We start from the raw sequence: 60,948 nt of genomic DNA, 5'->3' as shown, positions 1-60,948 counted from the left end.
TGTCGCAAAAAACATTTCCGAATAAAGCAACTTTTCCATCCCATGTGTTCAAGAGAAAATCACTTCCTGAAAAAATTATCGGTAACACTTTACAATAAGGTTCACTAGTTAAACATTAGTTAATGTATTAACTAATATGAACTAACCATGTGCAATACATTTGTTACTGTGAAAATACAGTTCATTGTTTGTTCATGTTAGTTCATAGTGCATTAACTAATGTTAAAAAGATTTTAATAATGTATTAGTAAATGACATTAACAAAGATTAAGAAATGCTGTATAATTGCAGTTTATTATTAGTTCATGTTAACTAATGTAGTTAACTAATGTTAACTAATGAACCTTATTGTAAAGTGTTAGCCAATTATCTGCCTCAATAATGTTTTTATGCACATTTTTAGAATTTATGTGCATCTTTGCGTTTCCATTCAGCATTTTAAAATGTGATATCCCAAAATAGGTGGATGGAAACATAGCTATTGTAAATTTGTCCTTGCTCTACGGAACTTGTAGAGTGTAAATGTAGTTTGACTACCTCTTAGCTAATTGTGAAATTAACTTAATAATTTCACACAATTCCTAACAGTTACAGTTTATATTTCTTATTTTCCAGAGCACTATTTCAGTTCATTGTTCTCTACCTTTCAGACTCCTATGTGATTTCCAAATGGATGGCAATGATAATTTCATGGTTTTCAATTTTCAATGATCCCCTACTGTCGATTTCAAACACTTGAGTCTTTTCAGTTGCCAAAGGTTTGTCAGTCTGCTCTTGTTTTTTTGCAAGAATAAATCTGTCGCCTTCATTTCCTGCTGTGTCTATATACTCTAGCCATTTCTCGCCAAGTCACGTGTTTGTCTAGTACTGTTTTTCATTCCTGTGGCTTTCATTCTGTGTAGATAAGGGGAAGAGCTGTGCTTTGACCACTTAAGCTATGGAACTTTCTCCATATCCTATTTCCGCTCTGGGGTGTTTAACAATACCTAGCAGGGGGACTGATTCACAGCCTTATGAGCAAAGTGAGAAACAGACCAAAAACAGCTCATTATCTGTATGGTTATAAATTCATCCACAGAATTTTTGAACCGGGTCATGAGTTTCATCATAATCAAATCAATAAATCACAAGTATCACAATGGTGTTTTTTCACACTACGGGTCAAACATTTGGAATAATGAAGAGTTTTTTGAATGTTTTTGAAAGAAGTTACCATTACTGCAGGTTTCAGTGTCACATGATCTTTCAGAAGTAATTCTAATATGCTGATTTGGAGCTCAATTATTATTATTATTATCAATTATTATTGGTCCCCAATTATTAATAATGTTTTTTGCTGCTTGATATTTTTGTTGAAACCGTGATACTTTTTTTTCAGGATTCTTTGATAAATAGAAAGTTCAAAAGAACAGCATTTATTTGAAATAGAAATATTGGAAGATTATAAATGTCTTTACTGCCACTTTTAAGCAATTTAATGCATCCTTGATGAATAAAAATTAATTTCTATGAATAATAATTAAAATGTATTTCTTTTTTAATCCTACTTACCCCACATTTTGAATGGTAGTGTATCATTGTGTATCAAAAACTTTTCAACACTGACGTGATTTTAAGATGTTTTCTGAGCAGTAAATCAGCATATTAGAATGATTTATGAAGGATCATGTGACCCTGAAGACTGGAGTAATGATGCTGAAAATTCAGCTTTGACATCAAAGGAATATATTACAATTTAAAATATATTCATGCAATAGTTGTAATATTAGGTAGTTTTTTTTAATGTTTGCATGACATAAAATAGTGCATGAACAAACATAAAAAGTTTACGCAATACTAGAACACACAGACATGATGGACATGAAACAGTATCAACAAAACATGAGGTCGAAGTGGGTCATGATATGCCAGAACCACAATTCTGTCCAAACATCTCTCCATCCGGCTGCTTTGGATCACACTAACCGCGACTTTCAATGCAATGACACACATTATTATTAACAATTTTTTAAAGAATGGCTGCTTGAAAATCTAGAATCTAAATGTGTTGAGGGACACAAAAAACTCTTTTTAACTGCAAACAACTGGAGTCAACGTCAAACCAGCAGTTGAAAGGTAAGAGATCATCTGAGACTAATTAGGGTCTGAGCCGAATGAATGGGTTTGGCACACAGTTTAAGAAGCTTCCATTTTGGTCACTGATTCATATCATCCACATGGAAAAGAAAAAAGACTGTAATCTCACTATAAGATATAATTCTGAGGGCTTTTCAGGATATCACTGAACACAGAATGGGAGGGTTATCCCTATCTGCCTAGTAAATCTGCACATTCAAGTACAATTTCATGTTTTTGAGTGATGCATTAATACTGCAAAGACGTCTGTCACTAATTATCTGAAGGGGGGTGGGGCAAAATCTAAATTAAGGTGTCCAAGAATATGGACGTGAACATTAGCATCTGATAATGCAGTTCATAAGTGCTTTGTTCTGTGGGTGACTATTCTTTCCACAAGAGTAATTTATTTTTCATCAGTCTGTGTTGTTTAGTTTTGAGACTTGGGCCATCTATAACAAAACAAAGAAAAGTAATTTCAGTTATCAATGCAGATTAGAAGTACATTGCTGATAATACTAATAATGGCATACTGTAGACTACAAAAGTACAGTTTGTCAGGACAAACTTTGATGTAGGTAGATACATCAATAAACTTTAGACAGACAGACACACACAGTGCTCAGCGTAATTGAGTACACACCCTTTGAAAAGTAACATTTTAAACAATATCTCAATGAACACAAAAACAATTTCCAAAATGTTTACAAGACTAAGTTTAATATAACAGCTGTTTAACTTATAACATGAAAGTAAAAATTAATATTATAACTTAGATTACACATTTTTCAGTTTTACTCAAATTAAGGTGATGCAAAAATGAGTACACCCCACAACAAAAACTACTACATCTAGTACTTTGTCTGGCCTCCATAATTTTTAATGACAGCACCAAGTCTTCTAGGCATGGAATGAACAAGTTGGCGACATTTTGCAACATTATCTTTTTCCATTCTTCAAGAATGATCTCTTTTAGAGACTGGATGCTGGATGGAGAGTGAAGCTCAACTTGTGTCTTCAGAATCCCCCATAGGTGTTCGATTGGGTTCAGATCAGGAGCCACTGAATCACTTTCACCCTGTTCTTCTTCAGAAATCCAACAGTGGCCTTAGATGTGTGCTTATGATCATTGTCATGTTGGAAAAGTGCACAACGACCAAGGGCATGGAGTGATGGTAGCATCTTCTCTTTCAGTATAGAGCAGTACATCTGTGGATTCATGATGCCATCAATGAAATGCAGCTCCCCGACACCAACAGCACTCAAGCAGCCCCACATAAGGACACTGACACCTCCATGTTTCACTGTAGGCACCATGCATTTTTCTTTGTATTCCTCACCTTTGCGATGCCATACAGTTTTGAAGCCATCAGTTCCAAAAACATTTATCTTGGTCTCATCACTCCAGAGTATAGAGTCCCAGTAGTCTTCATCTTTGTCAGCATGGGCCCTGGCAAACTCTAGGCGGGCTTTTTTGTGCCTGGGCTTTAGGAGAGGCTTCTTTCGTGGACGGCACCCATGCATGCCATTCCTCTGCAGTGTACGGCGTATTGTGTCACGGGAAATAGTCACCCCAGTTTGGCTTTCTACTTCTTTAGATAACTGCAGTGAACTTGTATGGCGATTTTCTTCAACCCTTCTCATCAGAAGATGCTCCTGTCGAGGTGTTAACTTCCGTGGATGACCTGGACGTCTCTGTGAGATGGTTGCAGTTCCATCTTTTTTTATTTTTTTTGTACCACTTTTGCTACAGTATTCTGACTGATAAGTAAAGCTTTGCTGATCTTCTTGTAGCCTTCACCTTTCTGGTGTAAAGAAATGATTTTCTTTCTCAGGTCTTGTGACATTTCTCTTCCATGTGGTGCCATTGCTGACAGCATGAAATGGGAAGTTTTAACACTCTTTTATAGTCAACTGTAGTAATAAATAATTAGACTCACCTGTGGTTGAATTCTTGTTAAATTAGACATTTGAAGTCTAAAATTTAGCTTTGCTCCAGAGACTTTCAGTGGGGTGTACTCATTTTTGCATCACCCTAATTTGAGTAAAACTGAAAAATGTGTAATCTAAGTTATATTATTAACCTTACTTTCATGTTATAAGTTAAACAGATGTTATATAAAACTTAGTCTTACATTTTGGAAACTGTTTTTGTGTTCATTGAGATTTTGTTTAAAATTTTACTTTTCAAAGGGGGTGCACTCATCTATGCTGAGAACTGCAGATAGATAGCAGGTTCACACTGATGCATATTGAGTTTTGTTGAAATTATAGAGCTCACCTAGGTGCAAGCTGATACCTTCCTCTCTTTGGATGTCTTGGTCTTGGTCTATAACCTATGGAAGACATTACGCTTATTATTTATCATCTTTAATACCAAATTAACTTCTTAATATTAAAAACATTAAATATGACCCATACAAGGTTTGTTCTTATAAGCCTTAATTCTGTTTATGCCAGTGAAAGTGTTTGTGTGCTGTGTATACCTTGCTGGTAGTGTGTTGAAGCTGCAGGCTGCTGTCTGGACTCCTGCTGTGTGGTATGATGGAGCTGGGGTCGTCTCTCTCCACACAGATCATCAACCTCCACAGGCCTCACTGAAGAAATAAAAGAAGCATTTATATGCAGTTTTAATTGGAGGTTTGACTCTCTCACAATTAGTATTTGCAGTGGAGCATCACTGGAAACATAAAACGTACAATTCTGAAGGCTGAACTTCACCACCACGTCCCCAAAAGACTGAGGCAATGATTACTGCCTCAAACGCACATAAATTAAAACCAGACTTTTTATATGTCTAGCCCAACAGCATCTCGCAATTGACACTTTAGGCCATCTGAGATTCAAAACAATCCTCTTAGTGACAGAGAAATAATAGGGTGAATTAACATCAGGGAACAGAGGCGAAGTTTAGGAAGTAGAAAAGAAATGAGAATAGACGACAAACTGTCAGAATCACCACACTGAAATATAAACTCGTTTCGGTTTTCAGGGCAATTGTGGGATCATAGGATTTTGTTTCGGTTTTGGATTTTTAACTCTTTAGACTTTGGTGTTCGAAGCATTAGAGAAATAAATTGCATGTTTTTTGTTTGTTTTTTGTTATAACGAATTATATGTTAGATAGTTAACACTATGGAAGCTTGTTTCCGCCACTGAATAAAAAAATAATTCTGACTTTTTTGTAAACTCACAATGGTGAGAAAAAAGTCAGAAATGTGAGATTAAAGTCACAATTATCTTTTATATTTTTTTATTCCATGGTGGAAACAAGCTTCCATATAACACACATCACTTGTTACCAAATAATTTTACCCATTCAACTCTGTTACCCAAGAAAAATTTTTATACAAATATTTTTATTTAATTGATATATAAATATACTTATCAATAACTACAAACATTTGGCAAAATTTGCAATGCTGTTACTTGCGACCTTAATTTTTTTAATTTTAAAAATGTTGTATATAAAAATAATTATATTTATTTAATGATCTTTGTTAGGAAATTATAAAAATCAGAAAAAAATGGGTTTAAACTGCATTTAAACATGGCCCAAATTTTGGTGCCTCTTTTCACAGACCATTAGTTGAAGAAAAAAAAAAAAGAAAAAAAAGAAAGTTTCATACCAGGTTCTGTACTGTATTCATGAAAAAAAAGGCCCAACAAGCATTTCCTACAAAATCCCCTAGTCGATTCTTCAGATTGTTATGAAGTTACAAAACATGTTGTGCACAACAGATGCTCTAGGAACAGCATATGACAAAATAAACTAGCTGGAATTCCAGACGACCAAAAACGAGTATAAACAAAAGAACATCAATCTAACAGGAAAAACCTTAAGATTCAAAACACGGCCAGTCTGCCGTAATCCGACCAAAATATCTGATGATAAAAAACAGTCTATTTGCCTGTAAGACAAAACATGAGCAGTTCATGAGCTGGTCGACATCAAGAGGGAAACCAGATGGAGACAATTTCACCATAAGTTCTCTTTTAATCTTAGAACAGAACCACAAAACTCTGGATGGTGGTAAAATGCAAAAGGGGCTCAAGGAGTTTGTAACAGCCACCACGTTATAATTTTGTTGTCTTGTTATGTTACTTAATATAGATTGCTACCTATAAAAAGTAACCCAGAATTATTCTTGTTATGACAAAGCATCCCTTCGATCTAAAATAGTGTGCCAAACAGATTGTTTCCACTGTCGCAGACAGATGGAGGGTGTTATGAAGACTGCTGGGTATTGTTTATATGCAAGTAACCTGGACGTCTTAGCATGCATTTCATTTGTTTGAGTCACAACCAGGTCCACAAAAAATATGCGCCTGCAAAAAGCTTCACAGATGTCCACAGAAATCAAATGTCCATCATTCAAAAATGTATACAAATGCACAGCCCCTTGTCTGTTTGATTATGAAATAATTCTGGCTAATATAGACCTTATGTAGCCCCGCCCCTTTTCAGCGTTGCGCTCGTTGTCGTTTCACTTCCGGTTTGTATTTCCACAGCGATATTACATTTATGAATGAACTGCTCGTTTAAAAATCTTCCCGACATACTGACATTTGTTAAGACATCTGCTTTAAACATAACAATGCTCATGATAACTTTCATTAACTCTACAACAAGTAAATCCACTTCACCAACTAATTATTCTTTGACAGCGATGCCATAGAAATGTACAGAGCTACCGCAAAACGGAAGTTCAAAGACAATTTTATAAAGATGGCGGCGCGCTTGTTTCTCTGGTAAATAAGGTCTATAAGTGCTCTCAGTGGCATTACAACAATTTGCTTTATTTAAATCCATTTTGTAGAATTCCACACATTTTCCCTGAAAATGTGAAAATTCATTTCTATCGAGTAAAGTGAAGGATAAGAAATAGATAAGGAAATTTAGAGTGATCCACACCATCTCTGTACTGTAGTCTGCGCGGTCGGCTGTGGACGGGGGTGCCGCGCCTCCTGCAGGCTCCCAGCACCAGCTCTCTGATGGACAGGAACAAAGACATCCAGGAGGGCTAAAAGACAATAGACAAATTAGATATTTAAAGGTGTAGTAAGCGATTTCTGAGAAACACTGTTGACGTTTGAAATCGACACCCAAACAAACACTACCCTCCCTTCATTGCTCCGCCCACAAAATAATAAACACGCTATGCAACACAGGCAACCATCAAATCAGACAGCTCGAGCAAGTATGGATGATATCTTGGTTCTGTGAAACAGTAAAAACAATGTTACTCACATATCAAGTGGGGAAAAAAAGCAACCTCGGCATCTGTTTTCAGGATTCGCGCTCTCTAATGTCTCTCCAACGCTGGAAAGCTTTTACAACATTAATGTGGGTCCTAAAGCTCTTGACCTTTTTTCCCCCAATTATATTCCTCTGACCTTTTCCTCTTTGGTAATATCTCAGCCATCTCTCTATGTAGTCTTTCTACAAATCTCCCTCTTGCTCACCCTTTCTCCTCCCCCATCATGAGCAGATACGCCCCCTACTGCTGATTGGTTACAAGAGTGTTATGGTGCTCCATGGATCGGTCCGATCCATTTATTTTTTCTCCTATTTACACAGCCAGGACTATGAACAAACACAATTTTTTTCAGCACACACACAAAGACATCTAGCAAATGTTCACAAAATTGTTACGGTGCTGATTATAATTTTCAACAGCAATTCTCAGAAATCACTTACTGCACTTTAAATGCATACACAATAAACTTTGAAAAATCTCAATTCAACATGTGTATCTATAATTGATCAAATCCATACAGTTGTCCCTTAAAGGTGCCCTAGATTCAAAAATTGACGTAACAGTCGGGGTGTACGCCCCAATATTTGCATATGCCAGCCCATGTTCCCAACATTATGAAAGGCATTAGACAAGGGCAGAATGTCTGGATGTGCACAGCTGAATCATCAGACTAGGTAAGCAAGCAAGAACAATAGCAAAAAATGGCAGATGGAGCAATAATAACTGACATGATTCATGATAACATGATATTTTTAGTGATATTTGTAAATTCTCTGTTAAATGTGGTTAAAGTTACCATCGTTTATTACTGTATTGACGGAAACAAGAGCCGTCGATATTTTCATTTTTAAACACTTGCAGTATAATGCATAAACACAACTTCATTCTTTATAAATCTCTCCAACAGTGTAGCATTAGCCGTTAGCCACGGAGCATAGCCTCAAACTCATTCAGAATCAATGTAAACATCAAAATAAACACTGTACTTGCGCGATTAGACATGCTGCATGACGAACACTTTGTAAAGATCCATTTTGAGGGTTATATTAGCTGTTTGAACTTTTTTTTATGTTGTTTAAGGCAAGCACGAGCTCTTGGGGCGTGGAGCACGAGATTTAAAGGGGCCACACACCCTGAATCAGCTCATTTCTAATTATGCCCCAAAATAGGCAGTTAAAAAAAATCAATTTAAAAAAATCTAATGGGTATTTTGAGCTGAAACTTCACAGACACATTCAGGGGACACCTTAGACTTATATTACATATTTTTAAAAAAAGTTCTAGGGCACCTTTAAGATATTTGAACACTCTTAAAAAGTGTTATACCTAATGACATTCAGTTCTGGGAGAAGGTCCTGCAACATTTGTTTGAAGATGTCATTTGGTTTGATGGGGTTTTTTTTCAGACATTCAAGGTGTTAAAGGGGGACTCAGTGGTATTTCAAAACCATTGTTTGGAAGTTAGTCGGGCCGACACCAAAAACAAACGTCTAACCAATCAGCATTAGGGGGCGTATGACGGTCGAGGAGAGAGAACGAGCAAGAAAAAAAAAAACCTGCAGAACGAGAAATGGGACAATACAAAAGCTCAAAAGAATATCACTGGAATGAAGGTTTATGACTGGGCAAGCGCTTTAGGACTCGCATTTATTCTAGAAAAGCTTTCCAGCGCTGGAGAGAGCTAAGAGGGAAGGCCTGAAAACAGATGCGGAGGCTGCTTTGATCCCGCTTATGATGTGAGTACACTGGGTTTTGATTGTCTGGAGCTGCTGTGCTGTTTGCGACTAAATTTTTTGTGCCTACTTGTCATTTGTTCATCAACTGCGCTTTATTTTTCATGAAGGAATTTGTTGTGTGTCATAGTGAGAGTTTTGCTATTAAACCACTGCACACTGACGACTGCTAGAGAATGCGGTGTTTAATGTCATTGGTAGTGCATTCGCCTCACATGCCAGCGCCGATTGGGCCGGGGGTTTGAGACCGACTCGGAGCAGGGTGGCTAGGATTGGAGTGTGAGTTTTGGAGGCGGAGCAATGAAGAGAGGGGTGGGTTTGTTTGGGTTGATTTCAAATATCATCAATGTCCAACAGCATTGTTCAAATAATACTTACAGCACCTTTAAAGGGTGCGAGAGCAGATGTTGTTGCGTGAATGCGTTGGAGATTAAAATTTTGTCAATTAAGTGGTAAATTATGTTTTTTGTACAAACAAATCACTCATGACTCTTCATAAAATTGAGGTTACACCACTAAAGTCACATTGATTACTTTGAATGATGTCTTTACTACCTTTCTGGGGCTTGAAGTGGAAATTGCGTAGGCTGTCAATGGAGTGACAGAAAGCTCCCAAATTTCATTAAAATATCTTAATTTGTGTTCCAAAAGTGAATGAAAGTCTTACAGAACGACATAAGGGTGAGTAATTACTGACAGAAATGTCATTTCTGGGGTGAACTAACCTTTTAAAGTACTTTTCGGGGCCACTGTCAATGGGTGCGTCTAAATCAGCTCCCTAGTTCAGCAGTCAGGACACTGATCAGGGAGTCGGCCATTTTAAGGGCTGTATGAATTGCAAAATTAAAAAAAAACGTTCGCTCCCTAAAAAGTCCCAAAAATGCATTGTGAAAACCAGGGAGCATCAATGTTCGCTTAAAGCACTTCTAAAGCACTATACAAACCATGTGAGCCAACTCAATACACATAATGATACGTGATAGATGTTTTGAAAAAAAGAATCTGTTATTTAATTAATTTTAGCATAAACATACATCGCTAGACAGGTAATGAATAATCTAGCTAACATTTATCATTTATTTACGACTGAAATGTTGCAGGTATATGTAACAAGGAATTTATCATAATGTACTTTAAATAACATGAAAAAATAGTGTGACGAGCAGGGCGGGCGAGAGCCGTGAGGGAACGGCACGAGTGATAATGAGCTCCACCTGCGAGGCACGCCGGCCTCGAGTCTCTCATGGAGGAGCTCCGGAGGCATAAAAGGAGGAGCGACGACAGTGAAGGACGAGAGAGGACCAGGCCTGGATATTATTTTATGTTTTATTATGTTTGTGTGGCCGGCAGACGTCCGTGAGGGTCTGCCGGCATTACTTTCGTTTTGTTCTTCGTTTATTTTGAATTAAAGTTTTGGTGAATGTTCGCCGGTTCCCGCCTCCTTCTTCCCATATTTACGAACTGTGTTACAAATAGATAGCAAAAAAATCTCAGTTCTGCAGTTGTTCATAAATACCAGTAGTGACACCATCAGTGTCTAAATGTTTAGTGAACCAGCATCCTTACTGTCCTTATCAGTGCCCGAATTTGTGTACATGATATACTGATTCACAACTTTAGGAGCCGATTGAGGTGCACCCTCTGTCTGTACGGAGACCTCCATGAGGTGACCATGCACAGTCTGGGTTAGTTCCTGACTGCATTTATAATTAAAAACCCATGTTTATATGTGTGGGTTAAAAAATTTAGACGTTTTGGTCCCTTGGCTCCGGAAAAAACATTACAGCAATCAAAAACAAAAGAGATTCTGTAACTGTTTTGCAGTAAGCCAAAGACATGTAAACAAAGTTAAACAAAATCCAGTAAACAAAATACGTGTGGGCCATACAATGAACTGATTTTCAATTGCCCTGATTTTCAGCATGTTAATAAGCTTCGGTAGAGCTGCATATTCCACTTTATATTATTCCAAGGATCATGCTAGGTCCTGTTTACATCTGATATTAAGTCTCTGGTGATCTGATCACAAGTTGTCAGAGCTATAAACATTTTGTGATCTGATCATCCAAACCACATTCGAAGATGCGACCACACTGCATTTGTAGTGTAAATACCAATCCGTTCAGATGCATCCAAGACTGCCCACTCACCTGTCATTCAACCATTTTGCTAAAACAAGGATTCCGTGTGGCTGGTTAAATGTGGCTTTGAAATGTCATGTTTTTGGTGAGATTAAAATGTAAGTATCTGTCTCAACTGACCACTTGTGATCGGATCATCCAAGCCTGATGTTAATACCAAATGTAAACAGGGCCAATGGCATTTTTTCCTGTACTTACATTGCCTTCGAGAAGCTCCTCTTTTGGACAACCCGAGTGGGCTTGCAGATACTTTGAATGGAAGAGCAGGCCGTCAAAGGTCTTCCACGGCATGAGCTCATCCATTGGGAAAGGGAAACCACATGCACTGTTGGCTCCGATGAGGTAGGTCAGACCGCGCACAAAGAGAGAGCCGAGCTGGATGGCCCTAGGGTCTACAACAGGGGTCTGCATGGGGGAGGGATTATAGCATGGTATAAGAAATAAAGTACAAAAACACAATAGTTTGCAAAGGAGAGGTCACATTTACCGTTGACTATGAAATTATGCAAACAAAATCCAGCCATTTCAATAGGAATCTGCGCAATTGAGAGTTTGGGCGAAAATTTCCCCATATAGATTTCGTTCACGTAGAAGTTGGTTACGCAAATTTGCGTGAAGCCAAAACATTTCGATCGCCACATGGTGGCTGGCTCCAGTATAGGTCATAAACCCCGCCCTCTCCATGTAATCGCATGGGACGTAAGCCAAACTAAAAAATCCAATTGCAAATAATTTTGATTGTTTCCATCATTTTAGTTAGTTCTTATCATGCTGATTTCAGTTAGTTATTTGATGCTATAAAAATGGGGTATAACATCATGATTGACAGCTGTGCTTGCGATTGAGTATAGGCAAGATCACTACTGTGCAGACTCAGGCTCAGCGCAAGATGACAACGGCCATTTCTGGAAAATTTTGGCTTCATTTTTCTACAGTGGAATGAAGTGTTGACGCGCTCATCAGATATGTCTGATTGGCTACAATGATGTTTCACAGTGTTTGAATGTGAAAGCGTTTTGAAAGTGGGAGCGTTTGACATAGCTTTCAAATGCTTCCGTACATATCTGTGTAAGCGCTCAGTGAAGAGCGTCATTGCTGACTATTTACAACATGATTTAAAGCGTTTATCGCTGTAGCCAATCACAGACAGATCTGATGAACGCGTGAACACAAAGGCCAATGAGAGGTGTTTACGAATCCGCTCAACAGTGCTCATTTTTAACATTTCAATACCGACTTGGTATTGCGGTCGGTACTTTTGACAACACTAGCATGGACTCTTACTGCAACAAACATACCAAGTCTGAAAGCCCCCTAACAGAGATCTGCTTGGTTTGAAAGTGACTTCTGATTACTGACAATGGACAATTTGACCGCACTTCAACAAATGTAAAAACTATATGTCTTCTGAAGTCATACAATATCTTTGTGTGAGAATTAAACCAAAATGTAGGTGTTCTGTAAAACCTTCCACTGCAGGATACAAATTAAATTCAAGTCAGTGTGCATGCAAATATGTCGGCAAGTTTGACATACCAAACAATACTGGTAGGCGCATGTCTCATAACCAGCCGCAACTTAAGTAATAAGATGAATGAAAGAGATTTGAACGAATATTGTCAGCATATAAAATTTAAATTCATTAAAATCATACAGAATCATATTTTACATAATGGATAACTTTCATGGATCCATAATGCTTCTTTTTGACAGTGTTTGTTAGCCAGTTCCCAGGACTGCAGGATTAATCAAAATAAAACTGGAATAATGATATGACTTAAATCACAAAGGCTACCACTTCATTAAGTGAATGTATGTTCTGTCCGGTTATTAACAAAAAAGAAGCTGAAAAGGGCTGCCTGCGGTTTTCTGTCAAAATAAAAGTTTGATGGTTTAACGTTTGAAAATGAAGAAATTAAGACAGCCATGAATTTTAGTATTGTAATTTTACAGTTGTAAAATAAATGTAAAATAAAATCATATTATTTTTCTTAAATACCTGATTTTTTTATTTTACAATAAAATATTACAATAGTAATATTTTATGTTTTGTTTTCATTTATAATAATAATAGTTATTATTATTTATTATTATTATTTTATAGCCATACTGATATCTAATCACAACATTTTGGCCAAATTGTACAGCCCCACAAACAAGTACAGCAAACCTGGAATTTTTTTATTTTTTATTTTTTTAAATGGAATTGGATTTTTTCCCCCTCAAAATCATGCCAATAAATCCCTGTTGTTGTGTGGAAAAGAGCACCAGGAACATTATGCTAAACTTCTTTTGAGTCTGACGAACGAAAGAAAGTCATAGAGGTTGGTAAATATGCAAGTTAATGATTTCAGAATGTTTATTTTTGGTTGAACTGTTCCTTTAAATGACAGCACTTTTCCAGTAGCTTGGTTTCGAATTCATCATGCTGTTATTACCTATTGTGTCTTTCAACTCAGGGAGGGTGTGACCCCATAGAGCTCACCTGAAGTGGCTGCGTGGATAAGGGGATGTTTACAAAGGGTCCCCCCACCCCCCCACCAAACTGTCCGCTGGTCACCTGGTCCCCCACCCACAGGAGATAAGAGAGGGGCTGATTAGCTTCCGTGACACGAAAATGTAAAATTGGCTTGCCACCTGCTCTGCTCTCAAACACAGCTTAGACTAAAGCAAACAAAAGGGAGGCTGGAGATAAAGCCGAAGTGACAGCAGCAACCCACTGCCCGCGCCTTCCAGGCGCACAGATTGAGAGCCAGGCCGTCGTTTGAAATATTACGCTGTTTACTCTGGCCTGACTTCCTCTTTGAAACCATGCCTCTTCAGTGAAATGAGAGCATTTAATCACATTCACTGTTATGCATAAGGTTTAGAGAGTGGGATGAAGTAGACCGGCTTTGATTAAACCGCTTAAAAAGACACGTAAAAGTCTTAGCACCTTTAAAGCCACTAATTGCTCAGCGTGGAAGTCAATAGGCCTCGAGACAAAGCTGATGCCACCCTGCTGCTGTAAAGGTATAGAGTGGGACAACAAACCAGAACAGCAGCTGCTCTGCAAGCATTTCAGCAGGGAACAATGAGAGCTGCTCCAGATGCCTGAAGGACCGCTGGACCCCCTGAGGACACGCAGCTCAACATTAATGGCAAACTACAGCCTTGTGATCAGGCTCCGCACCTGTGCCATACCTTAATGCACATCTGCTCGGTGTTACTACTGTAAACATTAATGCATGACAAGACAAGGCTTGTCTGAATCTTGTGTGGTATTTCAATGAACTTTCAGTTTTAGATTTACTAAATAAACATGGTGGGCTGTATCTGAACCCAGGCTTGTAAAGGGTTGGGAGTCAAGAACCAGTTCTTTAAAAAATGAATGATTTGGTTCTTGAATGGCTGCATTCATCCACCAATGAACCAGATTAAGATCTGCTTTTGCACAATGCAAAAGATTTTAGTTGTTGTTTTTTTTTTTTTTTTTATCGTAATGATTTTGAACTGCTAACACTTTGATTTGCGCATCTTTTTGACTGTTTAAAAAGATCTGACTCATAAGAGTCATTAGTTCACAAGTTTGTTGTTGTGCAGAACTGTTAATGGAACATATGCCAAAAAAATAATTTGCCTCAAGTGTTTCTGAACTGGTTCTTGAGCCATTTTAACTGATCAAATCAGTCTTTAATTCATAAATTGTCAGAATGAATCAGTTTGAATCAGTCTAATGACTCACCCACTCAGTAATTCTGTAATAAATGATAAAAATATATATAGCACTACTGTTTAAAAGTTGGTAACATTTTTTAAATGCTTTTAAAAAATGTCTCCTATGCTTTCAAGATTTGAAATATTATTACAATTTAAAGAAACAGTTTTCTAATTGAATATCATTACTCCAGTCTTTAGGGTAACATGATCCTTTAGAAATCATTGTAATATGCTGATTTGCTAAGAAACGTTTCTTAATATCATCAATGAAACAATGAAAACAGTTGTGCTGCTTAATATGTTGTGGAACCTGTGATACTTTTTTAGGATTCTTTGATGAACAGAAAAACAGCATTTATTTGAATTAGAAATCTTTTGAAACAAAAGTCAATTTAATGCATCTTTGCTGAATAAAAGTATTAATTTATTTCAAGCATGTTTGAGCCTGAATCATTAAGTGGAATCAGAATTGTTATCGCTAAATTCCTTACGATTCTCATCCCTTACAGATGCTGTGTAGTGGCATCCTTAGTTTGCATTTACATTCCCTTACTATGACAAAGCAACACAAGGGGAAACTGATTAGACGGGGGTAATCAGGCAGCCCCTGGAGACTCTCTTGCCATCTGTCTGGCTCTTCTGCCTCCTAATACCCTACCCCACCACCCCACCCCTTTTCACATTTCAGGCAGATGTGACAGTGTAACTCCCGATGGGAGACAACAATGGCGCGTGTAACAGGTGCTCCCACCACCCCATGGCACATGGGAGGCAGGAGAGCTTTACACACTTTCATCTGGCCAGCGGCAGGCTGTCGCCACCGCGCCTTGAGCACACACGCGTCTCTGGGTCAGCCAGCAATCCGACACCTGTCGCTGTGCGCGCCCTCAAAACACACAATCCCTCAACGCTATCATTCATCGTCCAACATATTGTGGGCAACATAAACCGAGCCATATCACTTCACTTGAGCCAAAACGTAAACACGTGGGACCATATATAAATAAATACTGCAGCCAAGTTCACAATAAACAGCCATTACAGCCATAAAAGATACAGAGTCAGTCTTTGTCTATAGAGGGGTGATTGAAATTCTTTGCTTGGGAACCACATTAGCAAAAGTAAATAAACATACAATCTGTAAAAATATAAATACAACTTAACAGTTCATTTGTATTGTCAACAGCTTGACGTTTCATGAGTCAAGGGCGAGATATGCATCTGCATCTGAAAACAACAGATTGAGGGAATCACACTAGACGTAAAGAGGACAGTCGTAGACACAGGAGGATCCGTAAATTAGGAGGTGGCTTCATGGATATCTCCCAAGAGGCTCTAATTTGTCCCTCTATCATCCATTATCTGTGCTGTGGGGAGGGCTCTCAATCCAAGCACTGCAAAACCACAGGCCGCCCTTGGCGGCTGTGTCTGAAATAGCACGCATAGGAGGCTTAAATTAGGGTGGGAGCTGAAATAGCCCTGTGGTCGCCGGCGGGGACGACGCGGAGCCCGTCACCAGAGCATCACTCTCAGGTTCAGACCACAATTAGAGTAGTTTTTGGGAGGAATGTCACAAAGCAACCAGAAATTATCCCTCTAGTCTCTTTCTCCCATTTTTTTTTCCAAATAGCAAAAGAATCTGATACATCTCTCAAGAAAAAGGCCATGACTTGTTGCAACTTCATGTTGCTGTGCCGATTTGACATGGAAGCACAGTGTTTGTCATCTACTGTAGCTAGTTTAAGTCATAACTAATGTGATCTACGTGGTCAACAACACTTGAAAGTTCACATAAAACCATGCCTTAAAGGGTTAGTTCAACCAGAAATGAAAATTCTGTCATTAATTACTCACCCTCATGTCATTATAAACCGGTAAGATTTTTGTTCATCTTTGGAACGCAAATGAAGATCTTTTTAATGAAATGAGATTTCTCCATTGACAGATTTGCAACCACCACTTTGATGCTTCAAAAAGTCTATAAAGAGGTCGTAAAACTAATCCATATGAATTGAGCGGCTTAGTCCAATTTTTTTTTTTTTTTTTTTTTGAGGAGACTCGATTGCTTTATATGATGAACAGATTTAATTTAGACTTATATTCATATGTAAACATTAAATCAACTCACACATCAGTTGGTAAATGGAAGCTCCAGCATGTTTGCTTGATGTGCGAGAACCAACGAGGTTCATTCTCGTGTTACGCAGCACGTTTGAGCTTCAGCAAGAGGTTTGTTCTAGTGCTCAGGTTCGGTTGAGCTTCTGTTTATGTTTGCTGATCAGTGTAAAATTAAATCTGTTCATCATAAAAAGTGATCGAGTCTCTTCAGAAAATTTGGACTAAACCGCTCAATTCATATGGATTAGATTTACGATCTCTTTATGAACTTTTTGAAGCATCAAAGTTTCAATTGTGCAGCTGTCAATGGAAGGACAGAAAACTCAGATTTCATCAAAAAGATATTTATTTGTGTTCTGAAGATGAACGAAAGTCTTACGGGTCTGGAACGAGTAAATAATGACACAATTTTCATGTGTCGAACCTGTATGACTTTCTTTCTTCGAAAAATGTCTCAATGCTTTTTTTTGTCCATGTAATTAAACTCAATGGAATCCAATACTAATTTAATACAAAACAAATAAATAATAAATCATTTTTTATTTTCAGGTAAACTATCCTGTTGAAATTCCCCTGCTGGAATGATCTTCCCAATCCTACCTGGACAGCTGAATCTCTCGCAGTTTTCAAGAAACAAAAAGCACTTAAATGCATTCTGCTGACGCTGATTCTTATTTAAAAACAAATCCATTTTTCTTCTACACTTTCACTCTTTCATAAATCCCTTTCTGTTGTAGCCTGCAAAATTTTGAAGATTGCTTGAAACCTGGTATAGACCTTAGTCAGTTTAGACGCCATACTGAATTTAACGCGGATGAAAAGGAGGCTGTGAGGGATAAACTTACATTCTTTACAATAGCATGCAATGTAGAAAGGTCCTAGATCACTTAATTTTCACAACATTCAAAACTGCTTTATGGAGTTATTGCATACTGAAAGTACAATCCACTGAACGCACTGTACTTCTGTCCTTCACAGTTACCCTGACTAAGGTCTATTGTTAGCACTTCTCATGATGTGAATGTGAGGTCAACATTAGCGAAATTTCACAGGTCAAAAATTTCTGTTTACATGTTTACACCTAGTATTAAGAAGCATTTTCGTCAATCTGATCACAAGTACACGACGCTAAATACAGGTGTAATCAGGGTCTAAACAGTTTGTGCTAGAACACTTTTAACCACTTCCAGAGGTAGTGGAAAACGCATTTGACCGGATTGCTTTCGTAGTGTAGACGCTCATGTGGTCAAACATGTTTAAACAGCCACTAAAGACTGCCTACTCTCCGCCTACTGATGCATAAACATTATGGGAAACATGCTAGCCAAACCTTGTCAGCTAAAGACCCAAGTTTGGTTTGAAGATGAAAAATGTACCAAGCACAATGTTCTCTCACCATTCCTGATTTCTAACACACACTCAGAGCGTTTGCCATTGTCTTGCTGCTGTCAGAGCAGAAAGCAGTCTCCGTTCATATGTAAATTGTACAAGCTTATTTTGTCCAGTAGATCTAAAAAAAAAAAACTAAAAAAAACCCCATACGTTTACCCATTGACCCTCCCCATGAAGAAATCAGGACAGAAGTGGTTGAAAGTGGAAAAAAGAGACAGATTAAAACAGCAGGTGTAAACGGGAATGTGTCTCCCTCATCCACTTGTGATCCAATCGACTAAAATGGATCTGAATACCAGGTGTAAACAGGGCCATAGAAATCACTTTCAAACCAGGCAGGTTTTTGTTGGTCAACGTGGCGAATCCCATCTAAGGAAATCTTTCACCATAACACAAAATTCCAGATCACTGAGATTTCTATTAAAATGACTAGATTTCGATGAGGAAAAAAAAAAAAACGCTGAACAACTGTGACTGCATCTTTACTGCCTCTCTTATGGGGGCACAGAAAAGGTTTGGACCTAGTAATCGAACCAAATGTGAAATTGTCCATTTTTAGCTATGTTACAACATTTTTAGCCATGTTACAAAATAAGCATGACCACAGTAGTTTTGTAAAAGACTCCAAACCAAGCCCAGTTAAAATGGGTGAGCGTAAAAACAATGTTTTCAGAAAGGCAGAGGTGGCTCAAATGACTCACCCTGAGCTGTTGCATTTCTGTGAAGGATTTGAATCGGACACAAACAGCTTGGCTTAGATATGCATCTATGTCTTCCAGAGAAAGCTGTCTCGCCTAGATCCAAGAGCAAACAGTGTTTTTATTCAGGTATACACAACAAGCATCAAGCATCACCACACACACATCTATACACAATGCAAGGGTATCGGAGTTGTCTGATAAGGGCTACACACAATAAACAGTGTTGAAGAGACACTGCTGAACTCTTTTGACATGCAATGAGTCCACATCATTAATAAATAAAGGCTAACAGAGCATACGTGGTGCGAATGGACCCGAACAAAGCCACTTGTTTACATTCAAGCGAAAACCTCAGTGGTCCATGGCATCAACGATGAAAAGTTAAACACACCTGAATGGCAATGTAGGTTACAAGACAAATCACAGCAATCAAAGGGCTGTCAAACTGCTTCAGCTCTTCAGTAAACTCAAACAGGTCAAAGACATCCAGGAGTGTTGATGCCTGGACTGTTTTCACCTCTGGGTCTGTCCTAAACCACAGAGCCATCAGATCAGGGGACTCTTCTGTTGATCACAAATTGACCACAAATTTAACTTGTGGGGGTTGGCGTGTATGAGAGTAAATTGAAAGATTGAATAACAATTAGAATAAAAGGGTTCCCGTATATTTTGGCTATGATTTTTACAATCATCTGTGGTTACTGAAAAATGATTGCACTCACAAATATAGCTGATGGACATTAGCTGAGCATAACTAGAAAACTTTATTTTCAAGAAATGTCATTTGCTGCATCCGAAATGGCATACTATATAGTAGGTACTACACTTAATTTGAAACTTACTTTACAGCCGTTAAAAAAGTATGTTCTGTACAGTATGAATGTGTGTATTATATGATATAATACATCTGCCATGTCGCCATTAGCCCTTTTCACACAGCAATCCTGGCAAATTACCGTAAAATTACCAGACTGACTTATGCTGTTCACACAAGCAATGGTATTCTGGCTTTTTTTACCAATAGGATACCATTCACACATCAGCACCAAAATACTGGTAAATTCTGTGATGTCAGTAATCGGAAATTATTTTTAAATGCTGCGCAGTGGTCTTCATTCGCCCACATGAGGAAAAGCGCTTTAGTTTTACTATCTGTTCAATTTAACAACATTTTTTGACGTCTGAGTGACAGGATGATCAAACAGAATGTGTTTTTGCTCTTAAAACTGCAAAGCCGCAGTGCTGATGAATTGAAAAGAAGGCCTCGAGCATGACATGTTGAAAAAGCTGCGAGATATGGCGCAACGGACAAAGATGTCCATCTAGCGCATATTTACATGAAAAAAATATTAAAGGGGACCTATAATGGCCCTTTTACAAGATGTAAAAGTTTCTGTTGTCCCCAGAATATGTCTTAAGTTTCAGCTCAAAATACCCCACAAATCATTTATTATAGCTTGTCAAATTTTCCCCTATTTGGGTGTGAGCAAAAACACGTAATTTTTGTGTGTGTCCCTTTAAATGCAAATGAGCTGCTGCTCCCAGCCCCGTTTCCAGAAGAGGGAGGAGCTTTAACAGCTCGCGCTTCGGATGCTCAACAACAACAAAGCTGGAGAATCTCACGCAGCCAAAATGAGGATTGTCAGTAACGGTGTTCAGCCTTACATTGTTCAAACCGGAGTCGACACTGATGGAGAGACTCAGGAAGAAGTTACAACTTTTAGAATGAAACTGGACGTTTCTGAATGGTTAGTGGATAAATTTATGTAGTTGCTGTGGAGTTGATTCAACTCATCAACTAGCATGTGTCGTCATGTTAATCTTTTGTGCAAATCCAGCGTTGAATTGACCCTCGTTTGTGAAGCAGTCTGGCGTAAAATGACGGCATGACAACAACACTCTACTACAACAACTCTTCCTCTTCTCTAAAGCAGCCCAACATGGCCTCACCTCATGGCCTAAATTGCCAGAACCAATTTACCATTTTATTTGAAAAGGTTCTGTTCACACATGATCACTTACCGGCATTTTAGCAGTAAAGACTGTGTGAAAGGGGCTATTGACATGTGACCTACGGCATCAGTTGCGTCGCTTCACTTCCATTCACAAATCCTCTCCCGTGGACTCATGGGATAGTAAAGTGTCCATCGTATGCACACTTCAGAAGCTCGTGGGAAGCAGTAGGTCATTTAGGTACTTTTCTCCTGTTTTATGAATACTATGAATTTGGACATTCTACTCAGCTCACATATTGTTTTCGTCTACTATATAGTATGGAAGTAGGCATATTCGGATGCAGCATCTGTCATTTGCAGACTAAGAAATCAATTTCAAAATTCCCTAATATTCCCAGGTTGGGATCCCTGTAATGCTGTGATGAAATTTGTGCAGCGAAATGCACTGATCAAACCAGATGGCCTTTTTCTTTTTATCACAAAGCATCTGTGTCATGTAATCACTGATACGAGGAAACACAAAAGAGCAAACAAAGAGAATTGTGTACACTAACAACAGAACATATATCTCTTGAGATTATCACAGGATTACTTAGCAGCATCAGATGAGGTAGTGTGTGTGATGCTTAGCACATTTGCTGTACTCTATGTGAGGTACTTCATTACGATGAGCAAATATGTGAAACATAACTACTGAAATATGTACTTGTATAGTTAAGGGGTTTTGGAGTAACTCTGGTAGGCTCCTTAAGTGGATTTCCTGGGAAGACAAACCATTCCTTGACTGACACAGTGTGACCGGAACAATCTATAAAACAAGGAGAAAAGTTAACGTAAATTGAGTGCGAAAAGTAAAGAAAAAAATCATCTTGAAAACATCTTAAAGTCCTTTAAAAGTGGCACATAAAGGGAATTTGTGCAATCAACTTGTATGTTATGAAATAATATGACTGACAGAGCCTTTCCAAAATTACAGTGTAGTCCTGACAGTTTGAAATCTGATACGTTTTGTCCCCTTTGGTCTGGTCTTTCTTTTCAACAGCACATTCACCACATATTTGCCCACACCACAAATATTGGACAGAAATGAGACCATTCCCAGAATCGTATAGAGCAATGGAGATCTATTTTCTGTAAACAACAGTGTAAGAGAGACAACCTATATTTCTGTACCTCAGCAAAACACCTAGATGTTAAGAAAGGAAAAACATGGATAATATTTAAAATAAAATCATAATAATTTTATCCCAAGATCACTACATAAAAAAACAGTCCAACAGTCTAGATTTCTTCAAAAATAATTTGATAAAAAAAATACTTCGCTTTAGCTATATTTTATATATATTATATATATATTATATATATATACACACACACACACACACACACACATACATACATACATACATACATAATTTACTAGTACATATATATACATACATAATTTACTTACATAATCAGAACAAATTTTATTGGCCATTTAATTACATTTCCATGACTTCTAAAGATTTAAAAATTTTCAAGCTTAGAAGTCAAAATTTTAAAAATTCCCTTATTTTCCAAGTTTTCCATTACCATGAGAACCAGTGTTGTTTAGTATTATTTATATACTATTATATTATTATATTTATATTTATTTATAATTAATTTATAATTAATTATAGCTTACGTTTTTTGTAATCTTGTTATGTAATTGTGATTTTATTAGCTTTTTAAAAATAATTTTACTTAAAGGGGACCTTTTATGCAAAAAATGTTTGCGTGTGTGAAAAATCGTCTGCAGTGTGTGAGAACGACCAGCCTATAATTTTATAATTCCCATAAATCAAAAGCAGTCTCTTCAAACGAGCTGATTCAGATTTCCCCCTACGATGACGTCATCATATGGAGAAACCCCGCCCACAACCGGTGACTATCTGCCCCACTGAGGATATTGTGGTTAAATTTGGTTAAGTCTTATACGTTTGCGCCAATCATTTTGCGCCGGACTGCTTCACCAATGAGGGTCTTTTCAATGCTGGATTTTCACAAAGGTTGATTCTGAAACAATTAAGACTGAACACTGCTACTGACAGTTTCTGACTTTTTCAGTGCGTGAGATTGTCCTTTTTTGTTGTTGCAGGTATGCCGGTGCATGAGCTCTTGAAGCTCCACCCTCTTCTTGAAAGGGGGCCGGAAGCAGCAGCTCATTTGCATTTAAAGGGAAACACACAAAAAGGGCACGTTTTAGTTCACCCCCAAAAAGTGTTGTTGTAATGTTATAAAAAATAATCTGTGGGGTATTGTGAGCTAAAACTTCACATAGACACACTGTGGACTTCAGAGACATCAGAGAAAAGGGCATATTAGGTCCCCTTTAACTTTAATATATTTTTATTTCAGTTTTAGATTTAGTAATTTTAGTACTTCAACTCAAACTTATTTTATTTCAGTTAGTGGACAAAGTTTTTCATCTAAGTTTTTCCATCTAATATTTATATTTTATTTCAATTAACAACATTTTTACAACAACAAACACTGGTGGGAACCATTTGTAATGCTTTTTTGCAGAACGCATTGTTTATACTGGAGAAATTGACATTACATGATAGTACCAATTAGGGATGTGCCTGGAAAGTGAATAACGCATTCTACAGAGGCCCTAAAAGAACATGGTTAGGCTTGCAGTGGTAGTCAGTTACATTACAGTACATCAGATTTCACTTATCACGTGAAGATAGTAAAGAGAGATGACTGACAGGATGATGTTGGAGGATTTGGTGTGCAACGGATCCTGAGCGTTACTGACAAATATCTTATCTTGTAAAATGTGCGATTAGTACCGCCGCTCCCTATACACAGAGTACTTGAGATCACGAACTCGTAAAAATAAAAAGTAAAAAATGAGCATGCATTTAAAAGCGATTTCAATACCCTGCATATTGATAGTGACTCCCTGATGCCCGCAAATTATAATTAGCCAACTACATTATTGTGAGAGTATGCAAAAGCATTGAAATATATGTTTTCTCTCCCATCTCATATTTTTCCCCATTACCATGTCCCTTAAGAGGCTCTGCAAAATCTGTGGTTTCCTTTTCGAACATAGTATTCGGCTTCAGGCACATCTTTAGTGCCAATCATGAGATGGAGTTTTTGAACATGCTCTCTTTTGTTTAGTTGGCTTCCTCCTCAACAAAACAGAAAAGCAACATAAACCATTACATTTTCCATAAACTCTAAATAAATACAGAGATGAAACGCACCTGGCAGCACTGGCAGTAACAGGCCATAGATTCGTTCTCTGACAGGCAAATATAAGATGGCCTGTGGTGGTAACTCCACCTCATCCTCATCTTCCAATGAGTTACTGCACTCCACGACTCCATCATATAACACATTATAGATCAGGAAACACTCTGCCCGCATGTGCTTCTCTATCGCTGCCTGCAACATGGAAACACTTAGTAAGAATAGAAACAAAACCATGGTCCGTCTGGGTGTTTTTATTAAATACAATTTTCCATCGTTTTGAATACAAATAATACTATCGGAGTAAAAAAAATCTAAACATTAACAAAAGAAATGGTAAAACTGTTTATTTGTATGTTTAAATTAGATTTTTAATCCCATATTTTCAATAAGGACCCCACTGTGCATTTTTCCTTCTTACCTGTAATATTTCAGCGGGAACATACTTGTCCATCGAACGCACAGACTCAGGAAAGGGGCGGCTGCACTTTAACCAAGGGGACGTTTGCCCTGGAAGTAAATATATGCGTATTCCTTTTTCTAAAGCTTCTTCCTCTGCTTCAGCTAACAACAGTGAGGAAACACCAAATGTTTCCTCACTTCTGGGATGATGAACGGTAATGAACTCTGCAACAGCGTAGACCTTGTCTCCCTGAACTTGCTTGTTTCTCTTTCGATATGACGCCAAAGCACTGTTGCGAAGATGCTGCATTTGCTGCTCTGGCACGATGTCATTACCCAACAGACAGGATAAGAGAGGAAGGTCAGTCATATGCAGCTTCAAAACTTGGCATAACCTCTCTCTGGAGAACAGCACTGTTGTCATTCTGTTTAAATTGAGTTTACTGATGGACAGGTATGGGACCGTGTTGTAGATAACAAAGTCTGTATCTTGACCAAGGATGCCCACGCAGTTGTGAGACAAAGCATAGTCGGAAATCTCATAATCTCCTTCACGGACCGAGCATCTTGTTTCTTGGCCGAGGCTTTTGAGGGCAAACATGGAGAAGGTTGCGAGTCCAGAGGGAATGCAGAAAAGGTCTCTGCTGTTTGGCTGCTGACCGTAAGTCTTAATGTGCTGAAATATTCTTGCTATGTCTTGGTTGACTCTCAGACGCCTCTTCACCCATTCTGCCCGCTTTTGCTCCTCGACAGTTCCATCGAAGAAAAAGACTAATCGTATACCTGCAGCCATGAATGCATCGATAAATTCTTGAAGGATATGCATATACTCTTGCCACTGACCACCATGGACCCAAGCTCGACAGCGATACCAGTACCTTAAACAGGCCATTCCGTCCACTACTATCGTGGCAGCGCTGTCCGGATGGGCTTTGACATGATTCAGTGCCATCTGTTTCAGGTCCACGGGCACACAAGTGTCTGGGCAACATGTCTCCATAAAGTACTGTAATCCCCTCACACCCATGTTCAGCTGCGTAAAAAGGTCATCTGCAAGTTCATGTGCCTAAAATGAAATAAAAGTGTGTACACGAATATTAATGCACCCTTTCAGTAGATTTTCTCTATTTTTATCAAAGCTATGACCATGTAAACTCTCAGTGCACCTGTTAAGTCAATAATGCATACCATATTGAATAAAATATACATCAAACTTTAGACATAAAATATGCACTGACGTCCAAAAGTTTGGGATCGGAAGGATTTTTTTTTTTTTTTTAAGAAATTGAACAAAAATTAATACCTTTATTCAGCAAGGATGCATTAAATTGATCAAAAGTGACGGTAAAGACATTTATAATGTTACAAAAGATTCTATTTCAAATAAATGCTGTTCTTTTGAACTATTTTTTTCATCAAAGAATCCTGAAAAAAACTATTTTCAGCACTGATAATAATAATAAATGTTTCTTGAGCAGCAAATCAGCATATTATAATGATTTCTGAAGGATCATGTGACACTGAAGACTAAAGTAATATTGCTGACTCCAGCAAGGATTAAATTACATTTTAAAATATATCCACATAGAAAATAGTTATTTTTAATTGCAATTTTTTTAAATTATTTTTAACCAAATAAATGCAGCCTTGGTGAGCATAAGAGACATTTAAAAACATTAAAAATCTTACCGATCCCAAACTTTTGAATGGCAGTGTACACTACCGTTCAAAAGTTTGGGGTCAGTAAGATTTTTTTAATGTTTTAAAAGAAGTATCTTCTGCTCACCAAGCCTGCATTTATTTGATTAAAAATACAAACAAAAACAGTAATATTGTTAAATATTATTCCAATTTAAAACAGCTGTTTTATATGTCAATATACAGTAAAGTGTAATTTATTCCTGTGATCAAAGCTGAATTTTCAGCATCATTACTTCAGTCTTCAGTGTCACATGATCCTTCAGAAATTATTATCAATTATTATTATTATCAATGTTGAAAACAGTTGTGTAAAAAATTTTTTTCAAAATTCTTCAATGAATAGAAAGTTCAAAAGAACAGCATTTATTTAAAATAGAATATTTTCTAACATTATAATTGTCTTTACTGTAACTTTTGATCAGTTTAACTCATCCTTGATGAATAAAAGTATTGATTAATTTTATTTCTATCCCCCAAAAATAAAAGTAAAATTCTTACTGACCCCAAACTTTTGAACGGTAGTGTTTAATGTTACAAAAGATTTAGATTTCAGACAAATGCTGTTCTTTTGAACTTTCTATTCATCATAGCATCATGAAATAAAAATGTAAATAACTGTTTTCAACATTGATAATAATAAGAAATGTTTCTTGAGCAGCAGATCATCATATTAGAATGATTTCTGAAGGATCATGTGACACTGAAGACTGGAGTAATGATGATGAAAATTCAGCTTTGATCACAGGAATAAATTACACTTTACTGTATATTGACATAGAAAACAGCTGTTTTAAACTGGAATAATATTTCACAATATTACTGTTTTTGTCTGTATTTTTAATCAAATAAATGCAGGCTTGGTGAGCAGAAGATACTTCTTTTAAAACATTAAAAAATCTTACTGACCCCAAACTTTTGAACGGCAGTGTACATATGAAGTTTTAAAGAAACATTACTAGATTTAGTACTTCACACATGGTCAGATATTTATGAAATTATTCATAATAAGTCTGTCTTCATCCAGAAGGTCCTTTCCAAATTCCAATAGCCTATTTTCCCACATTTTAAGTAGGTCCCATTAATACCTAGATCAAAATATAAGATAATATAAGATTTTTTTTTTTTTTTTTTGTCTGACTAGAAACGATTAATTACATTAACGTTCATTTATTGAAGGGAATGCTAGATTTTATGTTATGTCTCAGCAATCAGTAAACAGTTTCCTGTCCGCACCAGTTTATTATCTTCAATGTGCATTCTTATTTATCCCTCACTCATTATAATCATTTTGACTCCTGAGAAACATCAGGTAATTTGAATGACCATTTTCAAGAAACCCTTTACTATGAGCACTTGTGTGTGTGAATGCTGGGAACTTCACCTTTGATGCTGCGTCGTTGCCAGTAAGGATATGGACAACTAGTATATTTTATCACTTCATGTCACAGATATTTAACTCGATGCTGCTAAAGAAACAAAAGCTATTCGTTGGGACGGGACGCATAATGTGACTAAAAGAGTTCATTCGCGTTAAATGCTCTCTTGCGAACGGCTGCTACATGAGCTGAAACGGCTGGAGTGTTTACAATGTTGCGCTCACTTCCTGTTCCGCCGCCACAATCTCAGCAGCCAATCAGCATTTTCCTTTATAATGATTCTAAATAAAAAAAGAAGACCACAGCTAAAACATCGATTAGAAATTATTTATGCCTCACTGAATACTCTGGTCAGTACCAACTTTGACAAAATCTAATATCGGCACTTTTGAGGACAAGCTACACTATTTTTAATTTTGTCATTTCAATTAAATATCAACATTTGTGAAATGTAGTGTTAGATAGGTGAAGTAAAAATATAAAATTAGACCCTTGGGGTAAGATGAACCCCATTACTTGTGTTATTATTTTTAAATGCAATACTTTTTGTTAAAAAAGAGGTTATTATTTAATATTTCCATGAATTAGATGTACATTTCATACATCTTCACTTTCATCAAAACCTATAGGTTAATAGAGTGAAATAATTCAATTTGATTTCATGGTGTTTCTATATGACACATCTTTAATTTAAATATGTAAATATCAATATGCTGTACATAAGTTGTAGAATAATTTCCTGACCTCTTAAAATATTTGACATGTTGTGCTATATAGAAAATGTTTCTATTTATTTCCTATAATAACACATTGGCTGATCATCATTATCCAGCCCATGATAAAATTATATATAAATATGTTACAGTTTAAATCCACACTGTTCTTAAGGGGGACATCTTCCCCCATGTTACCCTAAATGCTTATTATTGTATGAAAAATGGTACTGCATCTCTCCCCATATGTAATAAGTTTTTTATGTTTTGCAAAACACATATTTTAAATACAAAAATATGCAAGCCATAAATGAATGGACACTATTCAAAATTAAGAATAATGATGAAAAAAAAACAACAACAACAACAACATTTAAAACTTAGCACTAAATTAGGGCTATATCTAATAAAGGCATCTTTACACAGACAAGTTAAGGCTGCTCTGTGCCTGCTCACAATTCTGTGTAAAGATGCAATGCAGCATAAAAGCCATATTATACCTGCTCTGACCCACCTCAGCCACTAGTATAACAATATGCAGTTAAAATTGTTGTGTAAATGCATTTATGCCACCTCTCAGCGGCATTAAACAGTCTGTGTAAAGACACCTAAATGCCACTTCATAAACACTTCTGTGCCACCTTTGTAGTGTAAATTTAGCATTATAATATAAGTCAATCCATATTTTTAGGAGTTTCACAAACTGATAGAGAGAAAAATGTAACTAGAATGAAGTAAATATTAAGATTCATAAAATAAAACGATGTATATATATATATATATATATATATATATATATATATATATATATATATATATTTGTTTTTTTTTTTTTTTTTTTTTTTTTCTTCTCCAAGCTTCAGCTATTTATTATACCTGCACAATAGGAATAACAGATGTGTTGTCACATTTGGCAGACGCAGGAATTCAACGTAGCCTACATGAGCAGGACAAGCTTTTTCTGTTTCGGGTGAATTATTGATTTTTCTTCCTCTTTGAACCAAATTTTCTCACATAAACAAAACCACCCCAGGGAAAGGGGCAGATGTTCCCTATAGGACGACGGCACGCGACAGTCCTCAAGCCTGTTGAAGAATTCACCTCTCTCTCTCTCTCTCTCTCTCTCTCTCAAAATAGAACTTGATTAAAGTAATTTCCAAAAAAAAAAAAAAAAAAAAAAAAAAAAAGTAACTTCCTATACCGGATGCAGTTGATTCACTGTGCGTTTTATTGTTTCTTCTTGCTTGTTGTTGCTTTTGGTCATAATGAGTGCGCCACCCGAGCCACGCGACACATCCTTTGTTATTTTAATCAGTGCGAGTCCTTGCTGCGTCACGATAGGGGAATCTACTATTGCTATATTGTATTGTCCTTTTCCTGAACACAAAATAAGGTTAAAACGTATTCACATGCGTGATTCCACGACACTCGGCGGATATAGCAATACGCAGTCTCATTCAGAAAAAGAGAAACATTTGCGCTCTACTTAATTTGACGGATCTGCAGACAAGCCGTTACTGCCTGTGTTCCCACGGCCACTTACTGCAGCTTCCCTAACCATATGGCCCAGCAGCGGCATTCATGCGCCGCTTCTTCAGCATGCAAGCCCGCGTGCGCGCACTGTCCAGAGAGGCAGTAGAGACATGCAGTTGTGATGTGAAAAAACGCCATTTGGTTAGGAGCAGATGGTTGGCTTGGGGGGCTGTCCGCGTCTTCAGAGAGAGTCCCCGAGGGCTCCCCTTGTATTCAGAATCAATGAAAATTAAAGCGCAAAGAAAGATGAAGAGTCAGAGCTCGAGTCCCGGCTTTGTTTGTCGCAGCTACTGGTGGGCAGGAGTTAAAGTACAACAGCCCCCTATAGAAACACTTAAGTTAAACAGTCTCCTCATAGTCCACCTTCAGAAAAGAGGAGGGATGCGAGAAAGGAGCTTTCTGCTTGATTTAACCAGGACAGAATCGCGTGGCATAAATTATGCTTGAAAAGAATAAGCGAAGTGGGCATAAATCTGAGGGTTTTCAGTGACGCTTTGCTGGGCTAATCGGGAAATGTGTGCAACGTCAGGCCAAATAATAGTGCGATGATAGCTGCGTGACATGGTTCCGCTCTTATTTACGGCTAGCGTAAGTGTGAGTGTGTTGCTATGACACCTGTCGCGCGATAACGCATCCCATCGCGTCCGCAAACGCATTCGATAAAACGCATTCTTTTCGTCATGCATCAAATGGCAAAACTGATTCCCCACAACGCGTCACCGATGCACATATTGTTGCATTCCTCCGGAAAGCGCTTTTAATTAACGCACTAATGAAGACCACCCTCACACACACAAACAAACGCTCACGAGACAGAGGGAAAAGAGCGCGAGCGCGATTCGTTTAACAACACGAACGATTAAGAGGAAACTTCCTCGTCAAATTAAACGCAAAATAATTGATAAAACGCCAAAACAACAGAAGCTGCTAGGTACTTTTGTCAGGGATGACGTGTAGAGAGGGGAGCTCTTTCTCCCCGCGACATTGTGAGGGGAGCAGGTGCTGTGTGAATTACCATACAGCTGAGAGCACAGAGAGAGAGAGAGAGAGAAACTTATTCTCCCCTCACACAATAACAAAGTGCCTTAATGACAGCCACGCGAACGACACACACCAGCTCGGCGTTTACAATCCAAACTCTGAACTTATAGAGTCACCAAAACTCAAACCACTGAAATGAAGTGTTGTTTCAAAAGGTAAAGAAGGTTCATACATGTTTTACCTGATTATGAGACGAGCTAAGTCGCCTACTTGGACTTTTTCTGAACGGAAGTAAATTGCTATGGTAAAATTGGTTGACTGAAAGTAGACATAACCTTAATTGCTTTAATTTAGGGAGAAAATCAGAAAATGATAACCAATATATGGTAAAATATAGTTAAAACTGTGGTAAAATATGTAAACGTAAAGAATGATTGTGTGTTATTTCAGAACATTTTACAATAACAACCTTTTACTAGCTCAAATATGTTTTTAACTTATTAAATTCGTCTAAAAAGTGAAAAAGTTAGCACCCCAAAACCCATAAGCTATACGTTTTAATGACTAATAAAAGGCAAAACATCCAGAGTTTTCAGTATTGCATTGAACGGCTCATCTGTATTTTGTCCCGTTATCAGGAATGCGACATTCCTGCAATGTGTGATGTAATTTGTGGTTTTAGGTCAGAGTGGGATGTACAGGATTCTCAAGGTTTCTTATTTTCCTGTATGTAAATTAGATTTTATCTCTCTCTCTCTCTCTCTCTCTCCCACTCCCTCTCCCAGTGGCAAAGAGTTGCACATTTTACAGCTCAGTGACCATTTGCCGATTTTTTTCTTTTCTTGGGGGGTTGGGGATGGTGTGGATTGAAAAGTGTCCCTTTGTGACAACCAGAGCCAGATTGGGGAGTAGCTCATTTGCATCTCATTACCCTAGCAGTCGCTGCCTGTATATAACCGGCTGCAGGAGGACTGCGACATTATACACGCACAATCCAGTCAGTCTCTCACATGGAAACAAGAGTACGGGAGGAAAGTTTGGATCAGTAGTTTGGATCATCTCCACGCCAACTGTACGAACGGAAAATAAGCCAAACACGCGTAGATAACCCTGTTATTGGGTTTTTCTGCATTTTTCTTCCTAAACTAACCGCAAGTGGACTGCAAACTTTTGCCAACTTGGAGTATTCGTCTTCTGAGGGAATTTCCTGTTCGTCCCCATTATTGCGCATCTTTATATTCGTATTTGGGATTTAATTGCTTGATTTTGTCAAAGGGGACTTTAATGGGCTTGCATGAGCAGATAAAGTGAACGCAACAGAGCATCAACCAGAGCTGCCTCCCACTGAGTGGAGAACTTCGAGTCTCAATGATTTATTGAGACACGGTCTCATACAATCGCCTGGCCCGTGGAAGCTTAACAACAAAGTTCAGATCATCTCCACCATGGGACGACTTATGATAGCGGCTTTGCTGTGTGTCGTGATAAGCCAGGTAATTAAAATCAACGTCTGATTCACTGTAGTGTGTGAGATATGATCTCACGTTGTGATGGCAATTGATTCTATTTCCATTTCTTTTCAGGGGTTTTGTTCAGGGGTTTTCGAGTTAAAGTTGCAAGAGTTTCTTAACAAGAAAGGGCTGACAGGCAACGCAAACTGCTGCAAAGGATCCGCGCCAGAGGCTCAGCAGTGTGAATGCAAAACCTTTTTTAGGATTTGCCTGAAACATTACCAAGCCAATGTATCTCCAGATCCTCCGTGCACCTACGGTGGCGCCGTTACCCCAGTGCTGGGATCAAACTCCTTCCAAGTTCCCGAGAGTTTTCCTGACAGCTCATTCACCAACCCCATTCAGTTCTCCTTTGGATTCACATGGCCGGTGAGTAGGTTTTCGTTTTTTACATTAGCCCTTTAGGCTACTTTATATGTGCATAAATTTGTCCGTTTTGATGTGGTTTATAACATATAAAAAGCCACTGTAATGACTCAGGATGTGGGTTTTTAGACGCTTTAGCGGTGTAGGTGGGGTGGGAAAAATCACATCCCCTGGGTTAAAATATAATTGTCAGCTCAGTGTGAAATTCCGAAACCTTTCATTTACTGCAGTAAGTAAGTGTGAAATCGGAAAAATGAAGCTTGAATCCCCAGTGCGATCACACCTCAAGCCATTCACATCTTCCGTTATATGTAAATCAGCAGGGAAGTGTGGAGGAATGCGATTCTAGTCTAATTCTGACAATATTAACACGTCCTTTTCTGTTTCAGGGAACCTTTTCGCTGATTATCGAAGCGTTGCACACCGATTCCAATGATGATCTGTCGACAGGTAACGCGAAATGCATTTAATAGAAATTACGCTTTGATACATCCTTGTGCTGCAATGAGGTAACGCTAAAATGTAAACGTCCACAGAAAACCCAGAACGTCTCATCAGTCGTATGACCACCCAGAGGCATCTAACCGTGGGCGAGGAATGGTCCAAAGATCTACAGGTTGGTGGGAGGACAGAGCTGAAGTACTCGTACAGATTCGTTTGTGACGAGCATTACTACGGCGAGGGCTGCTCTGTCTTCTGCCGCCCCCGCGACGACACTTTCGGCCACTTTACCTGCGGAGAGCGCGGAGAAATCATCTGCAACTCCGGATGGAAAGGACAGTACTGCACAGAACGTGAGTAGCTATAGACCATTATTTATCACCTGCGTTTAGTGTTTAGTGCGCGTGTTTCGGTATTTCGCGAGAAAAACAACAACAACAAACTCCGTCGCTATGGTAGCAACAGGCGTTTGTGTGATTCAAATGAGGGACGTTGGCCAAATAATGGCACGCGTGCCATAGATTAAATGTAACGCCTGATTGGTTACTTGGCAGAGCGCTCGGCGCTGATTGGCTCAGAGCAGTGAGGTATTGTTGGAAGGGGGCAGCTGCAGAGTGAAGGTAGACAATAGAGCAGCTGTCCTGCACTGGCACCATGTACACCAGCTGTCCACCCTTATCTGCGCCGACTCTGGGACATTATGGGGAGGGGGTTGGATGAACAGAGTGAAAAAGGGGACTTCTGACCCACAGTTAGAGAAAAAAGGGGCTTTTGTTTAGGAAGCTTTTGTATGAGTGCAACTGTGTTAACCAGAGTGTCCTTCCAATGGTAGTGAGGAGAACATTTTTTTTGTTACCCACAAAGTACGGGTGAGCGGCTTGGTAAAACTGTGCCAGAATAATAATGGTGTCTGTCAGAAAGGAACTGGTAATAATAAATAAATATTTCTCTTTATAGCAATCTGTCTTCCGGGATGCGATGAAGACCATGGATACTGCGACAAACCTGGTGAATGCAAGTAAGTGCGATGGAGATTTTTAACACTCAAGCTTCATTGCTGTGGAAGTTAACAACATACTAACTGGTCCGCTGTGGTGTTTTTAGATGCAGAGTGGGATTTAGTGGAAAGTACTGTGACGACTGCATCCGCTATCCGGGCTGCTTGCATGGCACCTGCCAACAGCCATGGCAATGCAACTGCCAAGAGGGTTGGGGAGGCCTCTTCTGTAACCAAGGTGAGCCTTTTGACATCGTAAACTGAGTAGTTGATCAAGTTGTTGGTTTAGAGTTGTCCATTGACTTTGGATGCAGCAGAGGAGACTAACCTACATGTTTTATTTTGTGTCGCAGATCTTAATTACTGCACACATCACAAACCGTGCCAGAATGGGGCCACTTGCACCAACACTGGCCAGGGAAGCTACACCTGCTCATGCAGACCTGGCTTCACAGGAGACAGCTGTGAGATTGAGGTCAACGAATGCTCTGGCAGCCCGTGCAGAAATGGAGGAAGTTGCACTGTGAGTTTATGAATTATTCTCTGTTTATGTGTTGTAGGACTTGAGTTCTGTTCAGTGTCCTAACATCTTCTCAATCATTCCTCGGATTTCACAGGATCTTGAAAACACCTACAGCTGCACATGTCCTCCTGGTTTCTATGGAAGAAACTGCGAGTTGAGCGCCATGACTTGCGCCGACGGACCCTGCTTCAATGGTGGACGCTGCGCTGACAACCCTGATGGAGGATACTTCTGTCAGTGCCCGACGGGCTACGCTGGTTTCAACTGTGAAAAGAAGATTGATCACTGCAGCTCCAACCCTTGCTCGAATGGTACATTGAATGCTCCCATTCTAATCCCTGAAATGCAGATGAGGGGGTGTTAGAAACAGTTGTCTCATGTCTTCTATTTTACTTCTTCTGCAGGTGCCCAATGTCTAGATCTTGTGGACTCCTATCTTTGTCAGTGTCCTGAGGGTTTCACCGGAACGCACTGTGAAGACAACATCGATGAGTGTGCCGCCTATCCCTGTCAGAATGGCGGCACATGCCAAGACGGACTCAACGACTACACCTGCACCTGCCCACCTGGATACACTGGCAAGAACTGCACCTCTGTGGTCAACAAGTGCGTCCACAACCCTTGCCACAACGGTGCCACTTGTCACGAGAGGGACGGACGCTATGTGTGCGCTTGCATCCCAGGTTACGGAGGACGTAACTGTCAGTTCTTGCTCCCAGAGAACTCACAGGGACAAGCCGTTGTTGAGGAAGCCGACAAAATTTACTCTTACGCCGAGGACGATGGTGCCTTTCCTTGGACGGCGGTTTGCGCTGGGATTATTTTAGTGCTTTTAGTCCTGATCGGTGGCGCTGTCTTGGTCGTCTACATCCGTCTTAAGCTGCAGCAGAGGAGCCAGCAAGTCGATAGCCATAGCGAAATCGAGACCATGAACAACCTGACCAACAACTGCAGCCGAGACAAGGACTTGTCCGTAAGTGTCATCGGAACCACGCAAGTGAAGAACATCAACAAGAAAGTGGACTTTCAGAGCGACGCCACAGGCGGAGAAAAAAACGGATTCAAATCTCGTTATTCTCTAGTGGATTACAATCTTGTTCATGAGCTAAAGCAGGAGGACTTGGGGAAAGAGGACTCTGAGAAGATCGAAGCGACAAAGTGCGAGGCTTTCGATTCCGACTCAGAGGAGAAACACAGAAATCATTTAAAAAGGTAAATGTTGTTGCGTTTGGATTTTGGTTACTACAGACAGGGTGTTGTTATGCAGTACTAAAGTTGATTCTTTTCATTTTCAGTGATTCTTCAGAGAGGAAACGTACAGAATCATTGTGCAAAGACACAAAGTACCAGTCAGTCTTTGTTTTATCAGAAGAGAAGGATGAATGTATTATTGCAACCGAGGTAAGTCCAGAACCTTTCTTTTGTTTGCAGTCATGAGACGTTAGTCTGCAAATCTGGATTTTTGAACGCTCATCTTATGCCATTTCTTCTTGTTCCAGGTGTAACGCCACAACAGAGCTGTAGCTCGTCTTGTTCTACAGGAGGTTTTACTCCAGTAATGCTGCTCAAACCAGAGGGAAGGTTTCCTTCATGTGACTGCTGCTGTGAAACTTATGTTGAAGGTGATATTCAGAATGAGCTGGTTCTCAACTGAAGTAAACACAGTGACTGCAGGAAAGGACGTTGGGCCATACTGGCTCGGACTCTCAAAGTTTGTTTCCCAGGAACGTGCCAAGTGGACTCGCTGCACTTCCTGTAGGGACGGTTTTACCTCATTGCACTATGATGGGTTGTATTTTTAATGTATTTAACACACATTTGAATCGAATACTGTGTATGCATATGCACTGACTGCAGTGTGTATCTGGAAGTTCTCTGATCATTTCATAGATCAGTAGAGGAAAAACACTGCCATCAGATATGTTTGTTACTGTTTTGGCTTTTGAAAGCTTGTATTTCTTTTATTTAAATGTTATTTGTGATCGATGTGTTTGTGGTTTCTTGTGTGTGTGAAGTTTGATGTAATTTAAAATCTTTTTCATTTTGAAAATTTGTCTATTGTAAATAAGGCACTTCGGGTCGATGTGACTTTTCTGATGTAAATGTATTTAAACACGCTGTCAGAATTACAGGAATTGTTTTTATGACTGTTGCCCATGAAAAAAAATCACCGTAATATTTTTCCAAATAAATCCTGTATGAAATATCACAAAATTGGTCAGGTATTACTGTGTTAATGAACTCTTTGCTACTATCTTTGAGCCAATTTGTTAATTTTGCCAGATTTAGGTGACAAATGTAAAATGTTTTCCCTTTTCACCTCACCAAGTAAGACAAAGACACACCCGGTAAGACAAATTACAGCCTCGATCTTGATGGCAGGGTATTTTTGGGATGCAAGAGCTCTTTGACAAAAACATCAAACCACTTTTTGCAAATGGTTTGGTTGAAGTTTCTGTTTGGTGGAACATTTTATGTCAAAGCTGTAGCCAAGCTCATTATGTGACTTATATAGAGCAGATGGAGAACAGGAACACTCACTTAGCATCTTAATATGAATTAAATATGCAGTACTTTCTTTTTTACAATTCAAAACAATCTGCAAGCATAACTATATATTTAAGGGTTAACTTGTGCTCACTTATTCGAGCAGTCAGCTGAATAGCACTATGAAGTCATTACTGGTTTTCATCTATATTGTATTTAAGGAATGGCATTTTATGGGTATTCAGAGCATAACATTCTATCTTTATGCTTTTAAAAAAGATCTACAGAACACCTCTTGAACACATTTGTAACTTCTGTCAAGTCACACTGTGCTGTAATTTCAACTTTGTGGATCATATAAATCAATTCAAACAAAATTATTGATGTATTTGTGAAATGTTTGATATATAGCAGGTGAAGGAGAGAACGGATGGTATACACAAAAGTTAATAATGATTGCTCAAAGTAAGTTAATTACTGTCTAATATTTCCTTTAGATCAATAACTGTGAAAGTTAGAAGTGACTTGAGCTCTGTAGAACTTGTAGAGTCTTTGGTTGTGGGTTCAGGGAGGATACAGTGAAAAGTATTCACTGGTATTAGCCAACTGTTGGACAGTTGCTTTCACATACCACGCTAAGCTTTTAACTTAACTTTTTTCACTCGCACAATAGGATTTCGCTGAGTTGGAAAATATCAGGAGACAGGCCTAAAGCAGTTCTTTTGTTTCTTCATTCAGTGTAGGCCTGACGCACTGTGGCAAATATCTTCTATTAGATCTTTTTCAGTTGTGTGTGTTTTCAACATTGTGTTTGGTGTGTGATTCATTAGTAAAATATGCTATAATCTTATTTTAAAATAAAAAAGAACATTCAGAATATTCTTAATAGTCTCATCAGACTCAGAGTGAAAATATTTAAATATGAATGCAAGTTGCAAGTTGTGCTTATGCATTGCTCCAACATATGTGGTAAGTTTTTATACAGTCAATTGTTTTTATACAATTCCATATTTTGCTCTGCATTAGTTTGTCTTATTTAATCAAGACCGAAAGATGTGATGCAATAGACCCTTTTCACATTTCCGGGTTTCTCAGAAGCAGAAGTCATCATTGTTGTGTTGAACAGAAACTACAGCAAATATATATTTTTTAGCATTCCCATTAGCTCCAAAAGCAAAAGACTGTCTAAAAAAAGGAAAAATACTAAGAGATTGATTACGGTGGTCAGAAGAGAGAAAGATTTCAAATTCGCTGTCACTCCATCAGAAACACTCATGCAGCAGCTTTAACCAGTTTTCAAAATTGTAATGCCCAATATAACACTAAGTATAAAAATGAAAATGAAAGTTATTAACAAGATTTACAATGTTAATAACTGTGACTTAATAAAAAAAAAACAGTCTGTGAAAAGGGTCCATTTTTATCCAAATGTTAGTGTTGTCCAGGTTGGTATACTCTGTAGATCTGATATGTGACCTTATTAACAACATTTCAGAGTACAGTTCTTTTTTAAAACAGTTTTTTGATCTTAATGATAAAATGTGAAGGTCTCGATGTGTAAAACCTGATAAGTTACGGTAACTCAAATCATTTGAGGAAAACGATTGTCATAACCATTAAAGTTTTAAAACCAATAAGTATGAGTACTGTAAAGCCATATACAGTACATTGAGTTAAATTCACTTATATTTTACTGTTAGTTTAATCAATTATTAGACTGATTTTAAGTTTATTCCACTTATTCAGTTTGAATTCAGGTAACAACTATATCATTACTTAAATGGTTTAATGAAACCAATTGCCATAAATGGTTTAAGTTCATCAAACTCAAAGTAATAAAGTTACATAAGACTAAGCAAAACCTAACATTGGTTCCTAAATGATGACAGAACAGGAGCACTGTAAAACTCAATAAGTTCAGAATGCTCAAAACACTTAAAGGTGCCCTAGAACTTTTTTTAAAAAGATGTAATATAAGTCTAAGGTGTCCCCTGAATGTGTCTGTGAAGTTTCAGCTCAAAATACCCCATAGATTTTTTTTAATTCATTTTTTTAACTGCCTATTTTGGGGCATCATTAAAAATGAGCCGATTCAGGGCTACTGGCCCTTTAATTCTCCTGCTCCACGCCCACGGAGCTCGCGCTTGCCTTGAACAGTGCATAAACAAAGTTTACACGGCTAATATAACCCTCAAAATGGATCTTTACAAAGTGTTCGTCATGCATGCGGCATGTATGCGTCGGATTATGTGAGTATTGTATACTGTTATATTGTTTACATTGATTCTGAATGAATTTGAGGCTACTTCAGTAAAGTTGGTTTTATATTCGCACATTCGGACTAAATGTGCAATAAATTAACGTTTGCGAATTTTAAGCAGCGACATGATATTGACAACAACCAACGACTGTCAACTTACAACATTTTTCACAGTCGATCAAAAGAGGCAAGTATTGTTTTAATGGCATATTTACTTGTGCATGTCCACTGAATGTCCAATGTAGTGTGATTAACAAGGCTATTGAATACTGATGTCCGAATGTGCGAATATAAAACCAACTTTACCGAAGTTTTGTGCTCCGTGGCTAACGGCTAATGCTACACTGTTGGAGAGATTTATAAAGAATGTTGTTTATGAATTATACAGACTGCAAGTGTTTAAAAATGAAAATAGTGACGGCTCTTGTCTTCGTGAATACAGTAAGAAACGATGGTAACTTTAACCACATTTAACAGTACATTAGCAACATGCTAACGAAACATTTAGAAAGACAATTTACAAATATCACTAAAAATATCATGATATCATGGATCATGTCAGTTATTATTGCTCCATCTGCCATTTTTCGCTATTGTTCTTGCTTGCTTACCTAGTCTGATGATTCAGCTGTGCAGATCCAGACGTTAAAACTGGCTGCCCTTGTCTAATGCCTTTCATAATGTTGGGAACATGGGCTGGCATATGCAAATATTGGGATCTTAATATTAATGATCCCGACTGTTACGTAACAGTCAGTGATATGTTGAGATTCGCCTGTTCTTCGGAGGTCTTTTAAACAAATGAGATTTATATAAGGAGGAAACAATGGAGTTTGAAACTCAATGTATGTATTTTCCATGTACTGAACTCTTGTTATTTGACTATGCCAAGATAAATAAAATTTTTCATTCGAGGGCATCTTTAAGTAAATTAACTCATTTTGTTAAGTTAGTAGAACTTAAAATGTTTGTAACAAGTGTGGCGGGGCCGAGAGCCGTGGAAGCGGATCAAGGCCAGTGTGGTGCACAGGTGTCTCTCATTAACAATCACGTCACCGGCATCCCTTCGCTCCCACAGTTCTCAGCCTCGCCCCACTCATCATAATGTTAATTACATACAGTTCATTTACATGAACATCACATTCGGATCTTCATGATTCAACAATAGTTAGCAAATAACACATGCTATTATAACTATCAAAGAGACTATCATTAAATACTTGCATGTATATAACCAATCAACATACAGTATATGTTGTCTTACAAGTTTTGCAGCTCATCCTCAGCCTTTATTTATATAGTCTGATGCAAAGCATGCTGAGAATTAGAAACCTGCTGCAACTCAATCATATTAAGTTCAGCTTAATACAATCAAATTTTGAATTCACACAACTTTTTTTCTGTTAAAGGGTTAGTTCATCCAAAAATTCTGTCATTAATTACTCACCATCATGTCGTTCCACAACTGTAAGACCTTTGTTAATCTTTGGAACACAAATTAAGATAATTTTTGATTAAATCCGATGGCTCAGAGCGAGGCCTGCATAGACAGCAATGGTGCTTCCTCTCTCAAGATCCATTCATGTACTAAAAACATATTTGAAACAGTTTATGTGTGTTCAGTGGTTCGACCTTATAAAGCAATAAGAATATTTTTTTGTGCGCAAACATTTTTAAAAAAAAAAAGTGAACAATATCTAGTGATGGCCGATTTCATAACACTGCTTCATGAAGCTTTGGAGCTTTATGAATCGAATCAGTGGTTCAGAGCGCCAAAGTCACTTGATTTCAACAGTTTTGGTGGTTTGACACACAATCCGAATCCCTAATTCGACTCAAAAGATTCATAACGCTCCGGAGCAGTGCTTTGAAATCACCCATCACTAGATATTGTTAGAAAGTCATTATTTAGTTTTTTTGGCGCACAAAAAATATTATTGTCGCTTTATAATATTAATATTGAACCACTGAACTCACATGAACTGATTTAAATATGTTTTTACTACCTTTATGGATCTTGAGAGAGGAAGTACCATTGCTGTCTATCGGATTTAATCGGATTTAATCAAAAATATCTTAATTTGTGTTCTGAAGATGAACGAAGGTCTTACAGGTGTGGAAAGACATGGGGGTGAGTAATAAATGACATTATTTTGGGACATTATACATTTTTGGGTGAACTAACCCTTTAAGAATAATGAACTTTCATTATTATTTGAGTGAAACAAACTCATTTCATGTAATTAATTTCACTGTTCGGTTTTACAGTGTAGCTCCACCCACAGTGAAATCTCATTGGTCAAGTATATTAACTCTTTCCCCACCAGAAAAAGTTGCCAGCCACCGCCAGCATTTCTGATCATTCTCAAAAAACTTTTACGGCCCCCCAGAATATTTTGTATGTATGTATATCTGAATATGTAATATATAAAAAGAAAGAACAGAGCCTCTGCTTTTAAACAACAACAACAACAACAACAACAGAAACCAATTTATTCTAGCTTCAGTCTTTCTTTTTCTCACTTAAATTGATAAAAAAAAAATTGAATTTTTGTCAAAGACTACAAGGTGCATAAACAATGCTTTTATCTTTTGTTTCTGTTTCTTTTTTGCCTGTGTTTTGATCTTGAGCTTGTACTCTTTCAGAAGATGTGTAATAGCGCCCCCTACTTTATAACAGTAAAAACACGGATTGCCAGAAAATTCCGTCAATGGCGGGGAATCCTGATTGTGGCATGTTATGCAGAATTTGGTAACACTTTATTTTACAGTGTCCTTATAACATGTAGTTACTATAGTAATGACTAAATCACAGCTAACCCTAAACCAAACCCTTTGTAGTTAATTACACTATATAAAAAAAATCTTTGACTGATCATGATTCAATCATGGACAGTGGTTCCACATGACAAGTGCAACCATTTACAACTAATTAGAATCAATGGTGTTCATTTAACTTGAATGAATGGTTTTAGTTTAACTTAAATATTCAAATAATGCTTCCTGTTTGGTCCTGTGATTTACATAAACTAAATAAAACTTTTCCTTACACATGTGATGTTTTGTGTCGACAGTCCAGAAATGATACTGGTTTCACCCAGATCACTACCACAGTGGTGATTTTATTATAAAAGTAATTAGATTTTTTGTTAGCAGGTCCTCAACCCAATCACATGCTCCACACAATGGTAACCTCAAAACAGAAACTTTTTTAAATACCAACATAATAGGACACTGAACATTAACAAATCTCCATTTTCTCATCTTGCTAAAAAATACATAAAATAACACTTTATTTCAACATTTACTCTCCAAAATTCAGCCCCTTTGCAAAGCATGATGGGAAGTGAAAGTCCTGTGTGACTCGGTTACTTGATTTAAAAATGTTGTTTCAAAATGAAAACTTCAAGTTAATTCAAAGAGTAAAGTCAATTTAACATGAAGCAATCACATTTGAACTAGAAAATTGCACAATTGTGTTAAATCAAAATAAAAATCATTTTTTTGAGTGTAATATTACTTAGTACTTAAATGTATAATTAACAAAGACATCTTAAAATAAAGTGTAACCCTTTGAAGACAAAGTACTTTTCAATGAAAACTTTTTTCACTCTTTATTTGTTTATTTATTTGTTGTCTTGTTTTTCTGTTTCAGGCTATATATTATGTTATAGGGTTTCCATGTGCTATTTAACTACAGAAGCTTTGTTCTGTTCAGGTTATTATGTCTTTTATCTGCAGGACGCTACCATGACGGCACAAGACGTTTCATGGTGAAGTACATTTACATGACAAGAGAAGAATTTCAGCTGAGCTTGGTTGTTTAAGTGTTTCCACTTCACGGGCAGATCTCGTCACAGATTATAGCCCCTCTTTCTGTCGTATAGTCGTTGTCTTTCTTCTTTGTTCTGGGTAGCGATGAGTGATAGTAGTGTACGACATGCCTCGGAATCGGCCTATATGAGAAACCTTACTTCTGCTTGGCGTAGTCCCTATAAAGCTATTTTCTGCTGCCAATCCCTTCAATGGCGAGTTAAATTTTGACAGATTGTGGTGAGAGGGGAACACGAGCATCAGTAAAGGGATTTCGCCACAGCGATGACCCATCCTTTGTTCAGGCGTAGTGGTCACCTGTCAGTCCTCACAATGCAGAGCCGTCCCCTTTCAACTGTTGCAACCTGGGCCCTTAGATCTCATTTGCTTTGGTAGAGAAGCGATTCAGAGTCCTGCAAGGGACGTTTCAGGGAACAAAACTGTTTCATCCAGGGCAACTGAGAGCAAACAAAAAGAAGTCAGTGGGTGGAAGAGCCGCTGTTGGTACATTGAATGTCAGTAAAACATACCAATGTGACATCTGGGACTGGAGGAAAACTTTCATTCCCCTACTATCAACAGTGGTTATGTTTCCATCCCAAGTTGCGAATTTAAATTATGAGCAAAATTGTAATGTCGCATAAAACAGATCAAAATCAACACTTCCTGGGAAATGGGAGCAAAAACTAAAACTTGAAGTTGCTGCAACCGAGAAAGACACTGTGGTTCTTTTTTCATACATCATAAATGGCTTGCGTCTCAGAAGAAATGCAATAAATGCTGTCAATGCTGTCAGCGGATTCTGGTGTTTGGAACATAATCATGTGAGACACTTCTGGGAGGGAATTAAAGGATTAGTTAGGTGTATATGACTTTCTTCTTTCTGATGAACACAATCAGAGTTATATTAATAAATATCCTTACGCATCCGAGCTTTGTAATGGCAGTAAGTGGGATCAACGAGTATGAAGCTGAAGAAAGTGCCTTCATCTGCATCCATTCATCATAAACGTACTCCATACAGCTCCAGGGGGTTAATAAAGGCCTTCTGAAGAGAAGTGATGCATTTGTGTAAAAAAAGAAAATCCATATTCAACAAGTTATGAAGTAAAATATCTAGCTTCCGCCAGACCGCCTTCTGTATTCAACGTACAAAGAAAGCGTAAAACTCTTGTAGTTCAAAAAGCTTACGCTACATCCTACGTCTTCCCTATTGAACTAACTTAACTGACCTGTCACCAGTTTACACTTTCTTCGTAACTTGAATACGGAAGGGGGTCTGGCTTATAACTTATATAACTGGCTCATAACATACAGAATGGTGCTTGTAATGGTGTGCTGTCATCTAATAAACAACCTTGATCTACAGGTGCTGGTCATATAATTAGAATATCATGAAAAAGTTCATTTTTTTTATTGTAAATTATTTTAATAAATTAAACTTTAAATGTAAAGTAAAACATTTCAAAAGTTTTTTTTTTTTTTAATTTGTTGATTAGAGCGTACAGCTAATGAAAGTCCAAAATCCAGTATCTCAAAATATTAGAATATTTACATTTGAGTTTCATTAAATGACCATCCCTACAGTATAAATTCCGGGTATCTCTTGTTCTTTGAAACCACACTAATGGGGAAGACTGCTGACTTGGCAATGGTCCAGGAGACAATCATTGACACCCTCCACAAAGAACGTAAGTCACAGATGGTCATTACTGAATGTGGTGGCTGTTTACAGAGTGATGTATCAAATCATATTAAATGCAAAGTTGACTAGAAGGAAGAAATTGGGTAGGCAAAGGTACACAAGCAATAGGGATGACCACAAGCTTGAGAATACTGTCAAGTAAAGCCGATTCAAACACTTGGGAGAGCTTCACAATGAGTAGAATGAAGCCGGAGTCAGCGCATCAAGAGTCACCACACTCAGACATCTTCAGGAAAAGGACTACCAAGCCACTTCTGAAACAGAAACAATGTCAGAAGCATCTTACCTGGGCTAAAGAGAAAAAGAACTGGACAGTGAACAGTGGTCGAAAGTCCTCTTTTCAGATAAAAGTAAATTTTGCATTTCATGTTGAAATCATGGTCCCAGAGTCTGAAGGAAGACTGGAGAGGCACTGAATCCAAGCTGCTTGAAGTCTAGTGGGAAGTTTCTGAAGTTAGTAATGATTTGGGGGGCCGTGACGTCTGCTGGTGTTGATCCATTGTGTTTTATCAAGTGCAAAGTCAATGCAGCCATCTTCCAGGAGATTTTGGAGCACTTTATGCTTCCATCTGCTGACAAGCTTTATGGAGATGCTGATTTCCTTTTCCAGCAGGACTTTAGCACCTGCCCACAGTGCAAAAACCACTTCCAAGTGGTTTGGTGACCATGATATTACTGTGTTTTATTGGCCAGCCAACAAGCCTGACCCTGAATCTATGGGATATTTTCAAGAGAAAGATGAGAAACAGTCGATCCAACAATATACAGATGATCAGAAGGCTCAATAGTGCCTCAGCAGTGCCACAGGCTGATCACTTCCATGCCACACTTCACTGATGCTGTAATTTGTGCTAGGAGCAAGTCATCTGCTGTAATATATGCTGCCGACCAAGTATTGAGTGTACAAATGAACATACTTTAAAGAACTTGAACTTTTCTGTTTTGAAAATCCATTTTTTGATTGATCTTAGGAAATATTCTAATATTTTGAGATACTGGATTTTGGACTTTCATGAGCTGTACGCTCTAATCATCAAAATTTAAAAAAAAAAACTTTTGAAATGTTTTACTTTACATGTAGGAAATCTAGAATATATGAAAGTTTCATTTTTAAAAATAATTTACAATAAAAAAAATGAACTTTTTCATAATATTCTAATTATATGACCAGCACCTGTATATACATTTTAACTTTATATTTATTTTAATTTATATATAATTTTAATATAATTATATATTATTTTAATTTTATATTTTATATATATATATATTTTTATATTATGTGTATATCTCATGGTAGTTTTACTGGATTCAATAAAAAAGATTTCTTTATTAAATAATCATGTGGTAATGCATATTGTTAGGATAATCTAATATTTTTTAACAATAAGCACTTCATCTTCCTTCTACATCTTCCTTCATACATTCTTTTCTCATCTTATTTGGAACTTGATGGACAAAATGAAAAGATAATGGTTATTCATTACAAATTAATGATAACTCAGCTTCAAACTTGAGTTCAAAATAAATTAATCAAATTAACCATTATAAAACTTTTTATACTTTTTATACTTTTTAATACAGTCAAATTATGATTTGTTAAGCCATTTTTTATACATATTTAAATATGTTTCAAATATGTACATATTATCCTTCCTTAGGGAAGTGAGTGGATCATAAAATGATCTTGAAAATCATTTTAGAAGTAAAGCTGATCATGCCCTTGTGAAAAAGAAATGTGCTTAATTCTACTGAAACAATAGAATTATGAAATTACATATATAGAAGTGTACTTATGTCCTACTCTAAAGTTCAGCTAACTGCATATAAATTTAAACTATAATACATTTTCATTTAATTGCATTTAACATTCAATGTCCAAAAACATTACATTCAGTTTGCACATAAGTATATTATCTCTATAATAAGCATTTTTTTTTTAAATATGCTAAAGTGTACTTCTTTTTCACAAGGGTGTAGATGAAAATGAAGACTTGAAATAACATGCACCAATAAATCATGCAAAATAAATCCAGGAAGGTGCATTAAAGGTGCCATCGAACATTTTTTTACCAGATGTAATATAAGTCTAAGGTGTCCCCTGAATGTGTCTGTGAAGTTTCAGCTCAAAATACCCCATAGATTTTTTTTAATTATTTTTTTTTAACTGCCTATTTTGGGGCATAATTAACTATGCACTGATTCAGGCTGTGGCCCCTTTAATTGCTCGCGCTCTCCGCCCACTCCCGAGCTCTCGACTCTATAATTGCATAAACAAAGTTCACACAGCTTATATAACCCTCAAAATGGATCTTTTCAAAGTGTTCGTCATGCATGCTGCATGCATACATCGGATTATGTGAGTATTGTATTTATTTGGATGTTTACATTTGATTCTGAATGAGTTTGAGGCTGTGCTCCGTGGCTAACGGCTAATGCTACACGGTTGGAGAGATTTATAAAGAATTAAGTTGTGTTTATGAATTATACAGACTGCAAGTGTTTAATAATGAAAATAATGATGGCTCTCGTCTCCGTGAATACATTTTTCGCTATTGTTCTTGCTTGCTTACCTAGTCTGATGAGTCAGCTGTGCACATCCAGATGTTAATACTGGCTGCCCTTGTCTAATGCCTTGAACATGGGCTGGTATATGCAAATATTGGGGGCGTACATATTAATGAGCCCGACTGTTATGTAACAGTCAGTGTTATGTTGAGATTCGCCTGTTCTTCGGAGGTCTTTTAAACAAATGAGATTTATATAAGAAGGAGGAAACAATGGAGTTTGAGACTCACTGTATGTCATTTCCATGTACCGAACTCTTGTTATTCAACTATGCCAAGGTAAATTCAATTTTTAATTCTAGGGCACCTTTAAAAAAGTATATAGAGTCAATTTGATGTAATGTTGACCTTAACAACATCCCTTAATAGCAAGTTCCTTGTATCTTGACTTGTTTAGGACACATCCTACTCTGTTGTGACAAATTTCTAGCATCAAATGGTAGGCCATATTCTGTCAAACATTCTATGTATGGTAGGATAAGGAACACAATAAGCTAATGAATGTATTGACTGTTATAATATTCAGATATTGAAGTAATCACATTCCTCATTACATTTGTCCGAGTCCCTCCAAGCTTGAAAATCTTTAGGAATGCGTTCACTTCAAACATGTGGCGGTCCCATTGATGACATCAGGAGGTCTCTGACCACCACAGCATCTGACTTATCCATTGACACACGTTCAGCCAAATGGACCTGTGATTTACACCGCTGCAATCAGCAGAACTATTTCAAATGTTCAAACTGGTTTGGGGTGTTTTTACAGGCCACACAATTCAAGTTTGATTTATTTATCTTAAACACTATCCAGGTAGGTTTTGAGGACACTTCATGACCTTCTCCATTCTGTCCCAAAAGTGCCCCTTGACATTGCCCAGGAGAGACCAGACCACCCAGCCAGGAGAAGACAGTGCACCTCAGGCCCTGGAGATCATCAATCACTCTCGCTCTCGATGAGGGACCTAAAGACCTCTTGACTGATGTGAACCCTGTTCCAAAATAAAGCCACTGATCTGGAGAGGGTGGCGTCTTTGTTTTTAAAACACACAGAAGGACCTATGCTTGTCACAGCTGAGGAAGAAAGCAGCCGAGGGTGAGTTCGCTTCACGCTTTGAAAGCACCCACTTTCTGATAATTACTAGACTAAATAAATAAGCACTACCGGCCAACGTTTCTTCATTCTAATACTCATTTGCTGCTCAAGAAATATTTCTTAATATGTTGAAAACAGCTTAACATTTTTGTGGAAACCGTTATACGCTACCAGGTTAATACTTTTATTCATAGGACACATTAAATTGATCAAATGTGACAGTAAAACATTTATAATTTATAATGCATTTATCAAAGAATCCTGAAAAAAATCATGGTTTCCACAAAAATATTAAGCAGCAAACAATGCTTTCAACATGTTTCTTGAGCAGAAAATCAGCATATCAGAATGATTTCTGAAGGATCATGTGACACTGAAGACTGGAGTAATGATGCTGAAAATTCAGCTTTGATCACAGGAATAAATTATATTTTAACATATATTAAAATTGAAAACAGTTCTTTTAAAATGTAATAATATTTCACCATTTTTACTGTTTTACTTGTGATCAAATAAATGCAGCCTTGGTGAGCATATGAGTCTTCTTTCAAAAACATTAAAAAATGTAATTATTCCAAAATTTTGACAGGTTGTGTAAATAAGTAAGTAAATGAATGAATGAAAATATTATATTTTTTTTATAGAAGTGGTTTGGGAATGAGTATAATAAAGTTTTCATAAGCTCTTAAAGAGGGACCAGTGTTCAGTTTATTATTAGCAAAGTTTATTATTAACATCTGCAGTGTCTTGACATCCAGTCCCATGGTGACTGGGGTATTGAGGACATTGTCAGAAGATAAAGGTCAAAGTGCCTTTTAGCCCCCCGTGCTCCTCTTTCTCATAAGGGACTCCTGGAAGTGTCGTCATAGAACAAAATACATGAGGCTGAAGGCATAAGCCAAAAATAATAGCAAGTGTTTGCCAGATATTACAGTTCAATTCAACTGCATTATTTCACTCCCGTCGCATTAATTCTACAGCATCAAAAATGATCGTATTATGATAATATTGAAAAACAGATTGGGCCTCTGTGATAAGATGGAAGCTTCTGACAGTCGCTGTGTGGCAACAGGTCTGTAGGCATGGCAATAACTTCCTCTGCATCGTGGGAACTGCCCGAAGAAGACAATGATTGAATTCACAATGGTGCATACAAAGGCCACCTTTGGGAGAAACCATATCCCATGGCATGCTGGGAAAGAGGAGCAATAGCAGCAGATGTTGTGAAGACTATAAGCGACAGATGCCTCTAAAGCTAGCATTCAGTCAGGACGAGCCGAGCACACATCCCCGAGCCCAGTGGAAAAAAGAATTAGAGTAGGGGGCGAATGGAACACGCACACGAATAATAGCAGAGGAGTTTCTGCTATAAAAGAGAGACAGCAGTAAATTGTGTGGGGATTGATGTTTGTGTACTTATAATTGTTTCGGAGTCTTCTAAAAGTTCTTTGTGAACATCTCAGAGCACCAAGACGTTAAACTTCTGTTGTCGTGACAGTGACGCAAGCATATATTTGCAGTCATACGGTGGAAACAACAAGAATTTGGGCACTTAAAAATGTCTCGATGTCATTGCACTACATTACAAAAAGCAAACAAAGTTTTTTATATGATTTCACAAGCCTATTTCAAGCTAAATATTTCAAAAATAATGTTTTAAATGATAAAAACCAGAAACTAAACATATTCTGACACTTTGTCTATGTCAAAAATTAGTGGATCATGTTGATATATAATGCAATACATCCATCCATCCATCCACCCACCCACCAACCAATCCTTCCTTCCTTCCTTCCTTCCATCCATCCATCCACCCACCAATCCATCTATCCATTCACCAATCCATCCATCATCCATCTATCAATCCACCAATCCTTCCTTCCTTCCTTCCTTCCTTCCTTCCATCCATCCATCCACCAATCCTTCCATCCGTCCATCTATCCATCCATCCATTCATTAATTTTTCCATCCATCCATCCATCCATCCATCCATCCATCCACCAATCCATCACCCATCCATCCATCCATTCATTCATTCATCCACTAATCCATCATCTATCCATCCATCCATCCTTCCATTCATTCATTTTTCCATCCATCCATCCATCCATCCATCCATCCATCCATTCATTCATTCATCCACTAATCCATCATCCATCCATCCTTCCATTCATTCATTAATTCGCCAATCCTTCTTCCTTCCTTCCATCCATCCATCCATCTGCCAGTCCTTCATCCTTCCATCCATCCATCCATCCATCCATCCATCCACCAATCCTTCATCCATCCATCCATTAATCCACCCATCCATCCTTCCATCCATCCATCTGTCCATCATCCACCAATCCTTCATTCATCCACCAATCATCCATCCATCCATCCATCCATCCATCCATCCATCCATCCTTCATCCATCCATCCATCCATCCATCTATCCATTCACCAATCCATCCATCATCCATCTATCCATCCACCAATCCTTCCGTCCATCCATCCATTCATTCATTCATCCACCAATCCATCCATCCATCCATCCATCCATCCATCCATCAATCCATCATCCATCCATCCATCCACCAATCCATCATCCAGCCATCCATAAATCCATCCACCAATCCATTCATCCATCCATCCATCCATCCATCCATCCATCCATCCAATCTTTCCATCCTTTCATTCATTCATTCATTCATTCATTCATCCGCAAATCCTTCATCCTTCCTTCCATCCATCCATCCACCAGTACTTCATCCATCCATCCATCCATCCATCCATCCTTCCATCCATCCATCCATCCACCAGTCCATCATCCAGCCATCCATAAACCAATCCTTTATCCATCCATCCATCCATCCACCAGTCCATCATCCATCCAGCCATCCATACATCCATCCACCAATCCTTCACCCATTCATTCATTCATTCATTCATTCATTCATCCATCCATCCATCCATCCACCAATCCATTCATTCATTCATTCATTTATTCATTCATTCATTCATCCATCCATCCATCCATCCATTTGTTAACTCTTTTATTAACTCTTTTTCATAACTCTTTTATTATATAACCCTCTAAAATGAAATCAAAATTGAATGACAAAAAAAAACCAAAAAAAAAAAACCAGACGTCTAAATCAGAACAAAAGATTGACAAGCATTAGCTAAACAAAGCTCATGTATATTAAATAGGAAGAGAGAAACTGACATGTTCAATTGGGCTTGGTGACATCTCTATTCAAAAAAATTCCATGGATCAAGAAAAAAATACAGCTGAACCCACCCAATAATGACTTTAAAAAGAGCACTTCAACAAGTCCACCAGTGCAGAAAATATATAAATATGCATTTGCGATATGCATTCTTCCAAAAGAGCACAAAAGCCATGTAGAAAAGACTCAGAGACACCAACAAATGCAAATTAGGAGCATGTGAAATGTAGTTGTCACAAAGAGTTAATAGCTATTTATTCTTTATGGCTGTTATATGTTGACATTTGGCCTGTGAGAACCAAACTCAAGAGTCATAAGCAGCTGCTGGTCTTGAATATGAAGATCCATCCATGCTGTGACCTGTGAAGGTCACAGCATGATGACTGAAAGAGACTTCAATCGACGTATAACTCTCAAAGCTCAACCGATGGCATCCAAGTGTCATGGAAACACAGAAAGTCTACTGTACGACTGAAGCAATTTGGCTTTTCAGCTCCCATAAGTGTCAGTCCATGCGTGGCTTCTAATTGGCTGTTGAGAGGGGAGTAGCAGTGCATGACTCTTTTGAGACAGCATCAAGTGTGATATGTGGGAATGGACAAGTGGACTGACGCCTGATTAATGACCACAAACACTGAATGCTCTGCTCTCTTCACATGATAATCATTTCCAATGCCAGATGGGGAAAGTTGAGGTTTGTAACTTTCAGGACAATGAATGACAATTCTTTAGACCGAGGGACAAAGGAGGGAAGCCAGCTAACAGGCTCTTGCACAACACTTGGATGAAATGGGTGGAAGCTTTGTGTTTACAGAAAATGGCCATACAGCAAAATCTTGCTGTGATCCTCTTTACACAGACTTTGTTTGAATTCTTTTTGTGCTTATGAATAAATATTTGAGTGGACCGAAGCCATAACACGAGGATGATGGGTGTGGGATGGTGTGTGTGTGTGTGTGTGTTTGTGTATTGGGGGGGGGGGGGGGGGGGGGGGGGGGGGGGCAACTCTTGGCAGCAAAGCATCAACCAAACTCAAGTTTAGACAAAAAGAAAACATATAAAATGTTGTTTTTTGAGGTTGGCGTCTTGTTACCCTGCTATAAAAATAGTACTAATCAATCTAATCAAATTTAAATTGTACCATTTTACCTAATATTTATGGATGTTGTATTTTTTTTACCAATCAGAGAAACATGATAACACCAGTTTTTTTCATTCAAATGTGAGTAAAATCTCTTGAAATTGCTGCCTGTGTATATTCTTAAATCTGTCACTGATTATATTTCAGTTAAGATGCTCCCTTACAAGGCACCAAATTTAGACTGAAAAGGTGGCACAGAAGTGCTTCTGATGTGGCATTTAGGAGTCTTTAGAAACTGTTTAATGCTGCTCAGAGGTGGTATAAATGCATTTACACAGCTATTGCAACTGTATTCTTTGATACTAGGGCCTGAGGTGGGTAAAAGCTGGAATTATTTAGTCCGGCTAAACTTATGCGCCATTGCGTCTTTACACTGAATTTCCAACAGGCACAGAGCAGCCTTAACTCAGCTGTGTAAAGACACAGGTTTGCTCATGTTTCCGCTTGGTCCCCAGGTATCCCAGCCTCTGTGTAAGTGTTAGTATGCGACTGGTGAAAGAACAAGTAGAGACCTTTGGCTCCAGACTGCCTACTCCTCAGTCCGACCCACGGGTCTACAGGCTGCTCCAGCACCGCAGCGAACAGATGGTGAGCACCGCCCAATAATGGGATGACTAGCATTGCACCGTCCTTGCCCTGGTAACTGCTGGCCTGTGCTGGCATTTTCTCATCCTCAACCCCCTCCCAACAGTGATGGCAGCTCTTAGCACTCTCACTTCTCGAGTATGTAAATAAGCAGACAGAGAAGGCCTGCTTTCATCTAAATATGAATAGAATGAGAGGAGGCCGCTCAGAGGGAGACAGAAGAGCGAAAGGGGGGCAGGGCCCAATCTCTACTCCTCCCTACAGACTTCATTGTGAAAGCATAGACATTAGACGAGACACAAACACATTAAAACAATGACATATATTTACAGTTGTTCCCCAAAGGTTTTATATCACTGTGTTTAGCGTGAATGTAATGTTGAAATTAAACCAGACACCTAAGATGTAATGACTCACTTCGGAAAATTCATAAGGCAAGGTTTGGTACTACACAATGACACAATCAGTTTGTCACCTCACCTCAGAGAAAAGCTTTAAAGAGATAAAAACACACACTGTCAGTGACGTTCTTAAGTGCACATCTCAAAGTTCATCTTTTAACAATTTGATAAATTCCAATTAACGAAATAATTTAGATCATCTAAATAATTTTATTTGTTTTTCATTGGATAAGATCAAAATATGAAACTAAAATGCTGATAAACACACACCTGTTGCTTGGAAACCATGAATAGCCTATATTTAGAAATATAGGTCACACTTAAAAGGTGTCTACCATGTACTTAAAAAAAAAAAAAAAAAAAAGTTAGGTACAATGCACTTATTGTGTTCAACACTTTTGCTGCTATTGAGGTGGATACAGGTAAGGTCAGGGACAGGTTTTGTGGTCTGGTTAGGTTTAAGGGTGGGTTAAAGGGTTAGTTCACCCAAAAACATAAGTGTTTTGCACAAAAACTTTATTAAAATATTGATCTGTAACACACGTTCATGAGAGAATCACAGCGCATGCGTGTTGTGTTCATGCGAGAGCTGACATTGTTGTGTGAACACGCTTTGGATAACATTATTTTGTAAATAAAGTGGTAAATTAAATTTTTTTGCGCAAACAAAGCACTCGCATCGCTTCATAAAACTGAGGTTAAACCACTGGAGTCACATGGATTACTTTAATGATGCCTTTACTACCTTTCCGGACCTTGAAAATGGTAGTTGCGTTGGATCTCTATGGAGGGACAGAAACCTCTCAGATTTCATTGGTAACACTTTAGAATACTGTTTCATACTTACTGCATAACTAATAAGGAATTACTGAAGAACTAATAGGTAATTCTTCATTAACACTTAAGTCACTACTGTTAACTACTAAGGAAGATGTGTTAACTAATCAGCATGGAATAGAATTTTATGATTATTTTAAGTAACGGTTAGCTAATCAATAACTACTGAATTCTGTCATACCTCCCTGAAGAACTACTATTAAATTATCTACTGATTAAAGTTCAAGAAAAATAACTATGAAAATACTTTCAAATGTGGAGTGTCACACAGGGAATTGTGGGAACATCAGTTTACAGATTTTGACTGTAAATTATACATTGATTTTGTCTTTTTTACTTTTTACAGCAAAGTGTATTTTAAAATTTACAGCATTTTACTGTGAAAATTGCATAAATGTCTGGTTAGAGCTTTTACAGTTTTTCCCTGTATATAATATGGGAATTTAATGTTAACCTATTTGCAATTTTTTTCCATAGCGTTTTTACAATATTTTACTGTTAAAAACACATTCATTTTTAACAGTGTAGGGTTGTCTTTGTTCTCTTCTGAGAAAGTCAAAATGTAAGCAGATCTAGCATGTCAGATCTAGTTTTTAAGGCCTTTCTGTATGCAGTAACACTTTCCTTCCATGAAATATGAAATACCTCTAGTTTTGTTTTCTTCCAGCTGCACTCCATTTTTCGGACTGCTCTCTTGACGACACAAGTGTGCTCGTTATACCACAGTGTCGGACTGTTTTCCTTAATCTTCTTCAAGCGCAAAGGAGCTACTGTGTCTAAAGTGCTGGAAAAGAGAGAGTCAATAGTTTCTGTTGCAGCATCGAGTTCTTCTAAGTTATTGGGTATGCTGAGGAGTTGAAACTGATCCAGAAGATTATTTATAAAGCAATCTTTAGTGGTAAGTGAGAGAAGTGATAGTTCTACCATATTTGTAACAGGAAGTTTGTTTTGCACACGGGGATCTGAGATGTCATTGCCCTGCTGCAGAATTTCAACAACATTAATATCGATTCCATGTGACAATATTAGATTACGACAATGAGTGGGTCCTGACACGTGTTGTCTAACGCCATTTAGAATGTCTGTAAATGCCAATCACAATGTGTCTTTTTCATTATCTACATGGATATTAAAATCACAAGCAATTAAAACTGTCTATAGCCAGTACTGACTCAGATAAAAAATAAGCAAATTCTTTAATAAAGTGTGTATGGTGCCCTGGTGGCCTGTATATAGTAGCTAGTACAAATTTCAAACGTGATTTATCACTTACACTTGATAGCGTTACATAAAGCACCATCACTTCAAAAGAACCTCTGAGAAATACTGAAAATATTACTATAAATTATAGCAGTACCTCTCCATTTGCCTTTCGGATAAGGCTCATGTTTATAACAGTAAATTTGGGGGAAAGACTCATTTAAAGTAATGTAATCATCTGGTTTTAGCTAGGTTTCTGTCAAACACAGCACATCTAGGTTATAATCTATGATCATATCATTTACAATAAGTGCTTTTGTAGAAAGAGATCTAATATTCAGCAAATCAAACTTTATCATTTGTTCATCTGTATTGTCTGTTTTTTATTTGTTGAACATCAATAAAATTTTTACCTTTAAATTGGTTTGGGAGTTTTTTGTATTTCCTAGTTTGAGGAACAGGCACAGTGTCTATGTGATGATATCTAGGTGAAAGAGACTCTATGTGTTGGGATTTATCTGACTTCTGTGTCGTGAGGCTGCTAGCAGACGGTTGGTTTAGCCAGTCTGTCTGCTTACTGTCCTGGGCCCCAGTTAGTCAAATGCCAACTCTAAGACTATGTGCCATATTATTAGAGAGAAGAGGGGCACCACCTCAGGAGGGATTAATACCATTTCTTTTCAACAGGTCAGGTCTGCCCCAAAAACTTTTCCAACTGTCGAACCCTATATTATTCTACGGACAACACTTGCCATTACAGCCAAGACAGCCAGCCATTGAGTGATGATAGTCTGCTAAGTATCTCATCACTCTGGTGAATAGGGAGGGGGCCAGAGCATATTACAGTGTCTGACATTGTACTAGCGAGTTCACACACCTGTTTAATGTTAAAACCATTTCTTAAAACTATGAACTGTACTTTAAACTTTTTGTCATTTTAAAGTATGAGTATGTTCTTAAAATCCCAAAGTAATATAGAAAATACTTTGGAGATAGATAGATATATATATATATATATATATATATATATATATATATATATATATATATAAATATAATTCTGGTGACCACTCCAATGTTTTATATTGAAGTGTTCCACCCCTTGCCGGGTGACAGAACAACCTTCCAGGCAAACAGCAATGCTTCCTCTTGTGGTAGAATAACAGAGAGTTGCTGATTAAGATGGGTTATGCTGAGAAGTGATAGCAGACAACCAGTGTTACTGCTGCAGGAAACTCTGCCTGTTTCCTCCCTGGAGTCCCAGAAACAGAGTAAAAACAAAGCGATTGATTTGTGTATGGATTAGAAGATCATCATTTTTACACCCAAAAACAAAGTAAGTATTATTTTTCAATATTACTTCTCCTGTTAAAATAGCATTTTGATAGAGAAGAGTTTTTATATATTTTCTGACAATAATGCTACAGTCCTTGATAATGCTATCGTCAGCTTGTGCAAAACTTACCAAGTGAAAACACAACAGTGTTGTGGGTGGTTGCCAGGGGGTTGCTGTGCGGTTGCTAGGGATACTGGCCAAAGTCAAAAAAGCCCATCTCAAAGTCTTATTGGGCTTTTCACACTGTGCTTAACCACAGGTTTTCGTTGTTCTATACCCTGCTTTTAACCCCGGGAAAGGGAACATTTCACACCATGGTCAGAAAGTTCACAGAAACATTCCATGTTGTATAAACAGTAGTTTTAAAATGGTGACAGAAAATGTCTTCATTAGAATAAAGAACAGGATGTTTTATTCTTACCTTTTAGTACATTCAAGAAAAAAAACAAAACTTGATAATAGTCTGCAATATATAATATGAGGATGCGCATTAATTTTGTCCAGTCAATGACACTACCCCGCAAATATGCAAAAAATTTTAACCCAGGGTTTAGGAACATGTGGAGTAAAACATCCTCTCATGAATATCCTGGATTAATTATTAACCCCAGGTTAATTATGAGTAATGTGAAATGCAAAACAAGATAACGCAGGATTCTGTTTACCCAGGGTTTACATTGACCAAGGGCTAACTAATTTAAGTGTGAAAAGCCCTTATGATGTACTGCTCTCTAGATCTGGCTTTTTTGCCAGTTTATCATCATCATCATCATCATCATCATCACTTAGAAAAGTAATAGTGCATCTCTTCTCAACAAGCTGCTTGATTTGAGGTATCATGTCTGTGTGGGTCAAATTAATGTGTTAGCTCACTCAAAAATGAAAATTCTGTCATTAATTACTCACCCTCATGTCGTTCCAAACCCGCAAGACCTTCGTTCATCTTCGAAACACAAATTTTTGTTGAAATCCGAGAGCTTTCTGGCCTCTGATAGACTGCAATGTTATTACCACTTTCAAGGCCCAGAAAGGTATTAAAGACATTGTTAAAATAGTCCACGTGACTACAGTGGTTCAAACTTAATGTCATGCAGCGATGAGAATACTTTTTGTGAGCAAAAAACAATCAAACATAACTTTATTCATCAATTTCTTCTCTTCCATGTCAGTCTCTTATGCAGTTCACATAGTGCAGCACTTCTGGGCGTTCTGACGACTTTGGAACAACATGAGGGTGAGTAATTAATGACAGAGTTTTCACTTTTGGGTGAACTAACCCTTTAAGGCCCCAATATACTTCAAGTGAAAGCAAAGAATGAACTGGTGTGACATCATTACGTACAAGTTTGTTTGGATTTCTCTTTTGGAAGATGATGTAAACACCTTCGAACTACCAATGGTCCATTGCGATTACATAATAGATAAGTGTGACTCTGAGGCTCCACCTTCTTTGACGTGGAAATCTTCTAATTAATTTCTTCTGTTCAGTCCGTCAAGGTCAGACGTCCGCATGTAAAAACATGAGCTCGAGAGCTGCTCTATAGTAAAGATTGAAGTTTTACTTCTAATCAAAAGCGACATGGAAACGTTTATACTGTATAGTTACTTGCTAACCCTAAGCTATTTATCGTACAAAGTAAAGAAGTTATCGCTATGATCAGATGCTTTGCTGTTTTCTCACCGCTGTCATTTTTATTGTGTGTTTATTTCCATATTCATCTAAAAAATCAAGCAAGCGTTCACCAACGGCAGGGCGCTTTTTGTTTTGCGACATTCTCTCTGCAGTGACATTCTCCACCAGACCAAAAACAAACAGAGCACACTTGCTCTAAGTCCCGTCACAAAGCAACACTGTCAGAGCAGATCAGGCCGCCACGTTCCCGAGCCCAGGCGTTTGTTCTCTGAGACCTCTGTTCGCTGTCAGGAGGGATGAACGTTAACGCTCCCAGAGGTCCAGCGAGTGCCACTGGCGGGGTTTCTGCCTGCCCTGCCTAATGGGCACAGGAGCTGGAGCGAGTCTGCGGCACAGGGAGCGCTGCATGCCCGGATTTGTCATTTGTGAGATTTAATTTGTCCAAGAATGAGCCGGAGTCAGAGGTCAGTCGGTTGGAGAGCCGACCTGCTGACAGGTTGACCGTTCACAGGGGGCTAATGAGAGCGCTCGGCCAAGTGAACGGAACAAAGGCAGACGGATTACATGGACTCATTTGTTGACTGGAATCAATAACACCAGTCACTCGGACTTGCATTTCCTCCTATACTCAGCACCGGACTGGCAGCCAGAGGATTCTATTCACGGAACGTCACACACGCGCTTTTTCAGCGCAAGTCATACACACTTACTTTTTCACTCTTAGCACGCATGGGAGCTCACAATGTAGCGGGCGTCATCGATTTTGCGGCTCTTTCCACTTGGGTTGCAGCACTGTCACGGACGGGCATAAGCAGGGTCCCCCTTTTATGTGTGTCCTTCATTTTCCACTTGCCCACTCATTATTTCGGTTTAGCATATTTTCTTTGGCTACTGACCATCACTAACAGGCAGGCGGCAATTGAGATGAGGGCAGCAGTGAAACTGTTCCAAACAAAACACTACAAAATGTGTGTTCTAAATAGATTTATGAGCGAACCTCTGTTCAGGCAGCATTTCACCCCAAAATCAATTATTTAATTTTTTTTAAATAAATAATGAATAAATAAATACGTTCACTTACGTTGATATAAATAAAAAAAATGTTTTTACTGTAATATGGTTTAAAAAAATGACTATTACAGTTACAGAAATCATCATCGAGAACAAAAATTACAAAAATATTATAATTTATGCTAAATAATTATACTTTAACATGCTATATACTTATATTTACTGTATTATAAATTAAAATTAAAGTAAAGGAAATCTAAAATGAGGATAATGAGAAGGTTTAATACTTGAAGCAACATGATTTTTAAAATCAAAACAGTCAAAATAAAACACTTACTAAAAAAGAATAAATATTTGATTTGTTTACCTGCAATGTAAAATAATATTTTCATGATTTGTTATCACAGCAATTTTTCTTCTGGCAAATCAACTTAAATAGATAATGGTTCAGATAACATAATATTTTGAGTTGACCAATTGTCTTCAATGTATCAACTCAAATTTTTAATTTCAATTAATTCAAAATTTTAAGGCAACCAGGTAACTTACACCAACAATTAAACCAACAATTCTTTTTTTTACAGTATGCATGTCATGTAACCATTAACTGACATCAGACAACTGTGAACAATTGTGTTAAATTATTGAAATGTTTACTTAAAAATATGGAATATCTGCTCTATACAACAACAACAACAACAAAACATTTTATTATAACAAGACTGAAACTTCTCAAATCCAGCGCCTCTCTCTCTCTCTTTGTGTGTGTGTGTGTAC

General features: G+C 37.8%; 2 protein-coding genes across 2 annotated transcripts; one reads left to right on the top strand and one right to left on the bottom strand.

The window, feature by feature from the left end:
* Positions 1 to 1,760: 1,760 nt before the first annotated feature.
* fam120b (family with sequence similarity 120B) lies at positions 1,761 to 28,072 on the bottom strand. Its single transcript, XM_048205513.1, has 11 exons — positions 27,831 to 28,072; positions 24,768 to 25,814; positions 24,361 to 24,541; positions 21,822 to 21,923; positions 19,552 to 19,724; positions 19,161 to 19,253; positions 11,449 to 11,655; positions 7,031 to 7,139; positions 4,602 to 4,712; positions 4,397 to 4,451; positions 1,761 to 2,567 (listed from the first exon to the last, which is right to left on the bottom strand). Exons 2-11 carry the CDS (start codon positions 25,773 to 25,775, stop codon positions 2,546 to 2,548), a joined length of 2,061 nt encoding a protein of 686 aa, XP_048061470.1. The 5' UTR covers positions 25,776 to 25,814; positions 27,831 to 28,072; the 3' UTR covers positions 1,761 to 2,545.
* Positions 28,073 to 29,711: 1,639 nt separating this feature from the next.
* Positions 29,712 to 37,704, top strand: dld (deltaD). Its single transcript, XM_048205512.1, has 11 exons — positions 29,712 to 32,545; positions 32,636 to 32,932; positions 33,319 to 33,379; positions 33,466 to 33,723; positions 34,328 to 34,388; positions 34,475 to 34,605; positions 34,721 to 34,890; positions 34,985 to 35,201; positions 35,295 to 36,102; positions 36,186 to 36,291; positions 36,390 to 37,704. The coding sequence occupies exons 1-11, from the start codon at positions 32,498 to 32,500 to the stop codon at positions 36,393 to 36,395; spliced, it is 2,163 nt and encodes a 720-aa protein (XP_048061469.1). The 5' UTR covers positions 29,712 to 32,497; the 3' UTR covers positions 36,396 to 37,704.
* The last annotated feature ends 23,244 nt before the right edge of the window (positions 37,705 to 60,948 follow it).

Source organism: Megalobrama amblycephala, linkage group LG10 (genome assembly GCF_018812025.1).
Source record: "Megalobrama amblycephala isolate DHTTF-2021 linkage group LG10, ASM1881202v1, whole genome shotgun sequence".
NCBI lineage: Eukaryota > Metazoa > Chordata > Actinopteri > Cypriniformes > Xenocyprididae > Megalobrama > Megalobrama amblycephala.
Note: the sequence above shows the minus strand (reverse complement) of the source record. Positions and strands in the feature narration are given on the sequence as shown.

Excerpts from the sequence above, each read along its gene's own strand:
- dld (XM_048205512.1), top strand. The coding sequence starts at position 32,498 with ATGGGACGACTTATGATAGCGGCTTTGCTGTGTGTCGTGATAAGCCAG. Across the intron at positions 32,546-32,635 it reads TGTGTGTCGTGATAAGCCAG|GGGTTTTGTTCAGGGGTTTT; the intron begins GTAATTAAAATC and ends ATTTCTTTTCAG. Across the intron at positions 33,380-33,465 it reads CAATGATGATCTGTCGACAG|AAAACCCAGAACGTCTCATC; the intron begins GTAACGCGAAAT and ends AAACGTCCACAG.
- fam120b (XM_048205513.1), bottom strand. The coding sequence starts at position 25,775 with ATGGGTGTGAGGGGATTACAGTACTTTATGGAGACATGTTGCCCAGAC. Across the intron at positions 21,924-24,360 it reads GTTACTGCCAGTGCTGCCAG|ATTGTTCCGGTCACACTGTG; the intron begins GTGCGTTTCATC and ends CTTGTTTTATAG. Across the intron at positions 19,725-21,821 it reads AAAACCCCTTAACTATACAA|AAGAGTCCCCTGATCTGATG; the intron begins GTACATATTTCA and ends TGTGATCAACAG.